Source organism: Mauremys reevesii, unplaced genomic scaffold (assembly GCF_016161935.1).
Source record: "Mauremys reevesii isolate NIE-2019 unplaced genomic scaffold, ASM1616193v1 Contig128, whole genome shotgun sequence".
NCBI lineage: Eukaryota > Metazoa > Chordata > Testudines > Geoemydidae > Mauremys > Mauremys reevesii.
Window position 1 is genome coordinate 38,757 of NW_024100747.1, and position 70,735 is coordinate 109,491.

At 51.3% G+C, this 70,735-nt stretch overlaps 2 protein-coding genes and 1 long non-coding RNA gene across 3 annotated transcripts in view; 2 read left to right on the forward strand and 1 right to left on the reverse strand.

Annotated features, from left to right (window-relative positions):
• Window positions 1-14,518: 14,518 nt before the first annotated feature.
• LOC120392936 (zinc finger protein RFP-like) lies at window positions 14,519-40,035 on the reverse strand. The gene is made up of 11 exons (XM_039517589.1): window positions 39,518-40,035; window positions 36,145-36,240; window positions 35,330-35,560; window positions 33,839-33,861; window positions 33,008-33,123; window positions 30,771-30,830; window positions 18,953-19,057; window positions 17,639-17,659; window positions 16,969-16,989; window positions 16,812-16,838; window positions 14,519-15,790 (listed from the first exon to the last, which is right to left on the reverse strand). Exons 1-11 carry the CDS (start codon window positions 39,932-39,934, stop codon window positions 15,276-15,278), a joined length of 1,632 nt encoding a protein of 543 aa, XP_039373523.1. The 5' UTR covers window positions 39,935-40,035; the 3' UTR covers window positions 14,519-15,275.
• Window positions 21,537-31,097, forward strand: LOC120392937. Its single transcript, XR_005591834.1, has 3 exons — window positions 21,537-21,561; window positions 30,819-30,854; window positions 31,003-31,097. It is a non-coding gene; the product is annotated as an uncharacterized LOC120392937 (long non-coding RNA).
• Window positions 40,036-68,589: 28,554 nt separating the features above from the next.
• LOC120392941 (zinc finger protein RFP-like) overlaps window positions 68,590-70,735 on the forward strand; it is a 12,150-nt gene continuing 10,004 nt past the window's right edge. Inside the window, exon 1 of the mRNA XM_039517597.1 lies at window positions 68,590-69,014. Within this exon, the coding sequence (XP_039373531.1) occupies window positions 68,598-69,014 (417 nt within the window). The 5' untranslated portion in view covers window positions 68,590-68,597. The remainder of the gene's footprint in view (window positions 69,015-70,735) is intronic.

Below are 70,735 nucleotides of genomic sequence, written 5' to 3' on the forward strand. Positions count from 1 at the left end.
ACTAGAAAATCACAGTCTGCAACTCTGGAAAGCTGAATCAGGTGCCTGAACTCCCTATAATAATGCATGGGCATCACAGGCACCTTACAGCACGATTCACAAAAGCCAGCTCTCTAGGCGGGGAATCTGATTTAGGGTGCACTGATAATAATTTAATTTATCAATTTTATTTTCTTATTTTATTTAAGTTTAATTAATAATATTAATGATAACTAATTATCAATATTGATAATAATTAATTCTTAATATTAATAGTATGGGGTCTAGGCTCGCCAGTTTGTTTGATTAGAAGATAAAAGTTCTTGTCCCGAATCAGGCGCCACAGAATTTAGAAAGGACCCTCAGGGGTATGACAGGAAGCTCACACTGAGACAGAACTAGCCTTAAAGATTTTTTATTAAAATCAGTAATAGTAAGTAAATGGTAAAATACCCAGAGTTACAAAGTTACAATTGCATTACTGCTATTCAGAAGATACATGTGATAATATAGTATTATATGCAACAAAGCTTTGGTTAATATACTCACACCCTTCCTTGATAACCTGGTGGTAAGAGACACAGGACCAGGCTTGTGGTTCAGGTTTCTCGATTCTTGAGTGAGGGATGCAGTGCTTAGAAAGCTAATGCTACTTAGGGTTTACTTAACTAACTTAAACTTAAAAGCAAAACCTAATAAACAATACTTAGAATAAAACTTAGGGAAACGTGAAACCCAATGCCTGATGGGGCAAAACACATTGTTGCGGGTGGTTCTGGGTACAGCCTCCCCCCTCCCTCCATGAAAGCAACGGCAGACAACCATTTTGTGCCTTTTTTCCTGGATGAACTGTGTAGATGCCATACCATGGCAAGCATGGAGCCCGCTCAGCTCAAGACAGCAGTCATGAACATTGGAAACACCTCGCATATTCTTGTGCAGTTTATGCTGAACCAGAACCTGCAAAACCAGGCGAGGAAGAGGCGGTGATGGAAGCGCAGTGACGAGAGTGATGAGGACATGGACACAGAATTCTCTCAAACCATGGGCCCCAGCGCTTTGGAGATCATGTTGTTAATGGGGCAGGTTATAGCTGTGGAACGCTGATTCTGGGCCCAGAAAACAAGCAGAGATTGGTGGGAACGCATAGTGTTGCAGATGTGGGACAATTCCCAGTGGCTGCGAAACTTTCGCATGCATAATGGCACTTTCATGGAACTTTGTGACTTGTTTTCCCCTTCGTTGAAGCACCAGAATACCAAGATGAGAGCAGCCCTCACAGTTGAGACGTGAGTGGCAATAGCCCTGTGAAAGCTTGCAATGCCAGACAGCTACCAGTCAGTCAGGAATCAATTTGGAGTGAGCAAATCTACTGTGGGGGCGGCTGTGATGCAAGTAGCCAAAGCAATCACTGAGCTGCTGCTACGAAAGGTTGTGACTCTGGGAAACATGCAGGTCATAGCGGATGGCATTGCTGCAATGGGATTCCCTAACTGTGGGGGAGTGATAGATGGAACCCATATCCCTATCTTGGAACCGGAGCACCAGGGCATCCAGTACATAAACCGCAAGAGGTACTTTTCAATGGTGCTGCAAGCACTGGTGGATCACAAGGGACGTTTCACCAACATCAACGTGGGATGGCCGGGAAGGGTTCATGATGCGTGCGTCTTCAGGAGCACTAATCTGTTTAAACGGCTGCAGCAAGGGATTTACTTCCCAGACCAGAAGATAACCACTGGTGATATTGAGATGCCTATAGTTATCCTTTGGGACCCAGCCTACCCCTTGATGCCATGGCTCATGAAGCCATACACAGGCAGCCTGCACAGTAGTCAGGAGCTGTTCAACTACAGGCTGAGCAAGTGCAGAATGGTGGTAGAATGTGCATTTGGCCATTTAAAGGCGCGCTGGCGCACATTACTGACTCGCTCAGACCTCAACCAAACCAATGTCCCCTTTGTTATTGCTGCTTGCTGTGTGCTCCACAATCTCTGTGAGAGTAAGGGGGAGACCTTTATGGTGGGGTGGGAGGCTGAGGCAAATCGCCTGGCCACTGATTACTCGCAGCCAGACACCAGGGCGATTAGAAGAGCACAGCAGCAAGCGCTGTGCATCAGAGAAGCTTTGAAAATCAGTTTCATCACTGGCCAGGGTACGGTGTGAAAGTTCTGTTTGTTTCTCCTTGATGAAATCCCACCCCCTTGATTGACTCATTCCCTGTCAGCAACCCACGCTCCCACCTTTGATCACAGCTTGCTCTCTAAGGAAATAAAGTCACTATCATTTAAAAATCATGTATTCTTTAATAATTGATTATAAACATAGGAAGAGAACTGACAAGGTCCCCGGGTGGGGTTTGGGAGGAGGGAAGGAACAGGCCACTTCAAAAGTTCAAAATAATGACAGCCTTTTGCTTGGGATGTCCACTGGGGTGGAGTGGCAGGGTGCACGGAGCCTCCAGCCCCCCACCTCCCGTGTTCTTACACGTCTGGGTGAGGCTATGGAATTTGGGGAGGGGGGAGGGCAGTTATACAGGGGCTGCAGCGGCACTCTGTGATCCTGCTGCCATTCCAGAAGCTCCACCAGACACCGGAGCATGTCCATTTGCTCATGCAGCAGCCCCAATATTGCATCCCGCCTCCTCTGATCTTCCTGCCACCACCTCTCATCTCTTCACGTTCATCCCTCCTGTCCTCATGTTGGTCCTTCCTGTCCTCACATTCACTGGCATCTTTCCTGTACTTTGATACTGTGTCCTTACATTCATTCAGATGAGCTCTTTCATTGCAGGTCGATTGCATGATTTCCAAGAACATGTAATCTCCTGTGCGTTTTTTTTGCCACCTTATCTGAGATAGCCTTCAGGACGGAGGAGGAAGGCTTGAAAAATTTGCAGCTGCGGGAGGGAGGGAAAAAAGGGAGAGAACTGTTTTAAAAGATATATTTTACAGAACAATGGTTATACTCTTTCATGGTGAACAACACTATTCACATTACATAGCATATGTGATTTCAGTACAAGGTCGCATTTTGCATCTTAATATTGTGTGCCTGAGGCTTTGGTGTTAGAGATCACAGATGCAGGGCCGGGCAACAAAATTCGGCTTGCATGCAGCCATGGTAAGCCATTGTCTTTCGGCTTCTGCAACCTTCATAAAAAGCAGTGCCCTCCTTTCCCATACCAAGCAAAGCCCATTGAGTACTGCGATTTTCCTGTTAATGTGCAGCAGCAGAAACCAAACTAACCCCCCCCCCCCCATCCAATTCTCTGGGATGATCATTTACCCCTCCCCCCACCACGTGGCTGGTATCAGGGAAGATCCCTGCAGAAACCAAACTAACCCCCCCTCCTCCATTTCTGTGGGATGATCGCTTTACCCCTCCCCCCATCGTGTGGCTTGTATCAGGGAAGATCCCTGCTAGCCAAACGCAAAAAGCTCAGCACCAATGCCTTCGCCCCCGCATCCCCCACCGCTTGGCTAACTGCAGGGAAGGATTTCTTTTCAGCCACAAACAGCCCAGTAGGAATGGCCACCTCTGTCCCCTTAATTAAATTCCCATATTTCAACCAGGTTACCATGAATGATATCACTCTCCTGAAGATAACACAGTGACATAAAGAACAGATGTTGCTTGAATGCCAGCAAACACCGGGACCATACGCTGCCAGGCTTTGTCATGCAATGATACCAGATTACTTGCTACTAGCATGGCATGCTCAAGTATCCTACCAAAGAGGATGGAATAAGGCTGCAGTGCCCAGAAACCTTCTGCAAAGGCTTTTGGAATACTTCCAGGAGAGCTTCATGGAGATGTCCCTGGAGGATTTCTGCTCCATCCCCAGACACGTTAAGAGACTTTTCCAGTAGCTGTACTGGCCGTGAATGCATCCCAAGTCCTCAGGGCAAATTAATCATTAAAAAACGCTTGCTTTTAAATCATGTTTTATATTTACAAAGGTACACTCACCAGAGGTCCCTTCCATGGCTTCATTGTCTGGGATACCGCCTTGGGAGGATTGGGAGGGTACTTCAGTCAGGGTGAGAAAAAGCTCCTGGCTGTTGGGGAGAATGGAGTGTTGTGTGCTCTCTGCAAGCTCATACTCCTCCTCCTCCTCCCCCTAAGCTCCCTGTCCACAGAATCCTTGGCATAGCTGAGAGTAACCCCTTATCAAAATCCCCAGTCAGGGGTAGGGTATTGGTGGCTGCCCCGCCCCCCCCAGAATTGCATGCAGTTCCGCATAGAAATGGCATGTCTGCGGCTCTGCCCCAGACCTTCTGTTGCTTCTATAGTTTTCTGGTACGCTTGTCTGAGCTCCTTAACTTTCACGCAGCACTGATATGAGTTCCTATTGTGGCCTCTCTCCATCAAGCCTTTGGAGATTTTTTCAATTGTTTTGGCATTTCATCTTTTATAATGTAGTTCTGCTAGCACGGAATCATCTCCCCATATAGTGACCAGATCAAGTACCTCCCATACAGTCCATGCTGGTGCTCTTTTTCGATTCTCAGACAGCATAGTTACCTGTGCTGATAAGCTCTGCATGGTCACCTGTGCTCTCCACGCTGGGCAAACAGGAAATAAAATTTAAAAATTCGCAAGGCTTTTCCTGTCTACCTGGCCAGTACATCTGAGTTCAGATTGCTGTCTAGAGCAGTCACAATGGTGCACTGTGAGGCCAATACTGTCAAATTTTGTCCACACTAACCCTAATTCGAACTGGCAATGTCGATTTCAGTGCTACTCCCCTCGTCGGAGAGGAGTACAGAAATCAATTTTAAGAGCCCTTTATGTTGAAGTAAATAGCTTCATTGTGTGTACGGGAGCAGGGTTAATTCGATTTAACGCTGCTATATTTGACCTAAACTCGTAGTTTAGACCAGGCCTTTGTCTCCAACTCAGAAGGAGAGAGCAAAGTCCCCCAGCATGAAGCAGGTTCATGAGGCTGGGGGGCCCTTCCTGCTTTTCCTGAGCTGAAATGGCCCCAGGACTCCTAAGGGAAGGATGAGCTAGTGAGGGGCACTGCAGTTAGGTTGGTCATTTTGTGCTACGTGATCTGAACTCTCTTGTGCTTTATCTGGTTAAGTGAAAGAGCAATAGTGTGTTGGATGTGTGCAAAGAGTCTCTTTCTATGTATGAAATGCTTCACAACTACTGCGTGCCTCCAGAGAGAGTTCAGCTGAAAACCGGAAAGCTCTCACCTTGGCGTGGAGTTCTGGGAGACGGTGTGTTTAAGCATGCGGGAGTCTGGAGGGTCAGCTCTGCACCAGGGGGTTAGGCAGTGGGTTTCACACCTCAGATAGGGAGAGAGTCCTAAAGAATGTGCCTACAGGCCCCAAGATTGGAGCAGTGGATGGGCTCTGTTCTGGTGCCAGAGTCTTGAGGCTCAGATACTTGGATTCCCCTTACAACAGTCCGGTAGCACATAACCAGATCTGGGATACACCAGTAAACAGAAACCTTCTCATGGCCCAGCATCCAAACACCCTTAACTCTAACCATGTGGGTTCTGGTGAATATTTCTAAATGTCTGAAATATTAAATTCAGAGACATGAATGGAGAGGTCTCTCCCTCAGGGCTGTCACATCCCTTTGCCTTGGGCTGAGGGGGGTTCTTTCCTGGATGGTTCTCCTTGTTTCTGTATTTAGGGAGAGGCTCTCCCTCCAGGGCTGCCACCTCCTGCTCCCTTTGCATCGGGGTAGGAAGGTTTCTATTAATGGTTCTTCCTTGGCTGGGGTGAGGCTGTCTCCTGTTCCACATCTTCCACCATTCTCTGTGGTCAGGATAGAGCGGCTGGTGGCGTTAACCAGATACCTGTGGCCAGGAGCTGCACAGGCTGGAGAGTGACACATCCCAGTCAGGGCTGGTGCAAGGATGTTTCACGCCCTAGGCGAAACTTCTACCTTGCACCCTCCCTCATCCCCGAGCCCTGCAGCAGCTCCCCCCCCCACCGCCCTGAGGCACCCCTCTCACTGCCCTGAGGCACCCCCCCTACGGCAGCTCCTCCCCCTGGGGAGCTGTGCGGCAGCTCCCCACTCCAGCTCACCTCTGCTCTACCCCCTCCCTGAGCCCTGCGGCAGTTTCCCACCCCACCCCTGCCCTGAGGCACCTCCCCACAGCAGCTCCCCACCTGCCTTCCACACTGAGGCATCCCCCCCATGGCAGCTCCCCTCTCTGACCCGGGGAGCCATGAGGTAGCTTAGGCCAATCAGCTTAGGCACTGCAAGCCTGGGAGGCGGGAGAAGTGAAACAGCAACAGCATGCTCGGGGAGGAGGGGTGAGCTCGGGCAGTGAGTTCCCCTGCATGCCGCCCCCCCCTTACTTGCTGCAGGTGACCCTCCCTGCACCCCCCATACCTCAGCTCCCTCCGCCTAAAGGCCAGCAGCGAGCGGGGCAGCCGAAGATCCAGCCACCGCCAAAGAAAATGCCACCTCCCAAATTCTAGCACCCTAGGTTGCTTAATAAGTTGCACCGGCCCAGATCCCAGTAAACCCCAAACTCTCCTCCTAGGGGCAGGATATTCTCTATGGGGGTTGGGAGGACAGCTTTCCTAATTCCATATTTATAAAGCATCCCCACATACAGAGCTATTACACAACCACAGCAGACCCCCAATAGACCCCATCCCTGGCTGGTGCACCGCAGATGCCCAAAGACTGACCAATAATTAGCACAGGACAGGGGGTGCCACTCCCCTCCCCTCCAGACTAGTGGAGCCACCCCCCCCATCCCCAGTCAAGCTGGGCCAAGTCCCCAAATCCATCCTCTACCTTCCCCTCCCCCACACAGCCTGTGTCTCCCCCTCACTGATGCACTGCAACTACCAGGCAAGCAGGACAACGGCAGGTAAATTGATGCTGCCCCACTGCAGCTACAGCTAGTCGACCCCCCCCTCCAAACCACAACACCCCCCCCCAACCAGGGGCATCCACGTGGGTGGGGAGCAGGAATGGGGCAGCCAGCAGCCCCTGCAGCAAACGAACAAAACTCTTGCACTGGAGGTAGAGACTCGCAGCAGCCACATGGCGCTGCCGGAGGAGCGAGGAACGCGACCGGGGGGCGGCTCGAGGATCCCGAACACAAAAAAATAACAATCGCAGGGACGCAGTAATGAGTCTTCAAAGCTTTTTTAAAGCCGATTGGGTAACCGGGAGCCAATCACGCTCTCAGGAGGGAAATTAAAAAGCAAGCACCCAAAAAAAGCAGAAGCCCCGCCCCCAGGGGCGGCCCCAGAACAGGCAACATTCGCTGCAGGAGAGAAGCCGCGTGAGGCCGGCTGGGCTCTGCCTTGGCAGCTCCTGCAGCAGCCGCCGGGTGTTTCCCTTCCTGGGACTGACTCGGCTGCTGCTGGGCGGGGAGGAGCCCCCGGGAACATTGCAGCCTGCGGGCGTTTGTGTGACATGTGCCCCAGGGCCCTGTGGCTGGGGGGCATCCCCTTATCGCGGTGCTCTCGAAGGAGCAGAGTGTGTGTGTGTGTGTCTGAGGAGAGACACCCAGAATTCATTGATATATTAAATTTATGTCACTGCCAGTTTTAAGCATTTTTTTGCAATATTTATTGAGTTAAATGTTCACAATTGCACATAAATCTGGGGTTTAGCATTTCCTTCCAATTGTTCTCAATTTCAGTTTTCACAGTTGTGGGAAATTATGGGGGGATGCATCAATAGCAAGTCAGACCCCAATGATTTAATGTCAGCAGACACTGAGATTCAAAAAAGTTGAAGCTTTATAACCATGAAAACACAGATGGTCGCATCACCTGTCAAAAGATGCAGAGTCACTGTCCTTCAGTCAAACTCAAATAACTTCTCAAGCAGCCTTGTTCTTACTTTGCATATCTGTAATTATCATTTATTATCAATTGAAATATTTTTCATTGCTCTGTGTGTAGACAGCAAAAGCAACGTTTGCCAACACTTATGAATAAAAGCGAATTCTTCCAAGCTTGTGATAATAAAATCTCAGAGCTAAAAACCTTGGTTAAACTGGAATCAGTGTTTTCAAGACCCAATTCTCATTTACACTAACGCTGCTTGTCTCAGTGGAAAGGGGCTGCAGCATCACCAACTTTCATGATTTTATCATGAGTCTTGTGATATTTGTTGTGTTTGATGAAGCCCCAGCTCCTGGAAGCATGTGAGGAGGTGAGACTCTTGGCTATTGTTTTCTAAACAAAGGAAGTATCTAGTTCTCTTTGTTGCAGAGAAACACTTAAAAATTTCACCACAGTGCAGTCTAAAGCTCTGAGACACCCAGGGCCAGCTTTAGGCACCAGCCCCCCAAGCATGTGCTTGGGGCAGCACTTTCTAAGGGGCAGCACTCCTCCTCCCACCTTTTTTATTTTTATTTTCTTGCTTGAGGCGGCATTGCCAGGAGCCGGCCCTGGCGCAGCCACTTGCCCTGTCAGTGCACGAGCCAGGATCCGCACCCCCTGCCCAGCCCAGCGGCGCCCTGCACAGCCCACTCGGGGAAACACTGCGCCACCCTGGGGAGACTCAGAGTGGCAGCAGCAGCAGGACCCCTCCTTCCTCCCTGAATCCCGGGCCCTGCCTCCCTGCCTCCCTGGCTCCTCACACATTCTGGGAGCCCCTTGAGCCCAGGCTGTGGTGGCGATGAGAAGGGCTCCCAGAGTCAGCACCGCCTGGGGGGGAAAGCAAGTGGGGCAATTTTCCCCAGGCCCCAGCCCATGCAGGGACTCCCACGAGTATGTCAGAGGCTCCCCCCACCTCCGTCTTCCCCCATCCCCCGGTGTCTCAGCTGGTAAGGGGGCGGGGCTGCGAGCTGCAGCCAAGCGGTGGGAACTCAGGCCCAGCTAGAGACATGTCTGGGAGAAGGGGTAGGTGGCATGGTAAGGGGCCGGGGCCGGGGCCGGAGCTGGCCCCGACCCCATCCCCCAGCCCGAGCCCAGCCCCTCTGAGCCGGGCAACCCCCCGACCCCATCCCCCACTCCCCTGACCCCCAGCTCTGAGCCCTGCCCCTCTGAGCTGGGCTCCCCCCCAACCCCATCCCCCACAGCCATGACCCCCAGCTGTGAGCCCAGCCCCTCTGAGCCGGCCACCCCCCAACATCATCCCCCTCACAGCCCTGACCCCCAGCTCCGAACCTAGCCCCCGACCCCATCTCTGCAGAGCACTGAGCCCAGCCCCTGTGAGCCAGGCACCCCCCAACCCAGCTCCCCACCCAGCCCTGGGCAACCGCAGCACCACCCCCAGGCAGCGGCAGCCCATTGGCACCAACCATCACCATCACCCAGCAACAGCCCATTATGTAACTGCAAATGTATACATACTATTAAAGCATTAAATGTTTTTAAATAGTGTATTTTCAAATTATTACAAATTAAGTTTTGAATGTATTTCACTAGTTATTTTTTACATTTCCAAATACATGTTACTATAGTATTGCAACTTTTTTTAATGGAAGGGGCCCCTGAAATTGCTTTGCCCCAGGCCCCCTGAATCTTCTGGGCAGCCCTGCCCAGAGTGTGTGAGAAGCCAGGGCAGGGGAGGGAAGCGGGGTCCCCTGGAGCCGAGCCCGGGCTGTGGCAGCGGCGAGAGAGGCTCCCGGAGTGTGTGAGGAGGTGAGTGGCCGGCTGGGCTCGTCAGTGCTGAGCCCGTAGCCCTGCAGCCGGAGATCCTCACCTTCCTGCCCGCCGGGCCTGGGCCAGGGCACCGTGAGGCTGAAGATCAGCAGGACCTGGGGGCTCTCCAGGTCCTCGGGCGCCAGCATGTCGGGGGTGAGGGCGGTGAGCACGAACTGATCCACCTCAGACACCAGCAGCGCCACGAAGCCCAGGGAGGGACCCGTGTTCTCCATGCCTCCCTGCAGCCGCACCACCACCTGAAAGTACTTCCGCTCCGTGCTGCCCAGCAGCTCCACCCGCATGGGGACGGAGTCACAGCTGGGCCAGGGCTCGGCTGCCATGTGCTGGTAGCGGATCCCATGTTTGGTGGGGAGCCCAGTGCCGGGGTGGCAGGGTGTGTGTGTGGGGGGGAAGAGAGAGCCCAGTGCTGGGGCAGCAGGGGGTGGGGGGGCACTGGTGGGCAGGGAGGGAGAGCTCAGGGTTGGGGTTGGGGGGGCAGCCAAATTTTCTTTTGCTTGGGGTGGCAAAAAAACCTAGAGCCGGCCCTGTAGACACCAAAAGGCAAATAAAAGAATGCTTCTATTTACTATTTATTATTATTAAATCTCATTATTTTGAGGGGCTGGCCTGATTTAAGATTTTAAATGCCTGGGGTTGGCAGTGCTGTGCCAGTGAGAATTCAAACCATAAATCTCTATCAGTTACCCAAGGGAAGCCCCCTAAATGAGTGTCATCATTGATCTAACGCAGCACAGTGAACAGAAAGGGAAACGGACACCGAGGACAAGCTATGGGAACGCACAGAGCTGGGCTGTGGGCCCCAAGCAGGACATGAGCAGAGTCCCCCCCAGCCTAACAACAGCAATTCCGAGCCCCAGGACAGAACAGTCAATGGGCCCCCACTGGTGCCCGCATGCACAAGCCGCGCCCATGTGGACTCCGTCCACCTGACATTAGGGCGGTGCTGCGCCTGTGCTGGATGGTGCTCAGTGAGCTGCCCTGCTGGGCGCGGTCTTCCAGCATGGCCAAGGCTTGCACATGCCCACCCAGCTGCCTTCACTGCTGTCACTGCCGGTACCACCTCACGCACCATAGGTGCTGACTTTTAGTTTTCCTAGTGGGTGTCCCATTCCAGGTCTGCCCCCTTCCCCAAGGCCAAGACCCCACTTCACCCCACTCCACCTGCTCCTGCCCCTGCTCTGCCCCCTCCCCCTAGATCCCCTCCCCCGAGTGCTTCCCACTGGGGGAGGGATCACATGAGAAGAGCAATATCCTACACCACCTATCTCTTTCCCAACCCTACCAAGGGAGACCCGCCCCCCCTTGCATTCCCTGAGGCTTTAGAGGGGTTAATTCAGCGGTTCTCAAACTTTTGTACTGGTGACCCCTTTAACATAGCAAACCTCTGAGTGTGACCCCCCCCCTTATAAATTGAAAACACTTTTTTATATCTTTAACACTATTATAAAGGCTGGAGGCAAAGTGGGGTTTGAGGTGGAGGCTGATAGCTCGCGACCCCCGGTAATAATATGGTGACCCCCTGAGGGGTCCCAACCCCTAGTTTGAGAACCCTTGTGTTAATTTAATTTTAGCACTCTGTGTCCATTCACATGCATGTGCTATTTTGAGCATTTCAGTTTTCACAACATAGGCTCATCCCAGATTCTGGAACAAGCTCAAATGCTCAGTTTGTGGAGTATGTACATAAGCTATAGTAAAGACAAACCCACAGTAACCGTCTCCAGTTTGTGAGGGACCCCATGGAGCCAGTCTCTAGGAAACAGATAAATGCATGGAGGTTAAGTCCATTAATGGCTATTAGCCATGATGGATAAGGGATGGTGTCCCTAGCCTCTGTTTGTCAGAAGGTGGAGATGGATGGCAGGAGAGAGCTCACTGTTAGGTTCACTCCCTCTGGGGCATGCAGCTGCATGCTTTGTGTATGCGTAGGGATGGCACTGACTCTCTTGTATGAAATCTCTCTCAGAGGCAAATTTCTACTGTAATTTTGACTAAACATAGATATACAGTAGCGATAACCCCAAGATATCTTATAAGTACATCATACACCAAAGAATTATGATTTAAAACCAGATATGTTTGGGGTTCTTTTTATTTTTTGTTTCTGAGCCTTTAGAGGTGCATGACATTCATATTTTCACTTTTTTTCCAAAACCACAAGTTACATTTTTTTATTGATATACTTAGTGAAAACTCTGATTCTTGAGCAATCATTTGACCCCAGAAGCTTGTGTTTTCAGAATAAAAACACCAAATGCTGCCACCCCATGGTAAAATTGTAAGAGTTGGTAACACTGGTTATTTGTGTTTGGCTATCTAGACACACATGACATCGGTATCAATGACAATTGCACTGAATACAGCTAAGGACACAGTAACATTTTTTTTCTAGATACAGGCCTTAGTTTGCAAGCTGAAATTGCAGCCATTGACTGATTGTTAGCTCTCCAAAATGGCCTTATGTTCCAATGACAATTAATACCATTTTGGACTTCCAATATTATGAACTTTTCATACCTTTTAATTAAAAATAATAAACCCAATGTCTGTAACTAATTCTCCCATTCTACGAACACTGAAGCGCATGCTTTTTGGAGGTAGTTGCCCTGGGACATCTGTAAGGTGTTCAGTAGATGCTGCCAGGCTTATGGGCTGAGGACGTCCTGATTTTTTGTACCTCAGAGGTGGCAACCCTATTTCAAAGCCTTTTGTCTTCGGTAAATATTTTCATTAAGATACATTTCAGCGCTGTCCTTCATTCTGACAAGTTTACTTATTTTCCCTTCCAAACGGGGGCATTATTTGCTGTTGGCAGGTGCCTCTCCAACCTTGGTTCCCCAGCCCCCCAAATTTTCATAGCTCCTCGCCAGGGGTTGTGTGAAAAACAGCCATCTGTCAGATTTAGCCATCAGGTTTAGCTACCAGTGGTGGTTTCAGATACTATCAATATCACGTCTTGCTTTCCTATCTGAATTAACTACCCCCAACTTTCCACATGGGTATCTCATGCAGAGGGCCCTGCCTGCCGCATTCCTCCTCACCCCCGAGACCCCCTCCACCTGCCACTCGCCACATCCTTCCTCACCCCCTGCCCCTGTGAAACACCCACCTGCTGCTCGCTGTGTGCCTCCTCACCTCCACCCCTCCCCTGTGAGATCCTCCTCCACTGCTCTCCATGTCCCTCCTCTCCTCCACCATCCCCGCAAGACCGCCCCACACACCCTGCCCCTCCTCTCATCCACCCGCCTACCCGCGAGATGCCTCTGCCCATCACTCACTGTGTTCCTCCTCTCCTCCATCCCCTTGCCTGTGAGACCCCCCCTACATCGCTCATTATGACCCTCCTCTACTCCACTTCCCTGTGAGACCCATAGGCGCCGACTCCATGGGTGCTCCAGGGAAAAATTGGTGAGTGCTCTGCACTCCGGTATCGGCAGCTCCCCGCCCTGCCCCAGCTCACCTCTGCCTCTGCTCCACCTCCTCCCCTGAGCGCGCCGTATGCCCTCTTTTTCCCCCAGCTCCCAACGCTTGCGCCGTGAAACAGCTGTTTCGAGTGGCAAGTGCTGGGAGGGAGGTGGGAGAACATGGTGTGCTTGGGGAAGAGGCGGGGCTGGGGTGGGGATTTGGGGAAGGGGATGAAATGGGGGTGGTGCAGGGGAAGGGAAAGGGTGGAATCAGGGCAGGGCCAGGGGCAGTACAAGGACCCACCGGTGGTGGGGAAAGTTGGTGCCTATGACCCCCCCACTGCTGTGTCCAATGCTGTCCTCACACTGGCAGGAGAGTGACGCAGAGAGTGGTGGCGGCTGAGCAGGGAGGGGGCAGGGCCTGGGATGAAGTGGGGGTGGAATGTGGATGCAAGAAGTGGGACAGGGAACTAGCCTCCCTCAGGGGAAGCTTTGCCCACCCAAGGCCGGCGCTAGGTTTTTTGCCACCCCAAGCAAAAAAAATTTTGGTTACCCCCCGCCACCCCATCCCTGGGCTCCCCTCACCCAGCAGTGCCCTCCCCCCACCACCCCAGCTCTGGGCTCTGTCTCCCCCCCACATACACCCCAGCCACCCCAGTTCTAGGCTCCCCACCCCCAAACATAGGATCTGCTACCAGCGCATGGCGCCTGAGCTCTGGCCCAGCCGCGACTCCGTCCCCATGCGGGTGGAGCTGCTGGGCAGCGCGGAGCGGAATAGAGAACACGGCCCCCAGGTGGCAGTGCAGCTGCAGGGCGACACAGAGAACACGGCCCCCTCCCTGGGCTTTGCAGAGCTGCTGGTGGCCGAGGTGAACCCCCGGGCTTGGCTCCAGGGGACCCCACTTCCCTCCCTCCCCAGCTCCTCACACACTCTCGGAGCCCCTCTCGCCGCCACAGCCCGGGCCCTGGAGCCAAGCACAGGCTGCGGCGGTGGTGAGAGGGGTTCCCAAAGAGTGAGAGGAGCCGGGAAGGGAGGGAAGCGGGGCCTGGGATGCAGGAAGGGGGGAGGGGTCCTGCAGCTGCTGTCACTCTGAGACTCCCCAGGGCAGCGTGGCATTTCCCCACCTGAGTGGGCTGTGCAGGGCGCCGCTAGGCTGGGCAGCGGGCGCGGATCCTGGCTCGTGCGCTGACAGGGCGAGTGGCTTTTTGCCACTCCAAGCAAAAAAAAAAAAGGCGGGGGGTTGCCGCCCCTTAGAAAGTGCCGCCCCAAGCACATTCTTGGAGGGGTGGTGCCTAGAGCCGGCCCTGCGCCCGCCGCCCATGTTAAGGCAGTTTTAGTGCTTGAGGGGATCACACTTGATATCTGGCGAGTGAAATCTAAACACAGAACTCACAACCCATGTGGGGTTTGTGCTCTGCTTTGTAACTGCCCTGAAGTTGGACCTCATGTTCTTGAGCTGCACACAACAATTAGAGCTGGGACATTAAGGTGAAGGAAACAAGAAGAATTGTTTGTAATGTTTTTATTTTACAGTAAGTAGGTGGAAAGCAGGAAAGTAAAAGGAGCTAAGAGAGTTTAATGACCACAGCATATTGTAAGGAGACCCCCAGCTACTCAGAGCAGTTTGCTTAACGGCACTAAAATAGCACCAATGTCCAGGAATTAATATAGGAAATTAATGAGTCACAGTCTCACTTTCAGTAATAAATCTCTCCATCCTGCTCATGTTCCCTTTTGTTCTCCCTTTTCTTTCCCCCCTCTTCCTCCTCCCTCACTGTCCTTTTCTACTCAGCATTTTTCTAGCCCTCACTTGTGATCCCTGTTTATTTTCCTGTGTCTCTTTCACTCTCCTCCCCTCCCTGTCACAGATCATCCCTCTTGGCTGCTCCATTCATTCCCCTCCATTAATTATCCTTTCCCCTCTTGCTACGTCAGTGAGATCTAATCCACAGATCTGCACAAAATGCTCCCTGCTGCTGCCGCTCTTCCAGCTTCTCCCCAGCTCCCCCAACCCTGATTGATTAATTCTGTGTCCCTGCCACCCCCACATCTGCCTGTCTCCTGCTCAGCTGTTAGTGCTACCCCCATCCAGCATGTCTCCCCGCAACCCCAGGGGTTCTTCCCCCTGTCTCCTGGGACTGCAGGGAGGGGGAGGAGCTTCCAGGGACCATAGAGATGAGGCACCAGGGGCTGGGCAGATGGGAGTCCTCCAAGATCATAGAGACTAGGGTTCATGAGGCTAGAGAGGCTGATTTCCGGTTCTCTCCTCTGCTGCATGTCTCAGGGACACAGTCTGAGCTGGGATCCCGGCCCCAGCCAGAACCAGGGTCGGATTCTCCCCCCAGGGACGGAGCCCGGCGGGAAAGTGAAGATCGGGGCCTCGTCATCAGCATCAATAAATGTCACCTGCCCCCGGTCACAGTCCAGACAAACCCGGATCCTGCTGGGGGCCCGGCTCAGGGGCAGGGGGGTCTCAGGGGAGGTGAGAGCCTGGAACTGATCCCTCCATTGCTCCACAGCCCAGATCCCCCCCTCAGGGCTATGGCTGATCCCTCCCTTCCTCCTCACAGACTCTCTGGCCACCCCCACAGCCCAGTATCCCTCATCCATCACCTCCACCTCCCAGCAATGTCTCCCCGAGGTGAATCCCTCACAGCCCAGCACACAGCGCTCAGTGTCAAATCTCTCAGGGTTGTTCGGCAGTCGCTGCCATTTGTATCCCCATCTCACATGTTTCCCTCCCTCAGACAGGACGAGTTTAGGATGAGCCGTGTCTGGATCCAGAGTCACAGTCACTGGGGAGAGAGAATCAGAGCGTTAGGGGCAGAGCTCAGTCCTGGGGGAGGGTTTGATGGTGTCAATGACAGAATCTGCCCCAGCTGGGGAGTGACTCAGAGAATCTCCTTCCAGGATGTACCCTGCTCAGAATGGGGAGCAGCTCTGAGATGTCAGCACAGTACAGGGGAGAGTCACTCATGAGGGAGGTGACAGAGCAAGAAGAATTGCTGAGCCGAGACTGAGCCTCCAAATGTTTCTCATCCTGCTCTTCCCCTGATGGCGACTAGAGACCCGGGAATCATAGGGAAGCCCCAGCAGATTTCCACTCACATCATTCACATGGTCACAATTACCTTTTCCCTGATGTGCCCTCCCACACTTCATTTTAAAACCTTGGAGTTTGGCTCTCTGGTTGATGCCAGCATGATGCCTGCTCCATCTTGCCACATATCTGAGCTCTGTAGAGAATGACAACATTCAATAGATCCCTAACTAAAATTCTGTAGCTAGTCATCAGGGCCAGCCAATGAGAATGATCAGTCCAGATTTCAGTTTTTAAAATTGGGATTTTGATTTAGAAGCAAGAAGTTTCTCCAAGAGAAGGAAGTAAGGGGTGGGGAGAGGAGAAAGAGGGTTTGGAATTTACTCCATGAAGGAGGTGGCAGCAAGGATGGTTAAAAACAGCAGAAAGTTGGGATTTGGTGGAGAGAGGAAAAAGGAGAGAAGACAAAAGATGCAGAATTTGAAGTCTGAGTAGAGTTACTCCTTGGTTTGAACTCTGGAGACTGGTCACCCTTGTTCCTCTAGCTGACACCAGGGCTGGGATCCTAACGGACAATAACTGCTCAGTCACTTGGAGCAGAACTATGGGAGAAATGTGTAAGGAGGGCATGTTGTGGTAGTCCTTTCCTCTCCCTTATTTGAACCTCAGGACTCTGTCTTCTCTGAACAGGAACAATATTATACTACACTTTCCTCGATTTTTGTGCAGTGAAAGGAAGCAGGATCTCCCATTGATTAAATCTGAGTTGTAATTACCTGCATTGCTTAGGGATCTCCTCCACTCTGGAAGCAAACACATAGATAGGGATGAGAATTAAGCCAGACAAATTCAGCATCAATAGGATTCATTATCACAGAAAAGGCTGCATCAGAGAGAGAGAAACAAAACAAAACAAAAACAAAATGCCCTTACCTAGGTCTACTTGAAGTTTACCTAAATAACAAACAGACATAAAAGGACATCCTGTAAAAGCTTCTCCTGGGTGGAATTAACCACTGCCTGCCCCCCAATCGTTGATCAATTGGCCTGTCTACTGTGCATTGTTTTACACCAGTACAATCCTAGGGATTGGACACAGGATAAACCACACCAGCGCAAGTCACTTTTCACACTGGTGTAGCTGCATTAGGGGTCTGACCAGGTGCAGCTCTATAAGGAAAGGAGAAGGCAGCCCAAAACTCTCTCAGTGGCCTTTATGCCAGTGTTGAGCTGGGCGAAAGGTCACACTTATAAATGCCTCACCTATGTGCCAGGGCTGTGGGCACTCAGTGCACAGAATCCTGACGCAGGTGACCACATCCTCACTTTGATCCTGGGCTGCCACCAGCCCCTCTCAGAAGTTCTTTTTATGGAGCTGGCCTGGAGTCATTTTTGCCATGGGCATCAAGTGCACAATCCCCCCGGTCACCCACTCCATGCTGCCTCCTGAAGAGACAAGTCCAATACTGGCTTCCGACCCATTACCGATATAACAAGTTATGCAATTAGTATTACTTATGATTTTCAAGTTGACATTGTCACATTCATTCAAAAATCTTTCAGAGCATATCATTGGTTCTACCAGGAAAAAAATGGAACTTACTGATAGTGTTGAGATGTTTCCCTAAAAAAGAAAATATAAATAAAATTATGTGAGGACTTTTTCTGTGACTCTAGATTTAAAAGGATCTTTTCATTATGAGTCCTTGAATAATGATAATGACACTGCTCTACCAAGCCGTTGCAGCTCTCCAGGAACTTGCAGCTTAGGTGCCCAGTGGAGGAGAAATTGGGTACTTTCTAAGTGTAATTTGATTTATTTACACACATAGACCTGTCCTAGAACAGCAATGGTCACAAACAGCACACAGGCAATCCTGTCTCTCAAGAACTTCACCGAGCACCAGGGCTTGGTTCCCAGGGAACTCCAAGAATTGATGCCAGTTGACTAATAAATCCTACTCTGTTCTGAAAAGGCTGTTTCGTGTCACTGCAAAAACTTGCTGTGGCACATAAGTCCCTGAAGAGCATACAAGCCTCTGTTCAGGAATCTAAGTGTAGACTAGCTGGAGAGAGCTCTTGGTGTGAAAACCCGAGTGCTGGAGCCCAGAGGTTCAGTTAAGGAGGTGATCAGGCCATGAGGCTTACTGTGAAGGAAGAGTGAGATCCTTTGGATGTGTGGCAGACTGAAGGGGTTCCTCCAAGAGACTGTTTAAGAGCTGGAGTGTGGATCCATGACATTTGGTTCCTAGAGAATCTCAAGAATTAATACCTCAAGAATTGACTAACTTGAGATCAAGACAATGAGGAAACTCTCCTGTTTCTTGTTCAGCTCCCTCTTCCTGAAACTTTGCAGAACCCGAAACTAACAAACAACACCACAACCTGTCTTCCCCAAGACTGAACATTTGCTCACACACTAAAACAAAGTAAAAAGAAAGCAAAACTTGGAAGACTGTGTACTAGCATTCCTGGATGGAGCCTTCCATAATAACAGAAATAACAAGCCATTCCTTAATACTGTAATAATCTTTTGAACACACTAGAATTAAACAGCAGAAACTCCATAAGACAAGGATTTTCGTTTGAGCCAAGGGTACTTAAAAACCCGAACCACACTGAATTACAGGGGGAGTTGGGAACCTAACTCCCTCAGGCTCCATTGACAATCTAATTAAACTGCTGCAAACCAAGTGTTAGGCTTATTTTAAGATGAATATGAACAGGTTTAAGTTAACCTGAAATAAACTCCACTTAAACAGATGTGTCCACACATAGGTTTGCATTGGTTTAACAAAATCCATTTAATTTCACACTTTAAGCTGATGTAACTTTTCCATGTAGAAAACTCTAAATGGTCTTTCTAAGGAGAAAATCTCATTCTGATTACACTGCATTTTCCCCATTAGAGCTTTACCTCTTAATTTGAAGAGAAAAGGGGTAAGGCTGATGAACACCAACAAAATCACCAGAGTCACACTGCAAACCACCGGCCAAGGAGACATTCTTGGGAAAAAGAAATCTGAAACATAAAGCCCACATTAGTTTGGAAATAATAAACACCATACTACAGTTTGGAATGACAAATAATGTGTACTTTTATTCTAGAAAAATATATTACATCAGGGTTTGTTTGAATCAAGTGTGCGGAAAAATGCTCCCTGAAAGATAAAAATTGGCAGAAACCAATTTTAAAGAGAGGTTCTGCTCACACACTTTTGATAGTATTTAATACACCATTCAATACTTTGTGACATGCTACCAGCCTCTCCCTGTCTCCGTCTTCCTCTCTCCAGCACACAGAGGCACCAGTAGAAAAAAGGGCCTAGAGGGCACCGCCAGAAAAGCGGGAGGGGGGCATGGGCCACGGGGGAAAAGGGGAGGGGCCTGCATGGGCCATGCCGCGCTGATGCGAGGGCTTCACGTGACCCACGTCATCCCCCTGCCTCTGACAGCATATATAGATGGACCTGGTCACATGACCTGTTATTAAGGTGGCTCCAGCCTTCCCATTATAGGGCCTTCTTTTCAGTTGCTCACTACTTTGCCAAACTTTAGCCATCTGGGCAGAAAAGTTCCATGCTGGGTATCTGCCTCAGGTGGACTTTTTAAAAAAAAAAAAAAAAGTTTCAGCCAAAATGGTTCTACTGTTCCTAAGAATGAGGTCAGAGAATAACACATTGTTTTGACATTCTAAAAAAAAAATCGATGACCTTTTCTAGGAGAAGCTTTAGTGCCCCAGGCTTTTGAGCAGAAACTTGATATTCAGCAGGGTGTGACCTTTGTGTCAGGGATGTGCCTTTTCCCTGTGAAAATCCATCCAATAATTGGCCAAGTGATAAGCTTCTGAAAAGTTTTAGTTTGTGCCGCTAAATTCTCTGAAGGTTTTGTCCTTACAGATCATGCTCCATCCCCTCACAGCCCCTACTACTGACCAGACTTCACAAATGACATCCCCACACTCCAGGTCAAGGATAAAAGGGCAAAGCTGATCTTTCCCGGCAATTGCTGCTCCAAGCTGCTGTGGGGTTGGGCACTAGAATGGACAGCAGGGGGCCTCTCTCCTGTGCTCTCAGTGTCCACTCTGCTGGTGTCTAGGCAGAACGGAGGTAGATGACTGACTAGAATATAAGACGGGGGGAAGCTAGACCTGGAAGGAGGTTAAGGAATAGATGAGAACAAAGTGCTTGGTGAGGCTGGTTCTGGAGTGAGAGAGAAACTGTGCCTGGGAATGAGGTGGAGCAGGACTCTGGGCAAGGACACTGGGAACCAGTGAGGGAAATGGGAGGACTGAACGTGAGAACTGAGACCAGATGAGGAATGGGGGCAAAGGGACGGACTAGAACAAGGCTTGACAAGGAGACTGGGACTGGGAACCAGTAGGGGAACGGGGAAGAGGAAGGGGAGTCAAATCTGACAAGGAGCTGGCGTGTGGGGTTACATCTGAGGCTGGTTGGACAAAGAGACAGTGCAACCAGCTTTCAGAATGGAGAGAGGTAAATAGTGGTGGCCCCCAAGGGTCTGTTTAGGAGCAATCCTATTCAACATATTCATAAATGATCTGGAAAAAGGAGTAAACAGTGAGGTGCCAAATTTGCAGATGATCCAAAATTACTAAAGATAGTTAAGACCCAGGCAGACTGCGAAGAGCTACCTAAGGATCTCAAAACTGGGTGACTGGGCAACAAAATGGCAGATGAAATTTAATGTTGATAAATGTAAAGTAATGCACATTGGAAAGAATAATCCCAACTATACATATAAAATGATGGAGTCTAAATGAGCTGTTACCACTCAAGAAAGAGATCTTGGAGTCATTGCGGATAGTTCTCTGAAAACAGCCACTCAATGTGCAGCGGCAGTCGAAAAAGCGAACGGAATGTTGGGAATAATTAAGAAAGGGATAGACAGACTGAAAATATCATATTGCCTCTATATAAATCCATGGTATGCCCATATCTTGAATACTGCGTGCACATGAGGTCACACCATCTCAAAAAAGATATATTGGAATTGAAAAGGTTCAGGAAAGGGCAATAAAAATTATTAGGAGTATGGAACAGTTTCTGTATGTGGAGAGATTAATAAGACAGGGACTTTTCAGCTTGGAAAAGAGACGGCTAAGGGGAGATATGATTGAGGTTTATAAAATTATTACTGGTGTAGAGAAAGTAGATAAGTGTTGTTTACTATTTCTCATAACACAAGAACTAGGAGTCACCAAATGAAATTAATAGGCAACAGGTTTAAAACAAATAAAAGGAAGTATTTCTTCACACAACACACAGTCAACCTGTGGAACTCCTTGTCAGAAGATGTTGTGAAGGCCAAGACCATAACAGGGTTGAAAAAAGAACTAGATAAATTCATGGAGGATAGGTCCATCAATGGCTATTAGCCAGGATGGGCAGGAATGATGTCCTTAGCCTCTGTTTGACAGAAGCTGGGAATGAGCAACAGAGGCAAACAGGGAGTTTTGCAAGAGAGTTCTCCAGGTGAAGGAGGAGCAAATACAGCATCTGTGGGGTAAGTGACTGTCTGTAGTGTGTGTTTGTTTGTGTTTGGGGGTTACTTGCTGTGTGCTGAGCTTGTGTTTGGCAGTCTGTGTGTTTGTTTGGTTGTTTGAGGGACCGTGTGCTCTGGCTGGCAGTTGGAGGCAGGTTTGAAAGCTCGAAGCCTCTGGTAATTGGCTGAGCCTTAATCAGTGGGCGGGGCATTCACTCAGGCCAGGGCTTTATAAAGCCGCTCACAAGCGACCAGGGGCTGCTAACAGGGAGTTTCGCAAGGGAGTTTGGAAGGGGAGTAGGAAGGGAGTCCCTCGCCAGCCCTAACCCCTTCCCTGCGGTCCCCCTAAAACCTATAACCCAAACCACATATCAAAACCCCTTTCTGTAAACCACCCTTCCATTAACTAGGAGACAATGCAGGCAGAAGCCCAGCAGCAGAGTGGGGGCTATCCAGTTTATTGCACTGAGTGTTGCATGTATGATTACCTGCCCTGTGGGTGGGTGGCGTATGAGTGCGGTCGGTGCAAGGAGCTCCTGGCCCTCAGAGACCATGTACGGACTTTGGAGGCCAGGGTGGCAGAACTGGAAGAGCTAAGAGAGGCAGAGAGGTATGTTGATGAGGCTTTCCGGGACACTGTAGAATTGTCCCACCTCTGCTCAGACAGCCCCTGTGCTGTTGAGGAGGAAGAAAGGCCCAGGGAAGCAGAGCAGTCAATGGGAGCAGAGGGAAACCTTCCCATAGTTGGGACCCTCCTTCCAGATGGTGCTGGGGTTGCCTCTCGCACTGAGGTTACCTCTCCGGGGGAGGGAACTCCAGTTTCTAGGAAAAGGCAGGTGTTAGTAATGGGAGATTCGATTACACTGGTCTACAATTTTTGAGAAGTCGTCTGCTTCAGAGATAAAATGTTCTATTTATTATGTATTTTGATGTGCTGAATTCAAATATGACAATTAAAACAACTGATTGGCTACTGTTTCTAAGATATTTAAGTTTTTACATTTGATGTCTATGTATATTGTGTAGATAGTAGAGTTTTAATCATAAATTGTAAACCTAGGTCTTTTCATGTGTTTATGGTTGCTTTACATGATAATATTTCACCTATCCTGTTTATGTAACACTTTAAATATCAGCAAAAGGGTTATATAACTATTATTTATTATGAAACAAAAGGCAAAAAACTATTATGTACATAGTTTAGTCCTATTCAGTGTCTACTCGGCGCTTCTTGGCTTGTCTCTTGTATTCATTAAATGGAGCATCTCTTGTCACTGTCCAGCAATAGTCTGCAAGCATTGATGGGCTCCATTTGCCCTGATAACATTTCTCCATTGTTGCAATGTCCTGGTGAAATCGCCGTGCAGCTGTGCTCACTGCTCCGCAGTTCGGTGGAAAAAATCTAGATGAGAGTGCAAAAATGTATCTTTAGTGACATGTTGCAACCAAGGCTTTGTATGCCTTGAGGAGGTTTTCCACCAACAACCTGTAGTTGTCTGCCTTGTTGTTTCCGAGAAAATTTATTGCCACTAAGTGGAAGGCTTTCCATGCCGTCTTTTCCTTGCCACACAGTGCATGGTCAAATGCATCATCTCGAAGAAGTTCACGAATCTGAGGACCAACAAAGGCACCTTCCTTTATCTTAGCTTCACTTAACCTTGGAAATTTTCCACGGAGGTACTTGAAAGATGCTTGTGTTTTGTCAATGGCCTTGACAAAGTTCTTCATCAGACCCAGCTTGATGTGTAAGGGTGGTAACAAAATCTTCCTTGATTCAACAAGTGGTGGATGCTGAACACTTTTCCTCCCAGGCTCCAATGACTGTCGGAGTGGCCAATCTTTCTTGATGTAGTGGGAATCTCTTGCACGACTATCCCATTCGCAGAGAAAACAGCAGTACTTTGTGTATCCAGTCTGCAGACCAAGCAAGAGAGCAACAACCTTCAAATCGCCACAAAGCTGCCACTGATGTTGGTCATAGTTTATGCACCTCAAAAGTTGTTTCATGTTGTCATAGGTTTCCTTCATATGGACTGCATGACCAACTGGAATTGATGGCAAAACATTGCCATTATGCAGTAAAACAGCTTTAAGACTCGTCTTCGATGAATCAATGAACAGTCTCCACTCATCTGGATCGTGTACGATGGTGAGGGCTGCCATCACACCATCAATGTTGTTGCAGGCTACAAGATCACCTTCCATGAAGAAGAATGGGACAAGTTCCTTTTGACGGTCACGGAACATGGAAACCCTAACATCACCTGCCAGGAGATTCCACTGCTGTAGTCTGGAGCCCAACAGCTCTGCCTTACTCTTGGGTAATTCCAAATCCCTGACAAGTCATTCAGTTCACCTTGTGTTATGAGGTGTGGTTCAGAGGAGGAGGATGGGAGAAAATGTGGGTGCTGTGACGTTGATGGTTCAGGACCAGAAGTTTCATCCTCTTCCTCTTCCTCGTCTGACTCAAGTGAGAATGATTCTGGTGCATCAGGAACCGGCAGTCCTTCTCTGTGGGGTACTGGGCGTATAGCTGATGGAATGTTTGACACTTTTTCTTCTTTGACACACCTTTCCCAACTGGAGGCACCATGCAGAGGTAACAATTGCTGATATGATCTGTTGGCTCTCTCCAAATCATTGGCACTGCAAAAGGCATAGATTTCCTTTTCCTGTTCAACCACTGGCGAAGATTTGTTGCACAAGTGTTGCAGCATATGTGTGGGGCCCACCTCTTGTCCTGATCTCCAATTTTGCAGCCAAAATAAAGATGATAGGCTTTCTTAACCATAGTGGTTATTCTGTGCTTTTGTGATGCAAAAGTCACTTCACCACAAACATAGCAGAAGTTATCCGCACTTTTCACACAAGTACGAGGCATCTCTGCTCACTTTGGCTAAACAGAAATGTGTCCATTTGCAAAATCAAACACTGACAAATAAGAGAGCACGACACTGTATGATTTCTAGAGCTGATACAGGGCAATTTGTTCAGCAGAGTGATGTAAGCTTTGTTATGATTGCATCATCCATGACTTCTAGGAATAACATGATGCAATTCATATCATGTATGACGCAATACCAGCTTCAGATTGCATCGTTCATTGTTTTGCCTAAAAAGCAAGTACTGTCCAAACCCAGTCATAGATTTATTCATAGATCCAGTCAAAGATGTATTTTAGTCATTTCTGGTTTAAATTGAGATCCCTTCCCTTTATAACTCACTTATCCTCTGCTATTCCCAAGTCAAGGGTTGTATATACTGACCCAATAGCATAACTTGAAAACTAGAGCCAATCAACAATTTTAAGCATCATTTTCGTTCTCAGTGACCCAGAATTAGTAAAGTTTGACTACATTTATTTCAGAAGCATTTTGGCTGTAGAGCAGTGTTATTAGGAACATAGATAGCTGGGTTTGTGATGACCGGGAGAACCGTATGGTGACTTGCCTGCCTGGTGCGAAGGTTGCGGATCTCTCGAGGCATCTAGACAGACTTATGTGTAGTGCTGGGGAGGAGCCGGTGGTCGTGGTACATTTAGCTACCAATGACATAGGGAAGGGTAGGAGAGATGTCCTGGAAGCCAAATTTAGGCTGCTAGGAAAGAGACTGAAATCCAGGACCTCTATGGTGGCATTTTCTGAAATGCTCCCAGTTCCACGCGCAGGGCCAGGTAGGCAGGAAGAGATTCAGAGTCTCAACGCGTGGATGAGACTATGGTGTAGAGAGGAGGGGTTCGCGTTCATTAGGAACTGGGGAAACTTCTGGGATGGGGGGAGCCTATACAGGAGAGATGGGCTCCACCTAAACCAAAGTGGAACCAGACTGCTGGCACTAAACATTAAAAAGGTTGTAGAGCAGTTTTTAAACTAGGAGATGGGGGAAAGCCGACTGCTGCAGAGGAGCGTGTGGATCGGACACAGACTTCTCTTAGGGGAGAGTCTGATGATAGAGAATCTCCGGGTTATAGTCAGGAGCAGAGGACGGAAGAGTATAATGTAAGGGCCGGGTCAGATGATAAACAGTCACATAAAAAAGAATCTCGCTCATCAGAAAAGGGCAGACAAATAAACAGGGGCAGGTTTTTAAAGTGCTTGTACACAAATGCTAGAAGTCTAAATAATAAGATGGGTGAACTAGAGTGCGTTGTGATAAAGGAGGATATTGATATAATAGGCATCACAGAAACCTGGTGGAATGAGAGCAATCAATGGGACACAATCATTCCGGGGTACAAAATATATCGGAAGGACAGAACAGATCGTGCAGGGGGAGGAGTGGCACTATATGTGCAAGAAAATGTAGATTCAAATGAAGTAAAAATCTTAAGCGAATCCACATGTTCCATAGAATCTCTGTGGATAGAAATTCAATGCTCTAATATAAATATAACATTAGGGATCTATTATCGACCACCTGACCAGGACAGTAATAGTGATGATGAAATGCTAAGGGAAATTAGAGAGGCTATCAAAATTAAGAACCCAATAATAGTGGGGGATTTCAATTATCCCCATATTGACTGGGAACATTTCACTTCAGGACGAAATGCGGAGATAAAATTTCTCGATACTTTAAATGACTGCTTCATGGAGCAGCTGGTACGGGAACCCACAATGGGAGAGGCAAATCTAGATTTAATCCTGAGTGGAGCGCAGGAGCTGGTCCAAGAGGTAACTATAGCAGGACCGCTTGGAAATAGTGACCATAATACAATAGCATTCAACATCCCTGTGGTGGGAAGAACACCTCAACAGCCCAACACTGTGGCATTTAATTTCAAAAGGGGGAACTATACAAAAATGAGGGGGTTAGTTAAACAAAAGTTAAAAGGTACAGTGACTAAAGTGAAATCCCTGCAAGTCGCGTGGGCCCTTTTTAAAGACACCATAATAGAGGCCCAACTTCAATGTATACCCCAAATTAAGAAACACAGTAAAAGAACTAAAAAAGAGCCACCATGGCTTAACAAACATGTAAAAGAAGCAGTGAGAGAGAAAAAGACTTCCTTTAAAAAGTGGAAGTCAATTCCTAGTGAGGCAAGTAGAAAGGAGCACAAACACTGCCAACTTAAGTGCAAGAGTATAATAAGAAAAGCCAAAGAGGAGTTTGAAGAACGGCTAGCCAAAAACTCCAAAGGTAATAACAAAATGTTTTTTAAATACATCAGAAGCAGGAAGCCAGCTAAACAACCAGTGGGGCCCCATGACGATCAAAATACAAAAGGAGCGCTTAAAGACGATAAAGTCATTGTGGAGAAACTAAATGGATTCTTTGCTTCGGTCTTCATGGCTGAGGATGTTAGGGAGATTCCCAAACCTGAGCCGGCTTTTGTAGGTGACAGATCTGAGGAACTGTCACAGATTGAAGTGTCACTAGAGGAGGTTTTGGAATTAATTGATAAACTCAACATTAACAAGTCACTGGGACCAGATGGCATTCACCCAAGAGTTCTGAAAGAACTGAAATGTGAAGTTGCAGAACTATTAACTAAGGTTTGTAACCTGTCCTTTAAATCGGCTTCGGTACTCAATGATTGGAAGTTAGCTAATGTAACGCCAATATTTAAAAAGGGCTCTAGAGGTGATCCCGGCAATTACAGACCGGTAAGTCTAACGTCGGTACCGGTCAAATTAGTTGAAACAATAGTTAAGAATAAAATTGTCAGACACATAGAAAAACATAAATTATTGAGCAGTAGTCAACATGGTTTCTGTAAAGGGAAATCGTGTCTTACTAATCTATTAGAGTTCTTTGAAGGGGTCAACAAACATGTGGACAAGGGGGATCCGGTGGACATAGTGTACTTGGATTTCCAGAAAGCCTTTGACAAGGTCCCTCACCAAAGGCTCTTATGTAAATTAAGTTGTCATGGGATAAAGGGGAAGGTCTTTCATGGATTGAGAACTGGTTAAAGGACAGGGAACAAAAGGTAGGAATTAATGGTAAATTCTCAGAATGGAGAGGGGTAACTAGCGGTGTTCCCCAAGGGTCAGTCCTAGGACCAATCCTATTCAATTTATTCATAAATGATCTGGAGAAAGGGGTAAACAGTGAGGTGGCAAAGTTTGCAGATGATACTAAACTGCTCAAGATAGTTAAGACCAAAGCAGATTGTGAAGAACTTCAAAAAGATCTCACAAAACTAAGTGATTGGGCAACAAAATGGCAAATGAAATTTAATGTGGATAAATGTAAAGTAATGCACATTGGAAAAAATAACCCCAACTATACATACAATATGATGGGGGCTAATTTAGCTACAACGAGTCAGGAAAAAGATCTTGGAGTCATTGTGGATAGTTCTCTGAAGATGTCCATGCAGTGTGCAGAGGCGGTCAAAAAAGCAAACAGGATGTTAGGAATCATTAAAAAGGGGATAGAGAACAAGACGGAGAATATAGTATTGCCCTTATATAAATCCATGGTACGCCCACATCTTGAATACTGTGTACAGATGTGGTCTCCTCACCTCAAAAAAGATATTCTAGCACTAGAAAAGGTTCAGAAAAGGGCAACTAAAATGATTAGGGGTTTGGAGAGGGTCCCATACGAGGAAAGATTAAAGAGGCTAGGACTCTTCAGCTTGGAAAAGAGGAGACTAAGGGGGGATATGATAGAGGTATATAAAATCATGAGTGATGTGGACAAAGTGGATAAGGAAAAGTTATTTACTTATTCCCATAATACGAGAACTAGGGGTCACAAAATGAAATTAATAGGCAGCAGGTTTAAAACACATAAAAGGAAGTTCTTCTTCACACAGCACACAGAAACTTGTGGAACTCCTTACCTGAGGAGGTTGTGAAGGCGAGGATTATAACAATGTTTAAAAGGGAACTGGATAAATTCATGGTGGCTAAGTCCATAAATGGCTATTAGCCAGGATGGGTAAGAATGGTGTCCCTAGCCTCTGTTCGTCAGAGGATGGAGATGGATGGCAGGAGGAAGATCACTTGATCATTGCCTGTTAGGTTCACTCCCTCTGGGGCACCTAGCAATTGGCCACTGTCGGTACAGATACTGGGCTAGATGGACCTTTGGTCTGACCCGGTACGGCCGTTCTTATGTTCTTAGGATGGATCACTTGATGATTCCCTGTTCTGTTCATTCCCTCTGGGGCACCTGGCCCTGGCCAATGTCAGAAGACAGGATACTGGGCTAGATGGGCCTTTAATCTGACCCAATATGGCCATTCTTATGTTAACCTTAATTTGGTCCCTTTGTGCATATGCCTTATGACAAATCTTTAATTAAATGATCACATGCTATTTCCCCCTCCCACACACCAGAACTCTTGCCTCATTCAGTGCAGTGGAGGCACCTGCTCTGGGGATGAATCTGGGTTGTGCAGTGAAGGAGGGTGTTGCTTGAAGGATCCGGGCCTCATTTCTTTCAAAAGTTGGGAAGTGTGGAAAGAATGAGGCAGGGAATTCCAGGAAGAGAAAGGACGGCCTCATGGGTACCGTCCCCTTGGAGGCAAGGGGAAATAGTATGTGATCATGGCATTAGAAACTGTATCATAGTGCATAAAAAAAGGGGGTCCAAATTTAGAACGCACATGGAACCTGAATTCTGGTATTTCCTAACTTTTGAATCCAATTTTCATTGAAGGTGTTTTGTATGTGTGCACGTGGCTGAGCATGTTGTGGAAGTAGAGCAAGAACTGACAAATACAATAAAATATGGGTAATTCCTCTGTTTTGCCTAAAATCAACAAGAGTATTTGTATATAAAAAAAAATATTTTAAGCAATAACTGACTGCCCAGGAGTGGTAAACCTCTCTTCTTTCGTCTTTCAAATAATCAAAAAAAACCAACAAAAAAACGGATGCCAGCTGAACAGCATTCAACGTACCATGCATTTACTGGCACAATAGGAATTATGTTCTGTGTTTTATGTCCTGTCTTGTGGTGTTTGTCTCGTGGCCAAAATTGTTCTGTTTAATATTTTCATAAAATAGTCTAGTTCAAAATTTAAAAAAAGGGTTAACTCAAAAAGCAAATACTTGTTTTATTCAACTTGAAATACGAAGTGTTTGAATAAATGAAAAAAATGTAATATACTAAAGTCTAATACATTTGCATAAAAAAAACTTCATTGGTCAAATCTTTTAATTAAAAAATTGTTGTTAAAATTTGCACACCAACAGTCTTTGGAAGCAAGTACATGAAAGGTTAACCCACTCCCCATATAGCACATGGGATCCTTCTGGCTACCTCAAATTTCTAGCCAGAGGGCTGGAAAAAAAAAAAGGAAAGCTATTAAACACCAAAGGTTGTACTGAGTGGGCTCCTCAAAAGTGGATGTGCTTGTCCTGGCTTGTTGCTCCAAAGCTTTGTAATGAAGTTATTTTACTGAAAAAATATATGTGGCATACATTAAATAATAAAACTAATGTACTGTATAATGGCAATGTGTATGTGTTCATTAATTAAAAAAATGTATAAGAAAAAAATAAAAAGGTTTCCTTTGTAGGCTAAAAAAAGCCAAAAAACCCCAAAACAAATTAACTAAAAAAAAAAAAGCTAGCAAGCTCAGCCCAAAAATAAAATGCTGTCCCCGTTCAAGGATACTGCTCACAGCTAAGACTTGGCTGACAACCAAGGGGGGGCCTGAATGTACCCAAGCAGCTATAAGATTTGCAAAACACTGCCAGGCATTAATGAAATGTGTCAGGTTTCTTTTCTCACAGGTAAAAAAGTGTTATAAAAAAACCCTAGCCATTCCCCGGGGTGCACCACCCTGGGCAGGTGGAGGATCTAGGGCTTCCCAGTGCAGTCCCTGGATGGCAGCCTGGTTCTGGCTTCTGACCTGGCCAGGGCCTCAAGAAAAGAGGAGCAGGGGTGGGGCCATTGAGAGAGGCCAGCACCAGAGCGAGATTGGTGCTGCGAGCAGGGGTTGCACTACACAGAGAGGAGCTGCTCAGCTGTCCTGCCCTAAGCACAGACACTGCCTGCAATGCTCAACACGTGCCCAAGGCAATGCGGCCCTCTTCCGCCAAACTATGCCCATGCTGAAAAGTGTTCTGGTCATCCCATCTTTAAAAGTGTGTGTCGGGGGGGAGACATGGGCCCCTGGATCTCCTTACCGTTTAATGTGTTATTTTTAGGGCTCTGTGTGTCATGGTCACTGTCAGTTTGGTTGGTAACTTTAGTTACAATCTCATGAAGACGTTTGCTCTGGAATTTTCTCATAATTTAAAGCCAATCTTCACCTGCAGACTCACCCTGTCTGTGTGCTCCAAATGATCCTCCCATTTTTCTCTCCAATTCAGATGGCAGAGTGTCTTGGGGGAGAAAGGAGAAGAGAGGTGAGATTTCAGACTTTCATATTCATAAGAGCATCCCCACTCTGAAACTGTTTTATAATTATGACAGGGAAACAGACAGAGAGGCCCAGAGACACACTCAGGTATTTAATATAAAAAGGTCTGAAATCTATTTTCCCCTCTCAATCAGGCATCTCTCAGCAATGGAGCCAGTATCCTTGCAGCCTCACAACTATCCCAGGACACACAATCTGTAAGAGATTTACTTTTCCCTCCTCATCCCCCCCCTCCCTTCAGACTCCAGTTGGTTTGTCTCATTCACTTGCTGCCTTTTGTCGTAACCTAGACCCAGAGCCTGCAAAGACTTTGGCATAAAAGTAACTTTACCCACTTGGGTCCCTTTGACACTAACGGGATGTTCAGAGTTTGTGAAATCCTGGCTCTAATTGTGAGCTGTTGGGTCTGTTTACTCAGCGTCTCCACAGAGAGGAGCATGATGGGGCCTCGTCATCCATAGGCAGAAATAGGAATAATAATAAAATCATTTTACCCATGTGGACATTGAGGCGGAGGAAGGTTGGCTCCATGGACCAGATTCACCCTTGTACCCACAAAAGGAGAGAGGGGAGGGGCTATTTGTCACTCCACTATTCAGTGCTTGCAGGGGCCGGTGCAGACCTTGGCACAAGCAGAGAAAGTTCTGAAGCCAGCCAGAGCTACATCCCTGTGACAATGGCCCCTGTGTGTTTAGGCCACTGTGCAGAGTGTCTGAGGCCCAGCTTTACATGGCCCATGTCCCTCTGTCCCTTGTCCACCCCGCTCCCTCTTCCAACCGCCCTCACCACCCTCACCCCATTTCCAGCCCTCTCAGGAACCCGCCTTGTGCCTGCAGCTGCTGGGGAGGAGGCACAAGAGGTGCCTGTGCTGGAGGGATCCCTGACCGTGGGGGAGGGGCTTTCTCCTTCCCTACAGCCCATTTGGCCCAAATTAGCTGCAAACGGGACCACAACTCAGTGATGGGCTGGATCCGCCTTTGAGAAATGTGCCCCATGGCTGGTGATGGGGCAGAAGACGGGGAGGGCTCTGAGCTATAGAGAGTTCTTTGCCACGTGTCTGGCTGTTGGGTCTTGCCAAAATGCTCAGTATCCAACTGACCATCATATCTGGGGTGGGGAAGGAATTTCCCCCCAAGTCAGATTGACAGAGAGCCTGGGGATTTTCTTCCTTCCTTCCTCTGCAGCCTGGGGCACGGGTCAGTTGCAGTTTTAAACTAGAGTCAATGGTGGATTCTCTGTAACTTGTGTAGTGGGGCAGTTACCCCCCTCCTGGGATAAAAGGAGGTAAAAGGTGAAAAACAGCTGAGGTTGGCTAACTGGGGAGGCAGCCACAGCTGGGGCCACACCCAATTAGGTCACAGCTGGCCCTGATCAAAGGGGTGGAAGCTAGGCAGGCAAGAGTCTCACTGCAGGGCTGCCTGGGAGCAGAGCACAAGGTACCTTACACAGAGCAGGGCTGGGGCGGGGCAGGCAGAGCTGGGGAGCTCTGGCCTGGCAAGTCCCCAGGCTGAGGCCTTGTTAAGGGACAGGGATGGTACTAGGGTTAGAAAGGCAGTAGGTGCAACCCCTTTGCTAATGATGAGTGGACATTGTGGACTGCAGGCTGCCCCAGAGAAAGGGGGCTAGATGACTGGCAGTAACCACTGAGGCAAGGTGGGTATAGAGGGTTGGGATGCCCCTGGGAGAGGAGACCCAGAGTGTGGAGGTACTGCTGTGGGCAGAACCCCAAGGTAAGGGGCACTGGGGTCCAGGAGGGACATGGAGGGGCCTCAGGCGGGAGAGACACTGGCCAGCAGTGGGAGCTCTGGAGCGGGAAAGCTAATTCCCTGACTGACCAGCAGGAGGCACCATACTGCTGAGTGCTCAACCAGTTACACTTGAAGTTTTAAAATCATGATTTAAGGACGTCAGTAACTTGCCCAGAGGTTAGGGGTCAATTGCAGGAGTGGGTGGGTGAGATTCTGTGGCTTGCAATGTGCAGGTGGTCAGACTGGATAATCATGATGGTCCCTTCCGGTCTTAAAGTCTTTGAGTTATTTCTTAATTTAACAGCATCATCTAAGTGTGAACCAATTGATCAGCACCATTCTCTTCTCAGAGGCTCATCCCAATTTCCATTCCTAGATCCCTTCTAGGTACCTTTGAACTTCCCCAGAATCTCCATTAACACAATCGTTTTCTGGGAGAAACCACTGACTCGCTCTTCCAATTTAGGAGAAATCTCCCCTGGCTGCTGGATCTTCCCCTTCTCACACCTGGAGGGAAACAATTTCACGTGATTATATTTTACTGTGTGACTCATTATAAGTTCTGGCTAGTGAGTCGCTGCTCTCATGGGCCTGGAGTTAGAATTCCTCGACTTCTCCCAGCCTCAGAGCAGGTGCAACACAGCCCAGGGCCAAGCAACCTTCCCCTCAAAGGTCATTAATATTCTTCAACTCTGGTGTGGAGAGATCAGCTCTGGGGACAAAAGGGGAATTGAGTCTCCATGGCCAATTCGGTCCTTGGCCTCCATGCTCTGAGGGACAGGAGGTTCCCAGGTGAAGTGCTGTAGAAATCTGCCTCTAGGAACTAGACTGAGACACCAACTCCCCCTTCCCCAGCTCATTTCTCAGGTCTCCAAACAGCCCTCAGATGGGGAAAGGCTCTTGAAAACTACTGCCCTGGGCTGAAGAGTGACCAGGACCCAGCAGTGACAGGCCCATAGCCCATCCTCACAATCCTGAGGCAGCCAGTCCCCCAGGGATGTGACATCTCTATAAAATACTTGAGGTCAGTCCTTCCCAGTGACTGGAGAATTCCAGAGCCTTCTGTACAAGAGTGAGCACCCCAGCATGGAGTTGATCAGAGAGATTTGTATCCAACACGTGATTTCCCCACACATTTTGCTGTAGAGCCCTGGGGAGATGCGGTGCTACCCTCATCATCAAGCTCTTTCCCAGCATTGTGGAATGAGAGGGAGCCACATACCTGCTCAAGGTGGTTCTGACATCCTAGAGGAAAGAGAGACAAAAGAATTTCAGTCCTCTCTGACACACACACACAGGGGATCCCAGGGAAGGGATTTAGGAAGTATGGGGGAAGAGACCCTGCCCTGGCCCCAGGGCCATTGATTCCCTGAGCTAATGGGGCTTTTCCATCTTTCATATACCTGTGACTCTGCTAAGAATAATACTCAGATGTCAGCAATGCACATGCTGAGTTACACTGAGATCTCTGACTGCTGGACTCCAGTGCTTATGATTCAGCAGCCCGCTCCTCCCTCTGTGGGGGTCTGGCATGTTTCTAATGATGAGTGCTGGTTTCCAATTGTCCCTAGGGGTGCTCAACCCCATGCCTCACCCCCACTCCAAACCTTTCCCCAATGCCACACCCCAACCCAACTCTTCCCACTCCCACTCAACCTCCACACTGTCTCTTCCTCACCTCCTCTTGTGAGCTGCCATAAATATAAAGGAAAGAGTCACATAAAATATCTCCTTGCAGCTGTACTGAATCGCTTTACCTCTAAGGGGTTAAGAAGCTCAGATAACCTGGTTGGCTCCTGACCAGAAGGACCGATAAGGAAAGAAGCTATTTTCAAATCTGGTGGGTTGGAGGAGGTTTTGTTTGGGCTCTGTTTGTTTGTTCCCTTTCCTGATAGAGATATAGACCAAGCAGGGACAACATCTCCTGAAAACCTACCTGAAATGATCCATCTAAGATTACAAAAATTCTAACTAAGGCAAGGAAATGCGTTAGGTTATTTTTTGTTTTAGCTTGTGAATTTTCCCTATGCGAAGAGGTAGTTTTATTCCTGTTTTTGTAACTGTGAAACTGAGTCCAGAGGGGAGTCCTCTGTGTTTTAAGTCTTTTTATTACCCTGTAATGTTACCTTCCATCCTGACTTTGCAGGTGTGATTCTTGTACTTTTTTCTTTATAATAAAGTTCTTCTTTTAAGGACCTGATTGATTTTAGTGTCCTAAAGATAAGGATCTGGTCTGTACTTACATTAAAGGCAATTGGTTGATATATTATTCTCAAGCCTCCCCAGGAAATGGGGTGAAGGCGCTTGGGGGGATATTTTGGGAGGACAAGTGACCCATCTCTGAATTTTTGTTCAAAATCAGTTGGTGGTGGTGGCAGCAATACCTTCCAAGGACAAGGAAAGGAATTTAGGCCTTGGGGAAGTTTTTAACCTAAGCTGAAGGAATATGAGATTAGGGGGTCTTTCATGTGGGTCCCCACATCTGTCCCCCAGAGTTCAAAGCGGGGAGGGAATCCTAACATGAGCACACTCCCTCCCTGCTCCTTCCCCTCCTTCCAAGCATCTCCTGCACACAGTGGAACAGCTGATTGCAGCAGGCAGATGATGCTGGAAGAAGGGAGAGGAGTTGATCGGCAGGGCTGATAGTGGGTAGCACTGAGCGGGAGAGCTGGCTGTCCTGGAGCACCCACCTATGTTTCTCAATCAGTCTCACCTGTAGGAATTCACTCGCTGGCTTCCGACACTTCCCCTCCATCTCATTGATCAGCTCACTGAGATGGGAAATCTGCTCGGAGAATTTACTGACATTTTCATTCTGGATCCTCACAATCTCCTTGTCCAGCTTCTCCAGCTGGGCCAGCAGGAGTCGCTCTTGTTCCTCCAGGAACTGCTGCAGTTGCTGAAATTCAGACACAATCTTCTGCCTCTCGATTTGTGTTTGTTTCTGTATGAAATAGGGCAAGGGTTGGTCAGGGACATGGGTGGAGCCCAGGGTCCTTTCATGGAGAGCTGAGTGTGCAGGAGGGTGATTTTCTGTGAAAATCCTAAAATTTCTGACATTTGACTCTACCCTGTGGGTACTAGGGAGGGGATTCTCTCACACCTTCCCCTCTGGCCCCGGTATCCCCCTGAAAGGGAAGTTTCTCTGTGGGTCATGGTCAGCATCTTCTGTTATTTATGGAGTGTGGAAATTCAGACCCAGAGCAGCAGGAGGCAGGACACAGCACTACACTGACAGAGACGTCAGGGGAGTTAAAAGAAACAAAGGTTTTAAAAATGCACAAAATGTCTAGACCCAGTGGACAAGCTCTTCACGGGGACATTTGTGTGAATTCAGGCAAGCCACAAGGGCTACTCATCAACGGAAATGGAAGCTTAGGGCTTGTCTACACATGAATCAAACCCAGCAATCCATGATCATGGAGAAACACACACATAAGCCCATGTTCACCAAGGCCACACAGGAGTCTGCCACCAAACAGACCTCCCACTACCAGTCCCTGCTGGTTCATAACAACAGGCACCTACCAGATACTTCTGGCTATTCCCCTCTCCAGTCACTTTCAATCCCAGCAGCTTTTCTCTCTCTTCCCTCAGAGTCTTCAAATGGGCCTGGATTCTTTCCTGAAGAAACAGAACTGATTTGGGCGGTTTCATCTGGATAGTTGAGAGAAGCTTGGAAGTGGGTGTTTTTCCACCCAAAACCCAAGATGACTGTGGTTCTAATCGCTTTGTGACATCAGGGCCACCAAGGAGATCAAACCTCATTAATAGAGACTGGGAGCGTGTCACATTCAGACTCATTACCAATTCCGGTTCAGTGTTTTTAGTAATTAGAGATTTCAATGATACCCAAGCTTTACTGGTATTTGTGAATTGATTAGTGGTACAGAGCATAACAGGGCACTGGAGTTACATGGGGGTGAATCAATAAACCTGTTTTGTAGAAGGTTTAATGAACGAAGTGATAGAATTCCTCGAAGCCACCCGGGTTTCACCCTTGAAGCCCTGGGGACTGCACTGGTTTAAACACCAGGGCAAACCCCATGAGATGTCGGGAGGCCATTCGTCTGGTTTGAAGCTGCGCAATCCCAGTCTTCTGGAGCACGCTCCCTGTCCGGTAGGGACTCGGCACTGAATGTGGCTTTGTCTGGTGCAAAAGGGAGAGGAGGAGACGGAGGATGCAGGAGGACACCCATGAGGATGGGAGTGGCACCTTCATGCAGAATGATGCAGGCAGGTGGCACACTGAAAAAAGCAGTGGTGGGGCCCACACAGAGTGACTGATACTGGTGAGGACGGGCCCATGAAGGCAGGCGTGGGCATGTCCGATGTTCTGAGGATGCCTCAGTGACCACCCTAATTAGACATGATGCAGATTTGTATAAAGAATGGCTTTGGGTTTGCCCTACTACTGTCCTAAAGCCTTTCCGTGGTGATGCCCCCTGGGCAGATGCCCCACTGTCCCATTCCCTGGTAAAGATCCCGGAAGCAGTGCATTCTGGGAGATTTCAAAAGGCTGCCTGGTGGGACTCATGCAGGGGTTTCAAACTCAAATGACCACGAGGGCCACATGAGGACTAGTACATTGGCCTGAGGGCCTCATTACTGACACCTCGTCCCGCCGCCCTTGGCCCCGCCCTCACTCCACCCCTTCCCTGCCCCCATTCCAACCCCTTCCCCGAAATCCCCACCCCAACTCTGCCCCCTCCCTGCCCCCAGGGGGTGCAGGAGGGGTGTGGGGTGAGGCGGGGCTCAGGGCAGGGAGTTGGGATGTGGGGTGCAGGAGGGATGAAGGGTGCAGCAGGGGGTCAGGGCAGGGAGTTAGGGTGCAGGAGGGGTGTGGCAGGGGGCTCAGGGCAATGGGTTGGCGTGCGAGGTGCAGCAGGGGGTTCAGGGCAGGAGGTCGGGTGCAGAGTGCGGCAGGAAGCTCAGGGAAGGGGGTTGGGGTGCAGGAGGGGTGCAACAAGGGGCTCAGGGTGGGGGCCAGAGTGCAGGGTACGGCAGGGGGTCGGGGTGCGGCAGGGGGCTCTGGGTAGTGGGTTGGGATGCAGGAGGGGTGTGGCACGGGGGTCAAGGCAGGGGGTTCGACTGCAGGAGCAGTTTGGGGGGCGAGCTCTGGCCCAGCACACACTGGGGGAAGGGCAGGCTCCCTGCCTGCCTGCCCTGCCCCTGCGCCGCTCCGGGAAGCCGCTGGAACGTGCGGGAGCAGGAGCACGGGGTGTGTGTGTTGCTGTTGTTTCAGGCACTGTCCCCAACATCTCCCATTGGCTGGGAACGGGGAACCACAGCCAATGGGATCTGCTGGGGGTGGTGCCTGAAGCAACAGCAACACACACACCCCTGCGCCTCTGCTCCCCCAGGTTCCGTCCGCTTCCCGGAGCGGCGCCAGGGCAGGGCCGGCCGACAGGAAGGGAACCTGCCCTGACCCTGGTCCGCGTGGGGCCGGAGCCGCTCTAGATAAACACTTGGGGGAGGCCGTGAGGAGCTCGCGGGCCACAGGAAATAATCTCGCAGGCGCGTGTTTGAGACCCTGGACTAACAGAACAGCTCTGGCTGGTCCTTGCCCACGTACACAACAGAGCAGGTCAGACTGGCACCGGTCAGCTCCAGCCTGGGGTTGGTTTTGCTACAACCCAGTGAAATCCCAGTGGTACTTGGCATGGACCTGAGCTGTCTGGAGCCCTTTTGTGTGCGGACTGAAGGTGCTCGGGGTTCCACACAGTGTTTAGCCCAGTGATCTCCTCTAGTGCAGGCCGGCAGCATCTGAGTTTAACCCCTCGTGGAGCAACACAGGAGTTCAGAATCCCAGTGAGAAACCTCCTCTGCCTGCTGGGCCTGGGACCTTTATCAAGGTGTCTCTCACACCTAACGGGGACACTACATCACTGGGTGGGGTGATGCTAAGATGGCAGCATGGCAAAGTGGTTTGGGCCTTGGCCAGGGTCTAAGGACATCTGGGTTCTACGCTAAGCTCTGTCACTGACATGCTGGGTGACTGTGTGCAACTTTGCTGCCCTGCTTTGTGCCTCAGTTTCCCTTCCCACCTTTTATCTAGCTAGACCAGTGATCACCTATCAGTCAATTGCAATTGACTAGTAGATCCTGGAGATTCTCCCAGTCGATCATGATCTCCGGCAGCGCAGGCAGGCTCCCTGACTGCCCCAGCCGTGTGGCACTCCCAGAAGGGGCCAGCATGTCCCCACAGCCTGGAGTGAGGGCAGGGTTCTCTTCACAGGGCTCCTGCCTGCAAGCACCACCCCCGCAGCTCCTATTGGCTGGAAATGGGGAACTGTGGACAATGGGAGCTGCGGGAGTGGTTCTTGCAGAGAGGGGCAGCGCGCGTAGCCACACACCCCCGCCCCCACAAGGGGCACATTGGCACCTTCAAGGAGTGGCACAGGGTTGGGACAGGCAGGGAGCCTGCGTTAGCCCCACTGCATTGCTGACCATGAGCCACGTGAAGTAAGTCAGTGTCGCCCAGCTAGAGCCAGCTTCCCAGACCCCCTCCTGCACCCCAACACTGCCCCAGGCTCAGCCCAGAGCCCCCTCCCAGATTGCAAACCCCTCGGCTCCAGCCCAGAGCCCGCACCCCCACCTGAATCCCAACCTCCTGCCACAGACCGGTGAAGGTGAGTGAGGGTGGGGGAGAGCAATGGAGGGGAGGGGTATGGAGTGAGCGGTGCTTCTGGGAGTGGAGTAAATCCTGCTTTCAAGATTTGATATTTTGCCTCTATTGCCGCACTGCCAGACCATTAATTTTGTTATAGCATCTCCCCACACAATGAAGACTTTGCAGAGCTAAATGATGAGTAACATATGTGACTGGAAACTTTCAGTGAAATTAGCCTGTAATTAAAACCCAGAAGTTAACCCATTAAATTTGACAGCAATTCCCTACCATGTACTCCTGGGCAGCCTCCTCTATGGGAACCACCGTGTGAGCGCGGTGAGCCCGGGATCTGTCGCACACCACACAGATGGGGGTTTGATCCTCTTCACAGAACAGTTTCAGAGCCTCCTGGTGTCTCTCACACACCCTGTCCCCTCCTGCTCCTTTTGCCGCCTGTAAACTCAACTGCTTGACGAGTTCTAGGATACTTGCCAGCTGCCTGTTGGGCCTGAGGTTTCTCTGTTGCACAGTTTCTCTGCACTGAGGGCAGGAGGCGGCTGTATCGGATCCCTCCCAGCACTGAGCGATGCAGGCTCGGCAGAAATTGTGCCCACACTCCAGACTGACAGGTTCTGTGAAATACTCCAGACAGACGGGACATGTCGCTTCCTCCTGGAGCCTTTCCACTGGGTTCTCTGCAGCCATGGCTCCCTCTGGGCAGTTTGTAACAGGCTTTGTTTCAAATTCCTGAATTCAAACTATGCCCCGCCTGCAGCAGCAAGGGGGTGTTTCCTTGCCTGAAAATGACTCAGGCTGTTTGCTGAGCAGGAAGGACCCAACCAATTTAATTCCTGGAGGCTTTAGTGTAAAAATGTACAATCACACTGGTGCCAGGTAACTTTCAGTGAAATTAGCCTGTAATTAAAACCCCAAAGGGCTCCAGTCTGCAATCAGCCCCTGAGCTGGTGGGGAGGGTCACTGAGGCATCCCCCTGTGAGGCTGAACCTGGAGGAGCAGGAGCTGGGTGTCTAAGGAGTGATAGTCAGGCTGGGCAGAACTATTTTGTTATAATATATAATTTTGACAGCTAATGTTTATTTTAAACAATTTTTATATTTATGGATTTAAACTTTCACAGCTGCACAACAATCTGGGTTTTAAGCATTTCATTGCAATTAAAATGTTCACAGTTGTCGGAAATTACGGGGGGATCAGACAATATTTTGGTCAGACCAGAACTATTTAATGACACTGGACACTGAGAGTCAAAATGTTGAAGCTTTAGAACTGTTAAAATTGTCTGTGAGCAGGTAAATCTCCCTCCCCCAGCAGCTCCCCCAGGGCAGTAACCCAGAGCCTCCCCCACCACCACACGGACCAAGGCTGAAAGTCCATCTGATGGCGGCTCAGGGGCCTGTGGAATGTGCTGGGAGCTCAGCCTGGGCCCTAGTGGGGCAGGTGCCCCTGTAACACGACCACTCCCAGCAAGGCCCTGCCCCCATTTTCTCCCTGTTTGTCAGTCCAGGCAGAGAGACCAGGGACTGCGGGGAGACCAAGCTCCTGTCCCCCAGGTGAGGGCTGGGGCCCAATGGCTGAGGGCAGTGGGTGTGCGGGGAGCTCGCACTAGGGGCCTGCAGGGTACCTGGTGTGGGATAAACAGAGACCCCTCAGGCCACTTGCCCATTGCGGCTGCAGGAGGGGATGTGGGGACTGACTGAGGAGGCCTGGGGCAGTCTGGGAAGCCGCCATCAGGGACAAGGAGAGGGAATTCAGCTGTGGTGGGGGAGCCGTGCTGGGCAGAGATGCTGCTGCGGATGCAGCTAGTTACCCGGGTCCAGCGTTGCAGCAGTTTAAAGTTTAACAACATGGTTAATAGACGTTGCAGCTCAGCGCAGGGAAGTGCTGATCTTTCGTTGGTCTCCGCGGGGCTTGAGATTTGCAGGCATCATTCAAACACCTTTCCCCTGCTGCTCCCTCAGGTACCTGGGTCTTCACTCAGCATTGCAGAGCAGAGCAGATTCAGTGCTTTGGTACAGGGTTACAGGAAAGCAAAAGACTGGAATGGTGCATATTGTACCTGTCATTTCTCTCCCCGGGCCCTGGGGATGTACCGTGTGCAGCTGGTTACTGAGAGACATTCAGTCAGACAGCTGGGGTGATATTTTTGTGCTCTGCCCTATTCTCAGTAAACTGAGACTTTTCAGGATCAGGACACTGACTCATTCGCTCTCTGCGTCTACTTGCTCAGCATCTGCTCAGAGCTCAGCACCATGAGGCCCTCGTCCTCCATAGACTGTAATGCGAAAAGACACACAGGCATTGTATAGATGGGGAAACTGAGGCAGAGAGAGGGTTGGTTCAGTAGGCCCCCTACTCAGTGACTGCAAGGGCCAGTGCAGACCTTAGCAGCCAGGGCCGGCTCCAGGCACCAGCCTACCAAGCACGTGCTTGGGGAGGCACCTTGGGAGGAGGCGGCGATCAGGGTTTGGTTTTGTTGTTTTGGGTTTGGCCCGGCGGCGCTGGGGGGGGGCGGGGACTTGGGCGGCGCGATGCGGTGCTCGGGGGTGTGGGGACTTGGGCGGTGCGAAGTGACGCTCAGGGGGGCGGGGACTTGGACGGCGCAATGAGGCGCTGGGGGAGCGGGGACTTGGGCGGCTTGAGGGGGCGCTGGGGGGGCAGGGACTTGGGTGGTGCGACGTGACGCTCGGGAGGTCGGGGACTTGGGCGGCGCGACACAACGCTTGGGGAGGGGGCAGGCGGCGCTCTTTTTTTTTGCTTGGGGCGGCAGAAATGTTAGAGCCGGCCCTGGAACTCTCTTGTGTTTTAGCTGGTTAAGTGAAAGAGCAATAATGTTGGATGTGTGCAGAGTCTCTCTATGTGTTAAATGGTCACAATGTGCCCCCAGAGAGAATTCAGCTGAAACTAACAGGCTCTCAGCTTAGCCTGGAGTTCTGGGAGATGGTGCATTCAGGCATGGGGGAGTCTGAAGGGTCAGCTCTGCACTGGGGGTTAGGCAGTGGGTTTCACGCCTCAGATAGGGGGCTAGAGAGCCCCCCAAGAATGTGCCCAGGGACCCCAAGACTGGAGCAGTGGATGGGCTCTGATCCAGTCCGAGAGGCTTGAATTATCAGAGGATCCTGGGGCCCAGTTGCTTGGGTTCCCCTTACTGCAGTCCGGTGGCACCTAACCGGGTCTCTCTCTCTCTCTCTCTCAGTGCCCAGTATTCAAACACCCTTAACTCTGACCAGCTGAGTTCTGGTGACTATTTCTACATGTCTGAAATTAAATTCAGAGACATGCATGGAGATGTCTCCCCCTCAGGGCTGCCACATCCCTTTGCGCTGGGCTGAGGGGGGCTCTTTCCTGTTCCTGGATTAGGGAGAGTCTCTCCAGTGCTGCCACCTCCTGCTCCCTTTGTCTTCGAGTACAACGGGTTCTATTAATGGCTCTTCCTGGGCTGGGCAGACGCTGTCTCCTGCTCCAGGTCTCCAGGCAGGGCCCGATTACCTATTAGGCTAATGTGGCTTTAGTCTTAGGCCCTCCTATTTTTTAGGCCCTACTGGTCAGGCAGGGGCCGGGCTGAGTGGGGTGGGGAGCGAGCTTGCTCAGGGAGCCCTGCTGGAGCCAGCAGCAAAGGCAAAGCAGCCCCCTGTGGCTTGGAAGCTGCTCAGCTGGCAGCCTGCTGCTTCCGTTCCCTCCTGTCTGTGTCTCCTGGCGCTGCAGGATCACACTCACAGGCGTGCGCAGCACATTTCATTCGGGTGTGCACCCCGGAAATTTTATTTATTTTTTTCAAGGCAAACATCATAAAGGTTGGTGTGTGAGAGGGGGTGCGGTGTGCAGGAAGGGGCTCAGGACAGGGAGTTGGGGTGCAGGAGGGGTGCAAGAGGGGTCTCAGGATAGGAAATTGGGGTGCAGGAGGGGTGCAAGGTGCAGGCAGGTGGTTCAGGGCAGGGGGTTGGGGTGCAGGAGGGGTGCGAGGTGCAGGCAGGGGCCTCAGGGCAGAGAGTTGTGGGGCATGGTGCAGGAGGGGTTTGGGCTCTGATCTGGCGCCACTTACCTGCAGCGGCGCGCTCCCTGTGTGCCTGCCCTGGCTCCACACCGCACCACTCACCACGTCCCTGCGTGGCCCCTGGGGTTGGGGGCGGGGGGCACAGGACTCTGCGTGCTGCCCTTGTCATGCCTCCAGGTACCTCTCTCGAAGCCCCCATTGGCCGCAGTTCCTGTTCCCAGCCTATGGGAGCTGCTGGTGCCTGGAACAGCACATGGAGCCCTTTGCCCGTCCCCTCCCCCGGGGCCCCAGGGACCTGGTGCTGTGCCAGCCGCTTCTGAGAGCGGCACGGGGCCTGCAGTACCACGGGGGGCCGCCCCGGCCGGGGGAGCAGGGAGACGAAGCAGGAGAAGAGGCAGAAAAGCAGCGAGACAGACGGGAGAACCCAAGGGGACTGTCTGTGATTCCAGGTTCAGGCTGTTCTAGTGCTTGAGTGTTCTCACTTCATACCTGGGAGGTGAGGTCTAAATACAGGACACACGACCAGTGGGAGTCTGTGCCCTGGTTTATAACTGTTTGCCCTGAGGTTGGTACTCACGTTCCTGAGCTGCTGCACACAGCTTGATGGCAGAACTGAACGTGGGTCTCCCAGGTGCCAGCTGAGTGCTCTCACCATGGGGCTGTTATAAGGCAGGTGATAGCACCAAAACCACCTCCTGCTTCTCTCCACCGCCCCCTGTGGAGCGAGGCAGGTGCTGACCTCATTCCAGCAAGAAACGCCTTAGGCGCCTGAGCCACCTGACGTCAGGCGCTGGGTTCCCGTCTCTGGGTTGCTAAGCAGACATAGATGCCCCTCTGCAGCCCTGATTTAGGCACCTGTCTGTGAGAGGGGGCAGGGCTTAAGACACCCCTCCCCCCTTGTCACCTCTCCCATTGCCTAGCTGAGATGGTTCCCCGCCTAGTGAGCTGGCTTTTGTGAATCGCACTGTAAGGTGCCTGTGATGCCCATCCATTGTCTAGGGAGTTTAAACCCCTAACAGCTTTGCAGACTATGGGTACGTCTACACTACGGGATTATTCCGATTTTACAGAAACCGGTTTAGTAAAACAGATTGTATAAAATCGATTGCACGCGGCCACACTAAGCACATTAATTCGGTGGTGTGCGTCCACGGTCCGAGGCTAGCGTCGATTTCTGGAGCGTTGCACTGTGGGTAGCTATTCCATAGCTATCCCATAGTTCCCGCAGCCTCCCCCGCCCCTTGGAATTCTGGGTTGAGTTCCCAGTGGCTGATGGGGAAAAAATCATTGCCGCGGGTGGTTCTGGGTGCAGCCTCACCCCTCCCTCCCTGAAAGCAGCAGACAACTGTTTCACGCCTTTTTTCCTGGGTGAACTGTGCAGACGCCATAACACAGCAAGCATGGACCCTGCTCAGCTCAATACTGCAATCGTGAATGTTTTAAACACCTCACGCACTCTCGTGCAGTATATGGTGAACCAGGACCTTCAAACCGAGGTGAGGAGGAGGCGGATACGGCAGCGTGGCGATGACAGTGATGAGGACGTGGACACAGAATTCTCTCAAACCGCGGGCCCCTGCGCTTTGGAGATCCTGATGGTAATGGGGCAGATTCTAGCCATTGAACGCCGATTTTGGGCCCGGGAAACAAGCACTGACTGGTGGGACCGCATTGTGTTGCAGGTGTGGGACGATTCGCAGTGGCTGCGAAACTTTCGCATGCGTAAGGGCACTTTCATGGAACTTTGTGACTTGCTTGCCCCTGCCCTGAAACGCCATAATACCAAGATGAGAGCAGCCCTCACAGTAGAGAAGCGAGTGGCGATAGCCCTGTGGAAGCTTGCAACACCAGACAGCTACCGGTCAGTCGGGAATCAATTTGGAGTTGGAAAATCTGCTGTGGGGGCTGCTGTGATGCAAGTAGCCAAAGCAATCACTAAGCTGCTGCTACGAAAGGTTGTGACTCTGGGAAATGTGCAGGCCATAGTGGATGGCTTTGCTGCAATGGGATTCCCTAACTGTGGGAGGGCGATAGATGGAACCCATATCCCTATCTTGGCACTGGAGCACCAGGGCACCCAGTACGTAAACCGAAAGGGGTACTTTTCAATGGTGCTGCAAGCACTGGTGGATCACAAGGGACGTTTCACCAACATCCACGTGGGATGGCCAGGGAGGGTTCATGACGCTCGCGTCTCCAGAAGCACTACTCTGTTTAAACGGCTGCAGCAAGGGAATTACTTCCCAGACCAGAAAATAACAGTTGGGGATGTTGAAATGCCTGTCGTTATCCTGGAGGACCCAGCCTACCCCTTGATGCCATGGCTCATGAAGCCATACACAGGCAGCCTGGACAGTGGTCAGGAGCTGTTCAACTACAGGCTGAGCAAGTGCAGAATGGTGGTGGAATGTGCATTTGGCCGTTTAAAGGCGCGCTGGCACACATTACTGACTCGCTCAGACCTCAGCCAAACCAATGTCCCCTATGTTATTGCTGCTTGCTGTATTCTCCACAATCTCTGTGAGAGTAAGGGGGAGACCTTTATGGCGGGGTGGGAGGCTGAGGCAAATCATCTGGCTGCTGATTACGCGCAGCCAGACACCAGGGAGATTAGAAGAGCACACCAGGAAGCGGTGCGCATCAGAGAAGCTTTGAAAACGAGCTTCATCACTGGCCAGGGTACGGTGTGAATGCTGTGTTTCTTGATGAACACCCACCCCTCTTGATTGACTCATTCCCTGTAAGCAACTCACCCTCCCCCTTTGAGTACAGCTTACTTATGCAAATAAAGTCACTCTCGTTTAAAAATCATGTATTCTTTATTAATTCATTATAAAAAGAGGGAGAGAAGTAAGGGTGTGGTTTGGGAGGAGGATAGGAGGGATGGAGAAGGCCACTTAAAAATTTCACATTCATGACAGCCTTCTTCTTTTTCCTCCGCCTTATCTGGGCTAGCCTTTGGGATGGAGCAGGGAGGCTTGAAAAATTTGCAGCTGCATGAGGGAGAGAAGTATTTAAAAAGATACATTGTACAGAACAATGGTTATACTCTTTTACAGTGAATAGCACTATTCACCTTACATAGCACATGTGATTTCCCTACAAGGTCGCATTTTTCATCTTAATACTGAGTGCCTGCAGCTCTGGGGTTACAGATCTCACAGACATAGGTCCGGGCATCAGAATTCAGCTTGCATGCGGCCATGGTAAGCCACTGTCTTTCGGCTTCTGCAGTGATTTACCCCTCCCCCCAACGCATAGCTAATACCATGCGAGCTCCCTGCTAATCAACACCCTTCCCCCCCCCCACCCCACTGCGTGGTTGGTAGCTTGGGGAAGATCCCTGCTGACCAAACACAAAAAAGATCATCGGCATTTCACTCCTCCCTCCCCTCCCCCCGCTTGGCTACGTGCAGGAAAGGATTTTTTTTTAAGCTGCTGCAGTCCACGAACCCAGTAGGAAAATGGCCATCCCCCTTACTTAAATTCCTGATTTTCAACCAGGTTACCCTGAACGATATCACTTTGCTGAGGATAACACAGCGAGATAAAGAACGGATGCTTCTTGAATGCCAGCAATCACCGGGACCATACGCAGCTATGCTTTGCCATGCAATGATACCTGATTATTTGCTACATGCATGGTGTGGTAAAGTGTCCTACCATGGTGGGCGGAACAAGGCTGCCTTGCCCAGAAACCTTCTGCAAAGGCTTCTGGAGTACCTTCAGGAGCGCTTCATCAAGATGTCTCTGGAGGATTTCCGCTCAATCCCCAGACATGTTAACAAACTTTTCTAATTACCGTGTATAAGACGCCCCCATGTATAAGACGCCCCCACTTTTCTAACCCCAAATTCAGGTTTTTGTTTTTTTTTCTCCCCTGCTTTGTCGCTCTGGCCATGCCCCAGGTTTTTTTGTTTTGTTTTCTTTTCCCTCCAGCCGCACTGCAGCTGTCCCCCCCGACTTTGCTGCTCAGGCCCAAGAAGAGGACGCGGAGGTAGGGGTAGAGGGAAGGAGGAGGGCCGTGCGCCCGGCTGGTCTCCGGCGGCAGCCCTGCCCGGCTCCTGCTGCGTCCCTCCCCGGCCACGCGACTCCTGCCGCCCGGCTCCCCGGCTCCCCGGTCCCCAGCCGCCTGGCTCTCCGGTCCCCAGCCACCCGGCTCCCCGCGTCCACAGTCGCCGCAGTACCCAGACTGCACTACCGGAGCCGGGCAGCCGGGGAGCCGGGAAGCGGGCGGCCCGGCTCCCCGTGTCCCCGGCTTCCCCGGTCCCCAGCCGCCCGGCTCCCCGCGTCCACAGCCGCCGCAGTGCCCGGACCGCACTACCGGAGCCGGGCGGCCGGGGAGCCGGGGAGCCGCCCGGCTCCCCGTGTCCCCGGCTCCCTCGGTCCCCAGCCGCCCGGCTCCCCGGCTCCCCAGCCGCCCGGCTCCCCGGCCGCCGCAGTGCCCGGACCGCACTACGGGCGGGCGGCGGGACGCGAGCCGGAAGCGGCGGCTGGGGAGCCGCCTGGCTCCCGGCCGCCCGGCTCCCCTCCCGCGTCCCCAGCCGCCCGGCTCGGTAGTGCGGTCCGGGTACTGCGGGCCGCGACCCCACCTACCCGGATGCCCGGCTCCGGACACTGCTCGGCCCCGCGCTCCCAGCTCCAGCCGTGGATGGATTGTAGCGCCACCAGCCACGTGCAGGCAGCGCGGTAAGGGGGCAGGGAGGGGGTGTTGGAGAGAGGGCAGGGGAGTTCCGGGGTGGGGTGGATAGGGGTTGGGGTCAGAGGGCAGGGAACAGGAGGCTTACTTCCGTGTATAAGACTACCCTCAATTTTTAGGCTAAGGATTTTGGGAAAAAGTATAGTCTTATACACGGAAAAATACGGTAACTATACTGTCAGCTAATGCATCCCAAGTCCTCAGGGCAAATCAATCATTAAAAAACGCTTGCTTAAAAAACAATGTTTGATATTTGCAAAGGTACACTCACCAGCGGTCCCTTCCATGACTTCATTGTCTGGGGTAGTGGGTTGGGAGGGTAATTCCATCAGGGTGAGAAAAAGCTCCTGGCTGTTGGGGCTCACGGAGTGCTGTGTGATCTCTGCAAGGTCGTCCTCCTCACCTTCTTCATCGTCATCTTCCCCGTCCACATAATCCTCAGCCATGGCAGAGATTACAACCCCCACCTCGGAATCCATGGACAGGGGTGGGGTACTTGTGGCGCAGCCCCCTAAAATTGCATGCAGCTCAGCATAGAAGCAGCATGTTTTTGGCCCTGCACTGGACCTTCCGTTTGCTTCTTTGTTTTTCTGGTAGGCTTGTCTGAGCTCCTTGACTTTCACTCTACACTGCAGTGAGTCCCTGGTGTGGCCTTTATCCGTCATAGACCTTGCAATTCTTTCAAATACTTTTTCTTTTCGTCTTTTTGAACGCAGTTCTGTTAGCACTGAATCCTCTCCCCAGATAGCGATCAGATCCAGTACCTCCCGTGCAGTCCACGCTGGAGCTCTTTTTCAATTCTCAGGAGACTGCATTGTTACCTGTGCAGATGAGCTGTGCGTGGTCACCTGTGCTGATGAGCTCTCCACACTGGGGAAGCAGGAAATGAATTTCAAAAGTTTGCGGGGCTTTTTCTGTTTATCTGGCTAGTACATCAGAGTTCAAAATGCTGTCCAGAGCGGTCACAGTGGTGCATTGTGGGATACCGCCCGGAGGCCAATACCGTCGATTTGCGGCCACACTAACCCTATTCCGATTTGTTAATCCCGATAATAGCGCTACTCCTCTCGTCGGGGAGGAGTACAGAAACCGATTTAAAGAGCCATTAAAATCGATATAAGGGGCCTCTTAGTGTGGACGGGCGTGGCGTTAAATCGGTTTAACGCTCCTAAAACCAGTTTAAACGCGTAGTGTAGACCAGGCTTTAGATGGATCATTTCAGGTAGGTTTTCAGGAGATGTTGTCCCTGCTTGGTCTCTGTCTCTATCAGGAGAGGGAACAAACAAACAGAGCCCAAACAAAACCTCCCGCAACCCACCAGATTTGAAAGTATCTTCTTTCCTTATTGGTCCTTCTGGTCAGGAGCCAACCAGGTTATCTGAGGTTCTTAACCCCTTAGAGGTAAAGCGATTCAGTACAGCTGCAAGGAGGTATTTTATGTGACTCTTTCCTTTATATTTATGGCAGCTCACAAGAGGAGGTGAGGAAGAGACAGTGTGGAGGTTGAGTGGGAGTGGGAAGAGTTGGGTTGGGGTGTGGGATTGGGGAAAGGTTTGGAGTGGGGGTGAGGCATGGGGTTGAGCACCCCCAGGGACAATTGGAAACCAGCACTCATCATTAGAAACATGCCAGACCCCCACAGAGGAGGAGTGGGCTGCTGAATCATAAGCACTGGAGTCCAGCAGTTGGAGATCTCAGTATAACTCAGCATGTGCATTGCTGACATCTGAGTGAGTATTATTCTTAGCAGAGTCACAGAGATATGAAAGATGGAAAAGCCCCATTTGCTCAGGGAATCAATGGCCCTGGGGCCAGGGCAGGGTCTCTTCCCCCCTACTTCCTAAATTACTTCCTAAATCCCTTCCTTGTGTGTGTCAGAGAGAACTGAAATTCTTTTGTGTCTCTCTCCTCTAGGATGTCAGAACCACCTTGAGCAGGTATGTGGCTCCCTCGCACTCCACAATGCTGGGAAAGAGCTTGATGATGAGGATAGCACTGCATCTCCCCAGGGCTCTACAGCAAAATGTGTGGGGAGATCACATGTTGGATACAAATCTCTCTGATCAGCTCCATCCTGGGGTGCTCACTCTTGTACAGAAGACTCTGGAATTCTCCAGTCAGTGGGAAAGACTGACCTCAAGTATTTTGTAGAGATGTCACATCCCTGGGGGACTGGCTGCCTCAGGATTGTGGGGATGGACTATGGGCCTGTCACTGCCCATAGTGACAGGCCCATAGTCACTATTCAGCCCAGGGCAGTAGTTTTCAAGAGCCTTTCCCCATCTGAGGGCTGTTTGGAGACCTGTGAGGAATGAGCTGGGGAAGGGGTAGTTGGTGTCTCAGTCTAGTTCCTAGAGGCAGATTTCTACAGCACTTCACCTGGGAACCTCCTGACCCTCAGAACATGGAGGCCAAGGAGCTAATTGGCCATGGAGACTCAATTCCTCTTTTGTCCCTAGAGCTGGTGTCTCCCGACCAGAGTTGAAGAATATTAATGACCTTTGAAGGGAAGGTTGCTTGGCCCTGGGCTGTGTTGCATCTGCTCTGAGGCTGGGCGAAGTCAAGGAATTCTAACTCCAGGCCCATTAGAGCAGCGACTCACTAGCCAGAACTTATAATGAGTCACACAGTAAAATATAATCACATGAAATTGTTTCCATCCAGGTGTGAGAATGGGAAGTTCCAGCAGCCAGAGGAGATTTCTCCTGAACTGGAAGAGCTAGTCAGTGGTTTCTCCCAGAAAACGATTGTGCTAATGGAGATTCTGGGGACGTTCAAAGGTACCTGGAAGGGATCTAGGAATGGAAATTGGGATGAGCCTCTGAGAAGAGAATGGTGCTGATCAATTGGTTTACACTTAGATGATGCTGTTAAATTAAGAAATGACTCAAAGACTTTAAGGCCAGAAGGGACCATCTTGATCATCCAGTCTGACCTCCTGCACACTGCAGGCCACAGAATCTCACCCACCCACTCTTGCAATTGACTCCTAACCTTTGGCCAAGTTACTGGAGTCCTTAAATCATGATTTTAAAACTTTAACTGTAACTGGTTGAGCACTCAGCAGTGCGGCGCCTCCTGCTGGTCAGTCAGGGAATTAGCTTTCCCGCTCCAGAGTGCCCACTGCTGGCCAGAGTCTCTCCTGCCTCAGGCCTCTCCATGTCCCTCCTGGACCCCAGTGCCCCTTACCTTGGGGTTCTGCCCACAGCAGTACCCCCACACTCTGAGTCTCCTCTCCCAGGGGCATCCCAACCCTCTATACCCACCTTGCCTCAGTGGTTACTGCCAGTCATCTAGCCCCCTTTCTCTGGGGCAGCCTGCAGTCCACAATGTCCACTTATCATTAGCAAAGGCCTTGGACCTACTGCCTTTCTAGCCCTAGTACCATCCGTGGCCCTTAACAAGACCTCAGCCTGGGGACTTGCCAGGCCAGAGGTCCCCAGCTCTGCCTGCCCCACTCCAGCCCTGCTCTGTGTAAGGTACCTTGTGCTCTGCTCCCAAGCAGCCCTGCAGTGAGACTCTTGCCTGCCTAGCTCCCAGCCCTTTGACTAGGGCCAGTTGTGACCTAATTGGGTGTGGCCCCAGCTGTGGCTGCCTCCTGAGCTGCTTTTCACCTTTTACCTCCTTTTATCCCAGGAACAGGGTAACTGCCCCACTACACAAGTTACAGAGAATCCACCATTGACTCCAGGTTAAAACTGCAACTGACCCGTGCCCCAGGCTGCAGAGGAAGGAAGGAAAAAAATCCCCAGGCCTTCTGTCAATCTGTTGTGGGGGGAAATTCCTTCCCCACCCCAGATATGATGGTCAGTTGGATACCGAGCATTTTGGCAAGACCCAACAGCCAGACACGTGGCAAAGAACTCTCTATAGCTCAGAGCCCTCCCCGTCTACTGCCCCATCACCATCTCAAAGGCGGATCCAGCCAATCACTGAGTTGTGGTCCCGTTTGCAGCTAGTTTGGGTCAAATGGGCTGGAGGGAAGGAGAAAGCCCCTCCCCCCCAGCGAGGGATCCCTCCAGCACAGGCACCTCTTGTGCCTCCTCCCCAGCAGTTGCAGGCACAAGGCGTGTTCCTGAGAGGGCTGGGAATGGGGTGGGGGGTGAGGGCGGGTGGAAGAGGGAGGGGTGTGGACGAGGGACAGAGGGAGGTGGGCAGTGTAAAGCTGGGCCTCTGAAACTCTGCACGCTGGGTAAGACACACGGGGGCCATTGTCACAGGGATGTAGCTCTGGCTGGCTTCGGAACTTCCTTTGCTTGTGCCAAGGTCTGCACCAGCCCCTGCAGGCACTGAATAGTGGAGTCACAAATGGCCCCTCCCCTCTCTCCTTTTGTGGGTACAAGGGTGAATCTGGTTCATGGAGCCAACCTTCCCCCGCCTCAATGTCCACATGGATAAAATGATTTTATTATTAATCCTATTTTTGCCTATGGATGACGAGGCCCCATCATGCTCCTCTCTGTGGAGACACTGAGTAGACAGACCCAAGAGCTCACAATTAGAGCCAGGATTTCACAAACTCTGAACATCCAGTTGGTGTCAAAGGGACCCAAGTGGGTAAAGTTACTTTTATGCCAAAGTCTTTGCAGGCTCTGGGTCTAGGTTACAACAAAAGGCAGAGAGTGAATGAGACAAACCAACTGGAGTCTGAAGGGAGGGGGGGGATGAGGAGGGAAAAGTAAATCTCTTACAAATTGTGTGTCCTGGGATAGTTGTGAGGCTGTAAGGCTGCTGGCTTCATTGCTGAGAGATGCCTGATTGAGAGGGGAAATAGATTTCAGACCTTTTTATATTAAATACCTGAGTGTGTCTCTGGGCCTCTCTGTCTGTTTCCCTGTCATAATTATAAAACAGTTTCAGAGTGGGGATGCTCTTATGAATATGAAAGTCTGAAATCTCACCTCTCTTCTCCTTTCTCCCCCAAGACACTCTGCCGTCTGAATGGGAGAGAAAAAGAGGAGAATTCTTTGGAGCACACAGACAGGGTGAGTCTGCGGGTGAAGATTGCCTTTAAATTATGAGAAAATTCCAGAGAAAACGTCTTCATGAGATTGTAGCTAAAGTTACCAACCAAACTGACAGCGACCGTGACACATACAGCCTAAAAATAACACATTAAACGGTAAGGCGATCCAGGAGCCCATGTCTCCCCCCCCCCCCCCCACACACACACTTTTAAAGGTGGGATGACCAGAACACTTTTTAGCATGGGCATAGTTTGGGGAAAGACGGCCACATTGCCTTGGGCAGGTGTGGAGCATCGCAGGCAGTATCTATGCTTAGGGCAGGGCAGCTGAGCAGCGCCTATCTATTGTGATAAATTCAGGACAGACAGTTGCAAGAGTGGGGTAGGAGTCAGTCCCAGAGGGTTAAAAGACCCTCCTCCTTATCAGCTGAGAGGCAACTACAGGTCAAGCAGGTTCAGCTGAGAAAGGGTTACCAAGGTAGCAAATTAGAATCAGCTGAGGTGGAGCAGAGGGAGAAGGAGCCCGGCTGCCAGGAGTGTTGGAGCAGCAAGGCAGCGAGCCTCCCCAGGAGGAGCGGTAGTACGCTCTCCCACAAGGCAGGGTAAAAATACTTTAAACAAGACTGGTGGAGAGACAGGGAACAGACTTCCCCTGAGTCCTAAGGGGGACTGCATTACCCAAGCCTGTCTCACCAGGGCTAAAAACAGCAGAGGCTGGGGAGACTGAGAAGGTACTTTGCCACACATGGTGTCAGGTGTGGGATGTGAGTGAGACTTCGTGGCAAACCATCTCGGGGCAGGGTAAAGCACCCCCTAAAAAATAAAAAAAATAAAAAAATATGGAAGATGTAGTGAAGGCATTGGTGCAGGCCACTGCGGCCCAACAAGAAGCTACCAGGGTGCAGATGGCTGCCCAGCAGGAGGCGGTGCGAATACAGCAGGAGACAAATCAACTCCTGATGAGCCAGGCAGCTCAGGATCGAGCCACCTTGCATGAGGTTGTGAACCAGCTAAAGGCCCTGACCACCCTAACGCACGGCCCCCATGGGACTCGGCCCCTGCACGCAAGCCACTACTTACAGAAGATGACGTTGGATGATGACGTGGAGGCATATCTCCTTGCGTTTGAGAGGACGGCCCGGCGGGAGGCCTGGCCCCAAGACCAGTGGGCCAGTATCCTGGCACCTTTTCTGTGTGGGGAGGCACAGAAAGCATATTTTGTTATGACAACAGAAGCAGCTTCAGATTACTTCCAGCTAAAGGCGGAGATCCTGGTGAGGTCGGGCGTGACGACAGCTATAAGGGTGCAGAGGTTCCATGAGTGGAAATACCGAGTCAACAAAGCCCCGAGGTCCCAGCTGTTTGACCTGATCCATCTGGCCAGGAAGTGGCTGTGCCCCGAGAGCCGCCGGCCTGAGGAAGTTGTGGAAACCATAGTTGTGGACAGGTACATGAGAGGGCTACCGCCGGACATACGAGGATGGGTCAGTCAAAATGATCCCTCCTCCTATGATAAGCTAGTTGCCCTCGTAGAGAGACATCTAGCAGTGCAGGAACTCTCTCGGACCACTGGGGAAGGGAGGTGCCAGAATAGGAGGCAAGTCTATGTACCAAGGGCCCGAGTTGCCGTAGCTCCGGGCGAACTATGGCAGGGAAGAAGGAGAGGACGAAGAGTGGCCAGAGTAGTCGGAGGGACTTGGGGACTGGAGAGAAAGACTCGGGGGTAAGGGCTCACAGCCCAAAAATAAGGGGCTGCCCGAGGAGGTACCAATGATATGCATGTGGAGAGACAGGGCATATAGCTGCCCAATGCCCAAACCTAGAGGAGCCCATGCAATGCGACCTGGGAAATCTAGAAGAGTCATGTGACCTGATAAGTCTAGTAGGGGTAGCGATGGGCCCTCACAGATATACTAGGCAAGTTAAAATGAATGGTATAAAGACCACCGCGTTAGTAGACTCAGGAAGTGCAATCACGCTGGTCTCGGGAAAGCTGGTCGGGTATGATCAACTATCCCGGGCCAAGCGCACAGGAATATCCTGTGTCCATGGGGATGTCAATTACTACCCAACCATCCGAGTGAAAATAGAAGTCCGGGGAAACCCCACTAAGGTGATGGTAGGGGTGGTCCCAAAATTCCCCTACCCAGTCCTCATAGGACGAGACTTCCCAGGGTTTGGCAGTCTACTTCCTGGAGGGGAGTCAGAAGAAGATAACACCCCAGAGAGCAATGGGATGGCCTCGATAGTTAGCAACCCCCCAGCCTTCCAAGAATTTGCCCAGGATTTATTCTCGCCCCCTGGGAAGACCAGGAAGACTCGGCGAGAAAGGAGGGCAGATAAGAGGAGAGCGAGAATCTTGACCCAGAACCAGAAGCCTATACTCGTAGGGAGAGAGTTGGCCCGACTGACAAGGGGACTAGGCAGGAGGTTGGGAGCCAGCAGCCGGGCCCAGTTCCCAGGGACCTCCCTTGAGGGGGAGGGGGAAATAGAACCCCCTGAGTTTGGGCAAATTGGACCTTCACTAGAGAATTTTGGACAGGATCAGGCCAATGATCCAGTATACCAGAACATTCGCAAAGAAGTAGTTGAGGTGAATGGGGTCCCTGTGGAAGGGAGAGCCAAGGGCCCAGGGCCGTATTATATGATCAAGAAGGATCTGCTGTACAGAGTAGTCTGTATCCAAGAGCAAGTCGTGGAACAGCTCCTAGTACTACAGAAACATCAGAGGGGCGTGATGGAGCTAACCCACAGCCATCTGTTCGGGGGACATCTAGGGGTAGATAAAACCCTGGATCGAATTCTGCAGAGGTTTTTTTGGCCTGGAATATATGCGGCGGTCCGACGATATTGTGCCTCCTGTCCGGAATGCCAGTTACATGGGCCCTGACCACGCTTAAGGGCACCTTTGGTACCTCTCCCGATTATTGAAGTCCCCTTTGAGCGAATAGCTATGGACCTAGTAGGGTCGTTAGAAAAATCAGCCCTAGGCCATCAGCACATACTGGTGGTGCTAGATTATGCCACCCGATACCCCGAGGCCATTCCCCTACGGAACACTACGTCCAAGACCATAGCTAAAGAATTAATCCAAATTTTTGCTAGAGTGGGAATACCCAAAGAGATCCTGACGGATCAAGGAACACCCTTTGTGTCTAAATTAATGAAGGATCTATGTGCAATGCTCCACATACGGACCCTAAGGACATCAGTCTATCATCCGCAGACCGATGGCCTCGTCAAGCGTTTTAATAGAACATTGAAGAACATGATACGAAAGGTGGTGAGCCGGCATGGGAGGAACTCGGACACCCTGCTACCGTACCTAATGTTTGCGATCAGGGAGGTGCCTCAGACTTCAACTGGGTTTTCCCCATTCGAACTGTTATATGGTCGCCACCCCCGCGGCATACTGGACATTGCCAAAGAAAGTTGGGAAGAACAGCCGAACCCAGGGAGAAACCTCATCGAGCATGTGTTGCAGATGAAAGACAGGATAGCCCAAGTCACTCCCATAGTGCAGGAACACATGGAGAGGGCACAAGGGGCCCAACAAACATACTACAATCACCAAGCGACGATCTGAAAATTCCAGGTGGGAGATCGGGTGATGGTACTCGTACCCACAGCGGAGAGCAAGCTCCTGGCCAGATGGCAGGGGCCATACGAGATAATAGAAGCTATTGGAGAGGTTGATTACAAAGTCCGACAGCCCAGACGCCGGAAGCTGGAACAAATCTATCATATAAACCTGTTGAAACCTTGGCAAGACAGAGAAGCTCATGTGGTCACTATAGGGTCACCTCCTCCCGAGAGCAACCTGCCTAGCCAAGTGGGAATATCCCCAGAATTGGCCCCTGACCAACGATCAACATGATCGAACGCAACCAGGACGTGTTCTCAGAAAAGCCAGGCAGGACTACTGAGGTTCACCATCACATCCTCACAGAGCCTGGAGTGAAGGTGAATGTCAAACCATACCGGATCCCGGAGGCGAAAAGAGAAGAGATCAAGACAGAAGTCAGGAAAATGTTGAAGTTAGGGGTCATTGAAGAGTCTCATAGCCAATGGTCAAGCCCAGTGGTCCTAGTACCTAAACCGGATGCCAGTATGAGATTTTGCAATGACTTCCAGAAACTGAATGAGGTGTCTCAATTTGATGCGTATCCTATACCCCCAGATAGATGAGTTAATTGGCCGACTGGGGAAAGCACGATTTTTGTCCACCCTTGACCTGACTAAGAGTTATTGGCAAATTCCCTTGGCCAAGGCCGACAAAGAGAAGACGGCCTTTTCAACACCAGAGGGTCTGTATCAATACACTGTCCTCCCTTTTGGTTTACATGGGGCTCCTGCAACCTTCCAACGGCTCATGGACAAACTGTTGCGCCCACATGGCAGGTATGCGGCCGCGTATCTCGATGACGTCATTATACATTGTCCAGATTGGGAGACGCACTTGGGGAAGGTAGAAGCACTCCTGGACACCTTGAGGAAGGCGGGGCTGACTGCAAATCCCTCCAAATTCCTCCATATGCACTAGCAGAAGTCAAATACCTTGGGTATATAGTGGGGAGGGGCATGGTGAAGCCCCAACTCAACAAGTTAGAGGCAATACAGAATTGGCCCCGACCTGTCCAGAAGAAACAGGTCAGAGCATTCCTGGGGCTGGTGGGGTACTACAGGTGGTTCATCCCCCACTTCGCCACCAGGGCATGCCCGCTAACTGACCTAACGAAAGCCCGTGGCCCGGACATAGTGAGATGGTCTAGCGCGGCTGAGGAGGCTTTTGCAGATCTGCGGACCGTGCTCTGCACCGACCCAGTGCTGATAGCTCCGGACTGGGAGAAGGAGTTTATCTTGCAAACGGATGCCTCTGAGGTTGGGTTGGGAGCGGTGCTTTCACAACTGGTTGGAGCGGAAGAACACCCAGTCCTGTTCCTCAGTAGGAAACTCCTGCCCAGGAGCGTAAATATGCTGTAGTAGAGAAGGAATGCCTGGCCGTAAAGTGGGCCATAGAAAGTCTTCGCTATTACCTACTCGGTCGGAGGTTTACCCTTGTCACGGACCATGCTCCTCTGAAGTGGATGCACCAAAACAAAGAGAAAAATGCGAGAGTAACAAGGTGGTTCCTGTCGCTACAACCCTTCCACTTCAGAGTACAACATAGGTCCGGAAGCAAGCATGGCAACGCGGATGGCCTTTCAAGGGTACACTGTTTGCCGACCCAAGTAGCCCAATCCGGCTGCGGGGGTATGTGGGGGTTGTTGGACTGGGAGGAGCACTGGGTGGTGCAGGTGGGGACGCTGGACTGGGTGGGGAAGGGGTGATGAACCCTGGGCGGCTCCTGAGTTCGTCCCTGCCCCCAGCAGAAGTGGGTCCAGACAAAGCTCTGAGCTCCTGGAACCCACCCGGCTACTACAGCACCCTGCAAAGTACTTGTTGGGGCAGAACCAGTTTCTCCTCTCTTGGTTTTCACTCAACTGCTAGAACAGGGCCTCATCCTCCCTGATTGAACTAACCTCGTTATCTCTAGCTTGCTTCTTGCTTGCATATATAAACCTGCCCCTGGAAATTTCCACCACTTGCATCCGAAGAAGTGGGTATTCACCCACGAAAGCTCATGCTGCAAAACGTCTGTTAGTCTATAAGGTGCCACAGGATTCTTTGCTGCTTTTACAATCCTGTAGTGTTGAGCAGGGGGGTGGGGGGGGATATGTGATAAACTCAGGACAGACAGTTGCAAGGGGGGGTAGGAGTCAGTCCCAGAGGGTTAAAAGGCCCTCCTCCTTATCAACTGGGAGGCAACTACAGGTCAGTCAGGTTCAGCTGAGAAAGGGTTACCAAGGTAGCAAATTAGAATCAGCTGAGGGGGAGCAGAGGGAGAAGGAGCCTGGCTGCCAGGAGTGTTGGAGCAGCAATGCAGCGAGCCTCCCCAGGCAGTACGCTCTCCCACAAGGCAGGGTAAAAATACTTTAAACAAGACTGGTGGAGAGACAGGGAACAGACTTCCCCTGAGTCCTAAGGGGGACTGCATTACCCAAGCCTGTTTCACCAGGGCTAAAAACAGCAGAGGCTGGGGAGACTGAGAAGGTACTTTCCCACACTATGTAGTGCAGACCCTGCCCGCAGCACCAATCTCTCCCTGGTGCTGGCCTCTCTCAGTGGCGCCACCCCTGCTCTCTTTCCCTGGGGCCCTGCCCCCTGGCCAGGCCAGAAGCCAGAACCAGGCTGCCATCCAGGGACTGCACTGGGAGCCCTGGATCCTCCACCTGCCCAGGGGTGCACCCGGGAGTGGGGACATGGGCTGGGGACTGCTGCCAAAGGCCCATGGACCCATGTCCAGGGCAGGTGGAGTGTCAGGGGCTCTCCATACCGGGCAAGTCTCCCAGCCTGGCCAGGGGGCAGGGCCTCAGTCAGGACCACGGAGGGGGCGGGGACACAAAAAGAGTCCTGACACCAACCTCAGTGCTGAGTTCATGCCCATTCTGATGAACAGAAACACTCTTAACTGAGTCACACGCGAACAGAGCTCTCTGCCACACAGGGCCGGTTCCAGACACCAGCCTACCAAGCACGTGCTTGGCGGCACCTTAACGCAGGCGGCGCTCGGGGTTTATTTTAGTTTTTGGTTTGGCGGGCAACGCTTGGGAGTCGGACTTGGGCGCGACGTGACACTCGGGGCAGCGGGGACTTGGGCAATACCACACTCGGGGGCGGGGATGGGGGTGACGCGCCGCTCCGGGGGGCTGGGATGTGGTCGGCGCGACGTTCGGGAGGGGTGGGGGGCTTAGGCAACATGGCACTCGGGGGGTGGGGCCCTGGGTGGCGTGGTGCGGGGCTCGGGAGGCGGGGGGGGCTTGGGCGATACGACACTCGGGGCAGGGCCGGCTCTAACATTTATGCCGCCCCAAGCAAACAAAAAGAGCGCTGCCCTGCCCCCGCGAGCGCCGCACCACTGAACCCCTCCCCGAGCATCGCACCGCCCAAGGGCCCGCCCCCCCGAGCGTCACGTCGCGCTGCACAAGTCCCGCCCCACCCGAGCATCGCGTCACGGCTCCTAAATCCCGTCCCCCAGCGCGCGCTGCCCAAGCCGTCCGCCCCCCCAGCGCCGCGTCGCGCCGCCCAAGTCCTGCCCCCTCCCCCTAGCGCTGCCCGGCCAAACCAAAACCAAAAACAAACCCGAGCGCTGCCTCCCAGGTACCGCCGCAAGCACGGGCGTGGTGGGCTGGTGTCTGGAGCCGGCCCGGGCTCAGGGGTCAGGGACTTGGGCAGCGCAATGCGGTGCTCGGGAGGGGTGGGGGGCTTGGGCAGCACGGCGCTCGGGGGGGTGGGGATTTGGGCGCTGCGACGCTCGGGGAGGGGTTCAGCGGAGCTGCGCTCCCGGGGGCAGGACGGCGCTCTTTTTGTTTGCTTGGGGTGGCATAAATGTTAGAGCCGGCCCTGCTGCCACATTCCTCAGCTTCACCGCAGTGCAGGGGGTCTCCCCATCGCTCTTCTCCAACATCCTGCCTTTTCTCTGGGCAGCGCTGGGCTCCCCCATTGGGGCTCCCTCACTGCTCACTGCTTCCTGGATTGGGGAGATGTTGTATCGGGAAACAGAGACGAGACAAAGCTGCAGTGAGGCGTCCTGGTATAGTCCCAGACCGCTGCTTTTATTCTCTTTCTTACAGACTGGTTCTCAGCATTACATGATTGACATCACACAGGTTACTTATTACTATATGATTGATACACCTGTTTACTTCATTCTGATTGGTAAAGGCTGGTTCTCATCACTGGCTTCACCGGGCCATTGTCTTGTGTGACTAAGCTAGCATAGCAGAAAGTACATACTATACTGTTCTAATGAACGGTTCAATGCAGATACAGTGTGGCTTGCCAGCACTTGTACCTACATCTCACCCTTTTTTGTTTTGTTAACATGACTAATACTTACGAGGGGGCCCTGGGTTAGTCCACGGACAGCCCTTAAAGAAGAGAGAAACAAATGAGGGGACGCACTGAATGCCGCAGCAAAAGAGCACGAGTAACAGTACAGTGAGTCCCCCAAAGGTGACAAGCTGATGTAACCACCCAAAGTTAGGAAGCCATGAGGAGAGCCAATCCCACCATCCCCCGAAGGGGTCTGGATTGTATCTGATTTGATCTGTTAAATTTTTAATTATCTTGAGTTGATTTTCAACTGAATGATGATGATCAGAAATATTAAAGCAACACATATCATTAACCTTTTCACATCCATAATGATGCAGCATAAGTAAATAATCTATAGCCGCTCTAATACATGTTCAGCCTGCCGTGATAAAGCTTTGACCTGCCCCCAAGTTATGGCAGTGTTAGGTGTGCCACGCTTTCGGGCCTTGTCGATCTTGTCTGCCCTATCCGTCAGGGTTAGACTGAAATCCGGAATGGGATTCTTTAGCCCCTGATGCCAGGCCATCTCTCCACGGCTTCACAAAGCGAGCGGGAACCCACACAGGGCCGGTTTCAGTTGACACTGCTGCGTAGCCCCGGCCCCAGGTGATGAGTGGCACAGGCAGGCTCCACTCTGGTCCTGGCAACTTGCGATATATCACCTTCGGCGCGGAAGGGCTCGGTCTGTCTATAATGGCGCTGGGCTCTAGATAAAAACTGATTATTAAACAAGGTTAAATTCAAATGATTCAGAGTAAACAAGACATGAGCCAGCCATTCTTCCTTATCTGGCAAGGATAGGGGCACTCCTCCTTTTTGTTTTTGTTTAGTAAGGGCCTCCTTCAGGGTACGGTTAGCCCGCTCAACAATGGCCTGACCCCGGGAATTATAAGGAATGCCGAATTTGTGGAGAATGCCCCACCGGGCACAAAATGCGGCCATGGCGGAGGAACAGTAAGCAGGGCCATTGTCGGTTTTCAACTCAGCGGGGCTGCCCATTACCGCAAAACTGCGAATCAAGTGATTACAAACATGTTTGGTAGCCTCCCCTTTTTGGGCAGTTACCCAAGTGTAACCAGAAAACGTGTCGACGACAACATGCAGGTATTTCCAAGGGGAGAAAGGGGGAAAAAGGGTGACATCCATCTGCCAAAGTTGATTGGCTCCGAGACCACGGGGATTTACCCCTATGGGAGGACCCTGTGGGGTAAGGGTGCATTGAGGACATTGTTGAACAATACCTTGAGCATCAGAAAGAGGGATCTGAAATTGTTTAGCCAATGCCTTGGCATTTTGATGATGTAGGGCATGACTTTCTATAGGAGTACAAGGGAATGCCCTAAGTTGGGCATCCGCCTGGGCATTGCCTTCTGTCAACATGCCAGGGAAAGGTTGGTGGCTTCGAATATGAGCAATAAAAAACTGATCGGTACGGGAATGAATGAGATGTTGCAATGCTAAAAACAAAGCTAGCAAGTTTTTATCTAGCGCTGGTGATACATAGCTACCACTAATATTTGAAACAACATTGGCTACATATAAACTGTCAGTGATAATATTAAACGGTTGCATAGAAAAACGATTAAAGGCTAAAATTACTGCAGCCAGCTCAGCACGCTGGGCGGAGCTTTGGGGTAGGGTAAACAGAGAACACCAGTGGGTAGTAGATGGGTCACGCCAGAGAGAACCCACGGTGTGGACTTCCGTCCGTAAATACTGTAAGCACATCTGGCAGCGGGGTTGGGGAGAGTAAATAGCAAAGTTAAGGGGTATTCGCTCGTCATGCTGAAACAGGGTCCTTCAAAGTGTGACAGGAGAAGACCCCAGTAAAGGCTGAGCATGCACACTGAACCTCGGGTTAGTTTCACAAAGAGTTTGCCATAAATGCAAGGGGATCGGAGTACTATTTCAACAGGATCAATGCCTAAAAGGACCCATGCTCGCTGGCGTCCCTTGGTGATAAGGGAGGCAAGCATGGAGGGAAGGGGAGTAAGGGTATTTGCTGGGGTGTGGGCGAGATAAAGCCATTCAAGGATTCGTACCGTCCCAGCCTCGGGTGCTTGAAAGAGGGCAGCACAAGGCTGGGTTACCCCTTGAAGACAAGCGAGACGTGGAGGCTCGTTATCCACGGCACGATCCACCCAAACCTTTGCGAGAGATTGATTTACCTGCTCAATGGCATCTAATTGTGTTTTTGTGAGAGAAATGATATCGGAGGGGTGACGCCCCTGCCGAAGAGCATCAAATAATGGACTTAACATGTTGGTATCAAGGCGATAATAGGGACATACCCAATTAATAATGCCCAGGACTTGTTGAAGGGTGACGTAATTAATGTTGGTTTTCAAGGCAATTTGCGGGATAATCGGAATGGAATAAGCGGCCATCATTTTATGTCCCAGATAAAGGAAGGGCTCTATACATTGTACCTTTTCTGGGGCTATCTGAAGGCCGTATTCCTGGAGCATATTTTGCAGGTCAGTTTTCCACGAGGGAGGGAGTTCTGGTCCTGCTATGAGGATATCATCCATATAATGGTAAACCTTAAGCATAGGGTACCGTTTGCGAAAAGGTAAGAGAGACTGATTTACGTAATATTGACAGAGGGTGGGGCTGTTTAGCATACCCTGGGGAAGAACCTTCCAATGGTAGCGTTCTGTTGGCTGACTATTATTCAAAACAGGGAAAGTAAAGGCAAAGTACTTTCGATCATGGGGGAGGAGAGGAATAGAGAAAAAACAATCCTTAAGATCGATTACTGCTAACTGATAATTATGTGGTATAACATTTGGATTCGGGGTCCCACATTGAAGGGCTCCCATAGGTTCCATAATTTTGTTTATAGCTCGGAGATCATGTAATAATCGCCAGCGGCCAGATTTTTTCTTAATAACAAAGACCGGAGTATTATATGGGCTAGTAGTAGGTTCAATATGTCCCTCGGTTAACTGTTCCTGAACTAATTCTTTAAGGGCTATTAATTTTTCCTGAGGGAGTGGCCATTGTTCAACCCACACTGGGACGTGGGTTTTCCATTCCAGGGGGAGGGCAGTGTGTGAAGAGCATTGACGTGTCATGGCACAACTAGGGAGGCTCCCAGCTGAGACAATAGGTCTCGCCCCCAGAGATTAATGTCAATTGGCAAAATGCACGGACGAATTTTTGCAACCTCTCGCCCCTCCTCACTATCCCATACTGAGAGCCAATTGGTGCTCTGTCGAGAAGATTGCGGGCCTCCCACTCCCCAAACAGAGGGGGAAACTTCGGAAGGCCAGGAAGGGTCCCAATGCTTTTGTGCAACTACTGAAACATCCGCTCCAGTGTCTAGCAACCCATAGAGCTCCTTACCGTTGATGATATACTTACGGGTCAGCTTGTGGGTTCGAATGTGTTGTAATACTGCAGCAATCTGTGGATGAAAAAGGAGACCTTGCTCCAGATTAACGCGAGTAGAAACAAATCCGCCGGCACGACTTGCTTGGCTGGGTCTGGCCGGCGCTGTGTAAGGTAAGATTAGCAGTTGAGCCCAAGAGTCCCCCGCCTTTAATTTGAGGGGAAGGTGACTCCAAATTTGAACATAGATAATGCCGGTGTAATTAGAATCGATAACTCCAGGCACAATCATAATAGACTGACTACTGGCAGATGAGCGAGGCAAAATTAACCCAAATGTGTCTGGGGGAAGCGGACCAGAAAGCTGCGTAGGCATGAGGAGTACGTCACCAGGGAGAGGGGATTGCATATCTACTGCATTAATAAGATCCAAACCAGCACTGCCTTTTGTGGCTGGTCGAGCAGCTGTGGCAGGCAAAGCTCCCTCCTTTAAACCGGGGCTGGAGGGGGGCCCGGTCGAAAGTTTCCCGAATTATCTGGGGTTGAGGAGCGACATTGATTAGCCCAATGATATCCTTTATTACATTTTGGGCACTTTTTAGAAGGACGGCCCCCGGTGGTGTTAGTTCCGCCCTTATGAGCACCACCTCCTGGGGCCCTGCACTCCTTTTTGAAGTGTCCAGGTCGCTGGCAGTTAAAGCAGTTACCTGTAGGTTTGTTACCTTGACGGATTGCTCCCGCCAACAGTGCCATAGCGTGGGTCTGAGTGCCCACTTCGGCACATGCCTGCAACATGTCAGCGAGTGTGTAATTAGGGCGGTGAATGATAGTTTGGAGAATTTTCCGACAGTCAGCATTGGACTGCTCATACGCTAAGCGTAAAAGGAGTTCCGTCTGAGCATCCGGATTGTCAATTTGGCGTTGAACAGCCTCCTTGAGGCGATCAACGAAATGATGATAAGGTTCAGTAGCTTGTTGTTTAACATTTGTGAATGATCGAAGGGGCTTGCCAGAGGCTGGAACGCGCCTAAAGGCTCTTTGAATGCACATTGCCGTGCGGTGAAAAGATTCCATGGGCAATATAGATTGTTGTTCTATGGTGGCAAAAGCTCCTGTCCCATATATTTGCTCAGCAGTATTCTGCGTGTTACCGAGTGCTAGGGCTGCCAACCTAAACTCATTATCCCATACCACGTACTGTGCAGGGGAAAGGATCATACGAAATAGATGTTTCCAATCCTCCGGGATCATAGTATAACTATTAGCGATCCCTTCTATCATACCCTGCACATAAGTGGAACGCAGCCCAGACTCACGTACCGCTTTGTTAAGTTCCCTAAGAATAGAGTACGGGAGGGTGGAGTGCCGAGCTACCACCTCACCTGCCTCATTGGGAGGGTCATAAGACAGGGAAACATCAAAGGGATTTCTCCTCCCATTCTTCCAATAAGGGTCCTGCCCACTCGCCCGCGCCGCAAAGCGGCACAGACAGCACCCTGATGAAGGGACTTCTGCCCCAGGGTGTCCACCACTGGTGTAGAAGTTTTTGGTGCTCAAAAAGGGGCTGGAGGGAGCACTCGGGGATAGGCAGGAGGTGCCTCCACCGAGAGCAAGGGAGGTGCGGAGGGGACGCCTCTTTCGTAATCTCCCACCGCAGCTGAACAGTGCTGCCACAACAGAATATGTTGGATCTCGGCTCGAGGTTCCCTAAACAATGCCTCTCCGATCTTTATCCAATCGGAGTGATCTAGGGAGCCTCGGTTCGAGTACCATGGGCACTTATACTCAATCACTCGGAGCAATTCCTCCAAGTGCCGTAACGATACTGCAGTACACCCGTCCTGTTTGATAAGCTTCAATAACTCTTTTGCATGATCTTTTTGCTCAATGGATAAGTCCCCCCCCATACTCACGAGGGAGCGCGTTGCGCTGTGGTGCACCAAGGCTAAGCCAGCCGATGAGTCGGGGGTCCTGTGTCTGGATCACGTCGGGGTCACCAGATGTTGTATCGGGAAACAGAGACGAGACAAAGCTGCAGTGAGGCGTCCTGGTATAGTCCCAGACCGCTGCTTTTATTCTCTTTCTTACAGACTGGTTCTCAGCATTACATGATTGACATCACACAGGTTACTTATTACTATATGATTGATACACCTGTTTACTTCATTCTGATTGGTAAAGGCTGGTTCTCATCACTGGCTTCACCGGGCCATTGTCTTGTGTGACTAAGCTAGCATAGCAGAAAGTACATACTATACTGTTCTAATGAACGGTTCAATGCAGATACAGTGTGGCTTGCCAGCACTTGTACCTACAGGGAGATGCTCTTCCTGTGAGACTGGCAGCTCCTCCTTTCCCTCTAGGCTGGAGATGGTGCTACCACCTACTGTATGGTTTTAAGCAGCTCCTCCCCAATGCTGCACCTTCCTCTCTGTTCCCTGGCCTGGGACTGGAGACTGCATTAGGGGAGGGAGCTTCCCTCTGCGGTATAAAGCTGGTACCTGCCACTTCTGCTCCCTCAATAAAAGCTTCTGACGCCTTCCTGGCTGTGTCTGTGCTGCTGGGAATGGGGCAGCACCAGCAGCAGGATGTGGGAGCTGAATCCTCTGTGATAAATGAGAAACTAATGAAGTGGGACCCATTACAAAGACTGAGGAGCTGCAGTGACATCTCTGCTCAGACTCAGGTGCCCAGGACAGAGGCAGTTCCCTGGGATCCGGGACTGTCCCAGCCAGAATGGGGCTGCTGGGGAGCGTGAGAAATGGCCCCAGACTCCCCCAGGGCTGAGCTCTGCCCCTAACACTCTGATTCTCTCTCCAGTGAATGTCACTCTGGATCCAGACACGCAGGGCCAGCTCTAGACCCCAGCGCGCCAAGCAGGCGCGTGGGGCGGCCCTTTCCCTGGGGGGCGGCATTTGGCTCCGGTGGACCTGCCGCAGGTCCACCGGAGCCCGGGACGAGCGAACCTGCCGCAGGCATGACTGCGGCGGGTCCCCTCTTCCCGCGGCTCTGGCTGAGCTCCCGCAGGCATGCCTGTGGCAGGTCAACTGGAGCCGTGGGACCACGGCACCGCGCAGTCATGCCTGCGGCAGGTCCGCTCGTCCCGGGCTCCAGTTGACCTGCCGCAGGCATGCCTGCGGGAGCTCAGCCGGAGCCGCGGGAAGAGGGGACCCGCCGGGAAGGAGCGGCGCTGCGCACGGCTGCTTGGGGCAGCCGATTTTCTAGAGCCGCCCCTGCAGACACGGCTCATCCCGAACTCGTCCTGTCTGAGGATCAGAAAAGTGTGAGATGGGAAGACACATGGCAGCGACTGCCCAACAACCCTGAGAGATTTGACACTGCGCCGTGTGTGCTGGGCTGTGAGGGATTCACCTCGGGGAGACATTGCTGGGAGGTGGAGGTGGGGGCTGGGCAATACTGGGCTGTGGGGGTGGCCAGAGAGTCTGTGAGGAGGAAGGGAGAGATCAGCTATAGCCCTGAGGTGGGGATCTGGGCTGTGAGGCGGTTGGGGAATCGGTTCGGGCTCTCACCTCCTGTGACCCGCCTGCCCCTGAGCCGTTTCCCCAGCAGGATCCGGGTTTGTCTGGACTGTGATCGGGGGCAGGTGACATTTATCGATGCTGGTGACGAGGCCCCGATCTTCACTTTCCCGCCGGGCTCCGTCCCTGGGGGGAGAATCCGACCCTGGTTCTGGGTGGGGACATGGGGATCCCAGCTCAGACTGTGTCCCTGAGACACACAGTTGAGGGGGGAACCAGAACTCAACCTCTCTTGCCTCGCACAGCCCAGTCTCTATGACCCTGCAGGACTCCCATCTACCCAGCCTCTGGCTCCTTATCTCTATGGCCCCTGGAAGTGCCTCCCCCACCCTCTCGGCAGCCCCAGGGATGAGAGGGGGGAAGAACCTCTGAAGCTGCAGGAGGGGCAGAGGGGCCCTGAGGGGCAGAGGTGGGGGCTGGTCAGGGGGCAGAACTAACAGCCGGGCAGGGAACAGGCGAAGGTGGGGGTGGCAGGGACACACAGCATGAATCAATCAGGGTTAGGGGGGTTGGAGAGAAGCAGCAGCAGCAGGGAGTGTTTTGTACAGATCTGTGGGATTAGATCTCATGGGGGTCTCCCAGCCGGAGCTCTTGCCACTGTTCTCAGTAGCTGGGGATCTTCTGGCCGTGCTGTGGTTATTAAAGCTCCTTCTCAGCTCCTTTTACTTTGCTACTTTCCAGCAACTTACTGTAAATAAAACATTACAAACAATTCCCTTCTGGTGTGATTGTACATTTTTACACTAAAGCCTCCAAGGGTAAAATTGGCTGGGTCCTTCCTGCTCAGCAAACAGCGGGAGTCATTTTCAGGCAAGGAAACACCCCCTTGCTGCTGCAGGCGGGGCATAGTTTGAATTCAGGAATTTGAAACAAAGCCTGTTACAAACGGCCCAGAGGGAGCCATGGCTGCAGAGAACCCCGTGAAAAGTCTCCAGGAGGAAGCGACATGTCCCGTCTGTCTGGAGTATTTCACAGAACCTGTCACTCTGGAATGTGGGCACAATTTCTGCCGAGCCTGCATCAGCCAGTGCTGGGAGGGATCCAATACAGCCGCCTCCTGCCCTCAGTGCAGAGAAACTGTGCAACAGGGAAACCTCAGGCCCAACAGGCAGCTGGCAAATATCCTAGAGCTCGTCAAGCAGTTGAGTTTACAGGCGGCAAAAGGAGCAGGAGGGGACGGGGTGTGTGAGAGACACCAGGAGGCTCTGAAACTGTTCTGTGAAGAGGATCAAACCCCCATCTGCGTGGTGTGCGACAGATCCCGGGCTCACCGCACTCACACGGTGGTCCCCATCGAGGAGGCTGCCCAGGAGTACAAGGTAGGGAATTGCTGTGAAATTTAATGGGTTAACTTCTGGGGGTTTAATGACAGGCTAATTTCACTGATTGTTCCCTGTCACGGGTGTGACTCATCATTCAGCTCTGTAAAGTCTTCATTGTACGGGAGATGCTGTAACAAAATTAATAGTCTGGAAATGTGGCAACAGAGGCAAAATATCAAATCTTGAAAGCAGGATCTGCACCCCCCGCCCCAGAAGCGCTGCTCACTCCATATCCCCCCTCTCTCCATTGCTCTCCCCCACCCTCACTCACGTTCACCGGTCTGTGGCAGGAGGTTGGGATTCCGGTGGGGGTGCGGGCTCTGGGATGGGGCCGAGGGGTTTGCAGTCTGGGAGGGGGCTCTGAGCTGAGCCTGGTGCAGGGGGTTGGGGAGCAGGAGAGGGCTACAGGCTGGGGCAGAGTGTTGGGGTGCAGGTGTGGGCACATGGTGCTGGCTCTGGGAGGAGGGTCAGGGTTGAGTAGGGGGTTGGAGTGCAGGAGGGGATATGGGATGCTGGCTTCAGCTGGGCAGCACTGACTTACCTCATGTGGCTCCCGGTCAGTAGTGCAGCGGGGCTAACGCAGGCTCCCTGCCTGTCCCAACCCTGCACCACTCCTGGAAGGGGCCAATGTGCCCCTGTGGCCCCTGGGGGGGAGCATGTGGCTACACATGCTGCCCCTCTCTGCAGGAACCACTCCCGCAGCTCACATTGGGCAGAGTTCCCCATTTCCGGCCAATGGGAGCTGTGGGGGGCAGGCACTTGCAGGCAGGAGCCATGTGAAGAGAACCCTGCCCTCACCCCAGGCTGTGGGGGCAAGCTGGCCCCTTCTGGGAGTGCCGCACGGCTGCCAGAGATCGCGATCGACTGGGAGAATCTCCAGGATCAACTAGTTGATCGCAATCGACTGGTAGGTGACCACTGGTCTAGCTAGATAAAAGGTGGGAAGGGAAACTGAGGCACAAAGCGGGGCAGCGAGTTGCACATACTCACCGAGCATGTCAGTGACAGAGCTTAGCATAGAACCCAGATCTCCCCAGACCCAGTCCAAGACCCGAACCACTTTGCCATGCTGCCATCTTAGCATCAACCCCACCCAGTGATGAAGTGTCTCCGTTAGGAGGGAGAGACGCCTTAATAAAGGTCCCAGGCCCACCAGGGAGAGGAGGTTTCCCACTGGGATTCTGAACTCCTGTGCTGCTCCACGAGGGGTTAAACTCAGATGCTGCCGGCCTGCACTAGAGGAGATCACTGGGCTAAAGAGTGTGTGGGACCCCGAGCACCTTCCGTCCGCACACAAAAGGGCTCCAGACAGCTCAGGTCCATGCCAAATACCACTGGGATTACAACTGGGTTGTAGCAAAACCAACCCCAGGCTGGAGCTGACCAGTCTGACCTGTTCTGTTGTGTACATGGGCAAGGACCAGCCAGAGTGGTTCCATTAGTCCCACCAGGCAGCCTTTTGAAATCTCCCAGAATGCACTGCTTCCGGGATCTTTACCAGGGAATGGGACCGTGGGGTACCTACCCAGGGGGCATTGCCATGGAGAGGGGTTAGGGCAGCACTGGGGCAACCCCCAACCCGTTCTTTATACAAATCTGCATCATGTCTAATTAGGGAGGTCACTGAGGCATCCCCAGAACATGGGACATGCCCACACCTGCCTGCATGGGCCCGTCCTCACCAGTATCAGTCACCCTGTGTGGACCCCACCACTGTT

Coding starts and splice junctions, on each gene's coding strand:
- LOC120392936 (XM_039517589.1), bottom strand. CDS start 39,934: ATGGCTGCAGAGAACCCAGTGGAAAGGCTCCAGGAGGAAGCGACATGT. Junction 35,561..36,144: donor GGAATAGCCAGAAGTATCTG/GTAGGTGCCTGT, acceptor TATTTCATACAG/AAACAAACACAAATCGAGAG. Junction 33,124..33,838: donor GTCAGAACCACCTTGAGCAG/GTATGTGGCTCC, acceptor GTTTCCCTCCAG/GTGTGAGAAGGGGAAGATCC.